The sequence below is a fragment of the Alexandromys fortis genome, unplaced genomic scaffold (assembly GCF_014885135.2).
Source record: "Alexandromys fortis isolate MF-2015 unplaced genomic scaffold, M_Fortis_MF-2015_v1.1 scaffold_39, whole genome shotgun sequence".
Classification (NCBI taxonomy): domain Eukaryota; kingdom Metazoa; phylum Chordata; class Mammalia; order Rodentia; family Cricetidae; genus Alexandromys; species Alexandromys fortis.
Genome location: NW_026067918.1, coordinates 8,880,191 through 8,948,334, shown reverse-complemented (window position 1 = coordinate 8,948,334; position 68,144 = coordinate 8,880,191). Strand labels below are relative to the sequence as shown.

The window sequence follows — 68,144 nt, the reverse complement described above, 5'->3', positions numbered from 1 at the left end:
CCACGTGCACTGTGTCACGTGTGTGCCTGCCTCCTTCATGCTGATATATGCACACACAAATAGTAAATGTTAAAATAACTGAAAACCTTTTTTTTAATGTGGGATTTATCTGCTGAAATAAAAAAAAGAACAAAACTATAAGCTTTGTCCAGAAGCTCTGATTGAGGTTGGCATGGGAAAGGACTCACTTTTACACACTTTCCTGTTCCCACCGTTTAGAAATGCAAGAACAGGGCCAGTGAGATGGCTCAGCAGGGAAGGGCACACGTGCTGACCCAGTGACTTGAGTTCAATCCCTGGAACCCGTATGGTGGAAGGAGAGAACAGTTCCCACAAGTTTTCCTCTGACCTCCGCATGCACGGTGTACTGCCTGCATGAGCTGCCTCCCCAGAGCAGTGTAATCAGTGGAAATACAAGAGCGAACCCGAGCGTGCTGGTGCACACATGTGATCCCAGCATCTAGCACATAGCAGAGTTCATGAGATAGGGAAATGAAAAGCAGGAGCAGCACATTGACTTATTGTTGTTGATGCTGCAGTTGGGAAGACTTCCAATCATGCCATCGTTCTTGCTCAGCTCATCACTCAAGGGGAGTGCTATGGACTACATGCCTTTATTGTCCCTATCCGTGAAATCGGGACTCACAAGCCCTTGCCAGGTGAGGATTGTTCATCTGATGACAAGGTAAACATTAAAATTACACAGAGCTGAAGAGATGACTTAGCAGTTGTGAACACTGACTGATCTTCCAAAAGACCAGGGTTCAGTTCTGGCACTTTTATGGTGGCCCACAACCAGCTCTAATTCCAGTTGCAGGGAATCTAACATCCTCTTCTGGCCTCCTGAGGCACCAGGCATGCAAGGGTGCATGGACAGACATGCATAGAAAATACCCACACACATAAAATAAAATAAACTGCAAAAAGTGTAAGGCACAATTGAATGGAACATAGGGAGGCAAGGAATCCAAAAGCATAAATATCTCACGTGTTTCCTATTGTCTGTGGTAGGTATTACTGTTGGGGATATTGGCCCCAAATTTGGTTATGAAGAGATGGATAACGGCTACCTGAAGATGGACAATTACCGCATCCCTAGAGAGAACATGCTGATGAAATATGCCCAGGTATATTTATTTATTTTATTTGGTTTTGGTTTGTCATTGTCAGGTTTTCTCTATGTATCCCAGACTAGCTAGGCTAAGGCTCACAGCAATCCTCCTGCCTCAGCCTCTAAATGTTGGTTGCAGAAGTGACATGCTTTTCCTTCTGAACTCCTTTTATTCTGAAGTGACTTAGGAGTGTTGAGGATGGTGTGAAAAGTACCACCTCGTTAGTGAGCCTGTAGGCCTCAAGCCCTTAAGCAGCTTAGAATCACCTGGAAGGCCAATAGAACTCAGATTGTGAGCCAAGAATGAAGTGCACGTGAGAGACAGAGGAACTGAGGTCAAGGTCAGGTTGAACTGCCTGGCAAGCTGTTGAAATATGAACGGGCTTGGCTAGCTCATGCCCGAAATAACAACACACAAACTGTATTCATTTAAGAACTGCTTGGCCCATGAACTCTAACCCTTACAGGCTAATTCTCGCACCTGGACTAGCCCATTTCTAATAATCTGTGTAAGCACCCCAAGGTGCGCTTACCGGGAAGATTCTAGCCTCCATCCATGATGTCTCTGCTCCAGAGAGCAGAGCTGTTGAGTCTCCGGGAGCAGAGCAGAGTCTGACCTCACTTCCTCTTCCGCCCAGCATCCTATTCTGTTTTCTCCTCCCATCTATGCTTTAACCTATGAGGGCTAGCCAAGCAGTTTCTTTATTGCTCAGCCAATGAAATCAACAGATTGATATATGACACTCCCACATCAGCAAGCCCACGTCTTTTTTGTTTTATTTCAAGAAAGAGTTTCTCTGTATAGTCTTGGCTGTCCTGAAACTTGCTCTGTAGACCAGGCTGGCCTTGAACTCACACAGATCACCTGATCACCTGCTTCTTCTTCCTGAATGTTGGGTTTAGAGGAGTGCCCCACTATGGCCTAGGTAAGCCCATGCTGGTTTTTTGGGTTTTTTGTTTTGTTTTTTTAAGATTTATTTATTATGTATACAGTGTTTGCCTACACACCAGAAGAAGGCACCAAATCTCATTACAGATGGTTGTGAGCCACCATGTGGTTGCTGGGAATTGAACTCAGGACCTCTGGAAAAGCAGCCAGTGCTCTTAACCTCTGAGCCATCTCTCCAGCCCCCAAGCCCATATCTTGGTTTTTCAAGACAGGGTTTCTCTGGTTTTGGAGCACTAGCTCTTGTAGACCAGGCTGGTCTCGAACTCACAGAGATCCGCCTGCCTCTGCCTCCCAAGTGCTGGGATTAAAGCTGTGCGCCACCACTGCCCGGCTTCCCCAAGCCCATATCTTAAAATCAAGCCCTTGCTCCCAAAATCTCTGGTTCAAAAGGTCCGAGTAGGGAGCAAAATTTAGTATTTCAGCCCAGTTGCCAGGTCCTGCTGAAGCCAGGTCCCCTGCTGATCCAGGACACACTTGGAAAATCGGTTCATGGTCTCTTGGCCTCACAGAAAGATGCTCAGACCTGTTTTGTTTTCCCAGGTGAAGCCTGACGGCACATATGTGAAACCCTTGAGTAACAAGCTGACGTATGGAACCATGGTGTTTGTGCGGTCTTTCCTCGTAGGCAATGCAGCTCAGTGTCTGTCCAAGGCGTGCACCATTGCCATCCGATACAGCGCTGTGAGGCACCAGTCTGAAATCAAGCCAGGGTGAGGGTGGGGCCCGAGATGGGCTCTTTTGATGGCTTGCTTTGACCCTGTGCTTAAGAGGATGGATCAGAATAACCTCTTCCTCTGCCTTTACACCCTGGACCAGCTATGGTGCTCGGTGTTAAGCCAGGGCTCACATGTGCTAGGCCTCCCAAGGGCCTGGCCCCTACCCAGCATGCATGGTGGGGAGGGATTGAGGGCAGGCAGGCACCTGCTTCTCTCTTTAAAAATTAAAAACAAAAAAACCTATAAAACTGTTAATTTAAAAAAAGTTTATTGTTATCTGACAGTTTGATACACATACACAAGGTTATCTTGACCATATTCAACACCAGGACCTTTGTCAATTCTTAACTCTTAAAATGTTTAACTTATATACTGTGTCATCTCCAGGCTTGTGGTCAGAATACAGTATGTTGAGCCTTGTGGTGGGCTGGCCTTCTGTGGCGTCCTCTTCCTGTGAGCTGACCAGTGTGGGTGTCTGTGTAGCTATGAGATGTAGTTGCCTCTCGGAAACACTGAGGCAGTGAGGAGACTCCACAGCAGTGCCGCAGAGAGGGAAGGAGTATTGCTGGGCACCTTGGCGCACACCTCTAATCCCAGCCCAGGAAGGCAGAGGAAGGTGATCTGTGTCAGTTCAAGGCCAGCCTGGTCTACAGAGTGAGTTCCAGGACAGCCAGGACGACATGCAGAGACTCTATCTCAAACAACCAGGTGGGGGGGAGAAAATATGACCTTATAGAGCCAAAGAATTGCCCTTTTGAGCAGTGTGGCCTCAGACAGACTTCCTCATCTGTGTCCCCATCAGTAAGATGACAGTAGTGACAGCCGCCATCATGTAGGAAGGACCGCGTGAGGATGAATTCAGTTGCTACGTCAGGGTACTTGGACTGAAACCTGGGATAACGCAAGTAAATATTTACTAATTTTTTTTCCCTGTTATTTAGTGAACCAGAACCTCAGATTTTGGATTTTCAAACCCAGCAGTATAAACTCTTCCCACTGCTGGCCACTGCCTACGCCTTCCACTTTGTAGGACAGTACATAAAGGAGACCTACCTTCGAATTAATGAGAGCATTGGCCAAGGGGACCTGAGTGAGCTGCCCGAGGTATGGACACACTTTTCTCATTTGCCTGTTGATACCCACCCATGGGTTTCCATAGATACCCTTAGGTTACATGTTTGCCTGTCGGCAGACATCCAGTAGAAACTGTATGTTGGAATTTCCTGAAAGGAATTACATAACCTTGGAACTTCTCAAAATTAAAAGCAGACCAGATCTGAAGCTAGAATGTTTATTGATAGCATTTAAAGAAAGGGGTGAATGTTTGGCCAAGTCCAGCCATTCAGAAAAGTGTGAAAGCATCAGTAATTCAGATTGCAGGTAGCTGCCCCTCCTCAGTAGCCATGCAGGCCTTGATTCTGACAGTGAGCAGCGTACTTCCAGGAGGATGCGTCTTCCTATTAGAAGGTGGGTTCTAAGCCAGGGTTCTAATGACCTGTACTTGTCCCCTAGCTTCATGCCCTCACCGCTGGGCTAAAGGCTTTTACTACCTGGACGGCCAATGCTGGTATTGAAGAATGTCGGATGGCTTGTGGTGGGCACGGCTATTCTCACAGCAGCGGAATCCCAAATATTTACGTCACTTTTACCCCGGCCTGCACCTTCGAGGGGGAGAACACTGTCATGATGCTGCAGACGGCCAGGTGAGGAGCAGTCTCCACAGACACCACTGTGGCAGGCAGGGAAATTTCACTTCCGGCACGACTCACTTAATATTTGTGGTCTGCCCTAGTTAGGGTCTCTACTGCTGGGATGAAACTCCATGGCCGACACAACCTGGGGAGGAAGGGTTTTTAAGACATAACCTTTCCTTCTTTTGGTTCTTCCCCAAGATCTCAGATTAATAAATACCATAAATAAAACCATATCACAACTTGAAAGTCCCACCGTTTCAAACACTTTCAAAGTTCAGTCTCTGTAAAAATCCAAAATCTCTTTTAAAAATTCAAAGTCTTTCAACTGTGGATGCCTATAAAATAAAAAATAAGCTAAATATTTTCTTTTTTTTAAAAAGATTTATTTATTATGTATACAACATTCTGCCTCGATATATGCCCGCACACCAGAGGAGGGCGCCAGATCTCATTACAGATGGTCGTGAGCCACCATGTGGTTGCTGGGAATTGAACTCAGGACCTCTGGAAGAGCAGCCAGTGCTCTTAACCTCTGAGCCATCTCTCCAGCCCAGCTAAATACTTTCTTACTCGAAGAGGGAAGAACCAGGGCTCAATCACAATCTGAACAAAACAAAACCAAACTCCCAGCAGATAAATAATTTTATGTCACTGGGATCCCTCACGATCTGGGCTCCTCCAAGGGGCTTGGGTCACTTCGGCTCTGCCGCCCTCCGCAGCATGCCCAGCTTGTCTTCTGGGCTCCAGCTGGCTCCACTCTGCTGCGCTGCTGGTCCTCCCACGGCACTGGCAGCTCCGAACTGCAGTGGGACTGCACCTTTACCATTAGCCTCTCAGGGACTCCGCCCTCACCCAGTGCCATCCCTTCACAACCAGCACCACCTGGTGACTCTCACATAACCAAGCTCAGCTGCCAGTATGAGCTATGACCTTTGCTGCCCCTGGACCACATCTGTGTGCTGACCCCAGAGGAAATGCTTCCGAAGCCTTAACCTCAGTGATGCTGATCTCCTCTCAGTCACATCCTAGCAGAGCAGAAGTTTTACTGTAGTAGTTCTGGTCCCCTGTTAATCACAGCTGATTCTTCATCCCCAGCTGACCAGACACACAAAAGGCCTGGTAGTCTCTGCTTCCCTCGGAAACTTCACAGGCCAGGCCTCCATCGTCTGTGCCGCTCTCAGCATTGTCTTCCAGGCTCCTACAGAACAGCCCACTGAGCTCCCGATAAGTCCTTCCACAGTCCTTCCCAAAGCAACATGGACACCCAGTGCCAGCTTCTGTCCTAGGTGAAATACCATGACCAAAGCAACTTGGAGAGGAAAGGGTTTGTTTGATTTATACGTTCATGTTGCTGTTCATCATTGAAAGACATCAGGACAGGAACTCAGACAGGGCGGGATCCTGGAGTCAGTGCTGATGCAGAAGTCACAGAGAGGCGCTGCTTACTGGCGTGCTCCTCATGGCTTGCTCAGCCCTTTTTTTGTTTGTTTGTTGCTGTTGTTGTTGTTTCTCCAGGCAGGGTTTGTCTACGCAGCCCTGGCTGTCCTGGAACTCCCTCTGTAGACCAGGCTGGCCTCCAACTCAGAGATCACCTGCCTCTACCTCCAGAGTGCTGGGATTAAAGGCGTGCACCACCACACCCAGCTCTCCGCCTGCTTTCTTATAGAAATCTAGGACTACTAGCCCAGGGACGATGCACTTGGAGTGGGCTGGACCCTCCCCCAAAACACTAATTAAGACAGTGCTCTGCAGTGTTCTCAGCCTTCCTGACTCTGTGATCCTTTAATATAGTTCCTCATGCTGTGGTGACCCCGCCAAACATTATTCTCATCACTACTTCATAACTAACTTGCTGCTATTGTTGTGAGTCATCATGGAAATACCTGCTTTCTGGTGGGGTGGTGTCCAGGAGGCTGGAAATAGCTCCTCCACAGGCTACAGCCCTGTTTTATGTAGGTATTTTCTGAGGTTCCCTCCTCAGATGACTCTAGCCTGTTTCAAGTTGATCTAAAGTCAGTCAGCACATGCTCAAACTGTGTGAAGTCACCTGAATAGCGTCACTAAAGCATGTGTTTTGGTGATTTCCAGGTTCTTGATGAAAATGTATGACCAGGTGCACGCGGGGAAGTTGGTGGGTGGCCTGGAGTCCTACTTGAATGACCTGCCCAGTCAGCGCATCCAGCCACAGCAGGTGGCAGTCTGGCCAGCTGTGGTGGACATCAACAGCCTGGACAACCTGACTGAAGCCTACAAGCTTCGTGCAGCCAGGTGAGCTCCCCTCACTCAGGTCAGTGGCCGGCTGTAGGGCCTTCCAGCTGGAGCCAAGCAGAGGCGTGAAAGCCGTGATGGCTTCCTCAGCTCTCTACTCTTCCTTCCTGCTCAACAGATTGATAGAAATTGCTGCAAAAAAACTTAAGACTCACATGAAGAGCAAGGAAGTAGCATGGAACCTAACTTCCGTTGACCTTGTCCGGGCGAGTGAGGTCAGTGGCAGCTCTCCTCACTGTGCTCCGCTGCCCCTTCCCCATGCCGGGGGCGCTGTGCTGGGTGCTCTGCTTGCCCCTTCCTTACTGCCCTGGACGGTGGTAGCCGTCTTCTTCAGATAGGCTTTCACTAACCCAGGCTGATCTGGAACTCACCAATTAGCTAAAACTGACCACGAAGCCATGGCAGTCCTCCTGCTTCAGCCTCCCAAATGTTGGAATTAGACACAGAAGCCACCACACCCTCCTCTCAAGGATTCCCACTCTCCACGTTTGCTTTCCTCTAGGCACACTGCCACTATGTGACGGTTAAGCTGTTTTCAGATAAACTCCCCAAGATCCAAGACAAAGCCGTCCAGGCTGTCCTGAGGAACCTGTGTTTCTTGTATTCTCTCTATGGCATCAGCCAGAAAGGAGGAGATTTTCTTGAGGTTGGTGTTTTCGAAGCAGAAGCCTTTTTTGTAGTTGTTTATTTGACTTAGTTGTTTTATCGTTCTCTCTGTGTGAGAATGTTTATTTACAGTTCTGCGTGTGTAAATGTCTATTTACAGTTCTGTGTGTAAATGTCTGTTTACAGTTCTGCGTGTGTAAGTATCTAATCTGTACACAATTTTATTCGTTCGTTTTACTCTTTTCCTTAGGGGAACATCATCACAGGGGCTCAGATGTCACAAGTTAACAATCGGATACTGGAGTTGCTCACCCTAATCCGCCCCAATGCTGTTGCTCTGGTGGACGCCTTTGACTTCAAGGATATGACCCTCGGCTCTGTTCTTGGCCGCTATGACGGGAACGTGTATGAGAACTTGTTTGAGTGGGCCAAGAAGTCCCCACTGAACAAAACAGAGGTACAACAAACAAGACATCATCTTTCCAACTTCCGAAGTTCTCGTTTAATTCTGTACAGTGTCAGTCACAGAGCCCACATTTTTTTTTAAATAAAGGTCAAGCATGGTGAGGCACACCTTTAATCCCAGCACTGGGGAGGCAGATGCAAACAGATCTCTCTGAGTTTGAGACCAACCAGGGCTATATAATGAGCCTCGGCTTAAAAACAAAACAAACAAAAATATTTGAATTTGTGCCTGTATAAGGTCCACATAGTTCTCAGTTAAAAGTTTGGTTTTTTTTTTTTGTTATAAAGAAAAATGCTGATGTACACGGGAAGTTCCTAACTGGCATCGTCTGCTTCTCTGCAGGTTCACGAATCTTACTACAAGCACTTGAAGCCCCTGCAGTCCAAGCTCTGAGCTTTCCCGGGGACAAGTCTGATTTGCTCTAGAAAGCCACGTGAAATCTCGTCCTTGATTCACTAATCCCTGTGAAACCCTCATCAAATTTGTGCAGCCATAAAGAAATGATGGCTTGGCCTTTTTCCTAAAGTAAAGAGAAATTAGCAGACCGCAGCGCAGAAATGAGAAATTCTCTGTTTTCAGTGCGGTAACAGAGACTCCTAGGTGCTCAAAGGCTTCATGGCTGTGCTGCTGCTAATCCCAGTAGGCCATGACCTTGGGTGATTAACAGAGTTTAACTACTAAATTCTTAGTTATTTTCACATTTTTACTGCTATTCACTGGATCTATGTTTTTTAAAGCAAAGGTGTTTTATAAGGTGGAACTTTCCAGGCTTTCCAGCCTAAATGATCTACACTAAGAAGGGTTGGGAGCGAGAAACGAATAGAAGCCCTGACGTGGGTGTGTGGGGCACATCTGCCTGATGTGCGACCATAGCTCCTGTAGACTTCAACATTAACACACCCAGCCACCTAGGAGCCATAGCGCGCACTGGGAGTGATTATCCGTTCTGGGCTCCAGCTTTCCTGATTGCACTGTCTCACCTTTGGGCCCCACTTTCTGACATAATTAAGCATATCTTTACTTATTTGACCATTGCCTGAATGTTAATCATGGTGGCTGACTGTTTTCCCTTTCTTGCTTGCCTTCTCCTGAAAGACATACTAAAGGCAATAGCTATTCCGATTGAGTACAGGGAGAGCCCTGGGGGCTGTGGCACGTCTGTATTTTGGTGACTTTATTAAATGAATTTCCTAGGACTATGCAGATTTGAAAGATTTTGTCATCTTGTCATATAAACCATTAAAATGCTTGGTGGTCAAGTATTTGACATATACACGTAAATCATTCAAATCACCTTTTACACCCAGAAATAACAGGAGACCCTTTGCCACAGCCGTGTGCTGTGGTTTCTAGTTCAGAAGGTGTAATCGCTGATGCGGGTTGAAGGATGAGCAGAGGCCACAGCTAGTTTCTTGCTGTTGAGTACCTGGCTTTGTGGTAAGCTGCGTGCTCAGCTGCTCCCTTCAGCTGCAGTGCCATCTCTACAATCATTGTGCTCCAAGATGGAATGCACCTTTTGTGTGGGGGTGCATTTTTGTATGGTAATTTCTGTTTGTTTTGTTTTGTTTTGAGACAGGGCCCAGACTGGCCTTAAACTCAAGTCTCAGTCTCCCAAGAGCTGGAACTATAGGTGTGTGCCACCAGGCCTGGCTAATAGGGACTCTTTATTCTTAAATCACAGTAGAGAAAACCTTTGAACCTGTTAGCTCTGTGTCTGTGGCATCTGCATCATGAAAACAACTGAGAACATAGTAAATGGAGCGGAAGCAGTGTCTTGACGCTGACATAGACCAGTCCCAGGGGAGCTGATAGCGTAAGATTATTGACAAGCCTTAGCCTTTCCCCTGCACAGCTGATCACTGCTCAAGATTGAAGGTGCGCACTGGTCGCTTCATTTGGGTCTGTTGACAGTAGTTCATATTCTGGAAAATAAATACATCTGAATGACTGAACCTTGGCTGTTAAATGACTTATTTCTGAATTTAAATACTGAGTCATAGATAAACGGTGGACAGCAGCTGCTGTGGGAACCAGCCCGCCTCATCCTGTTACATAGACCTGGGATCTTAGCAGGGCTGAAGAGATGGTCTACAAAGTACCTCCAACCCCAACACAAAGTGAGTTCGTGTCCAGCCTGGTTTATATGAAGAGGTCCAGGCCGCCAGAGCTGCTGAGACACTTGGCATTAGAGTTTTTAATGTGTAGGGCGTTTGGCCTACAAGTGTACCTGTACACATGTGTTCAGTGCCCTTGGAGGCCAAAAGATAGTGATGGATCCCCAGGAACTGCAGTTACTGAGGTTTGTTAGTCCTCCATATGGGCAACTCCAGTTCTCAGGGATCCAAAGCCCTCTTCTGGCCTCTGAGGACACCACACATACATACATATGCAGGTAAAACACCCATACACATAGAATAAAAATAAACTTTAAAAAGAAAGGAAAGGAAGAAAGAGAAAAGATCTCTCCACTTCAGAATACCCTGTCCAGGAATGAGCCACCCACGATTACACTAAGTTGACAGTCCCCAGCAGACATGCCCAGAGACCAGTCTTCCAGAAGGTTCTAGACTCTGACAGGCTGTCAGTGCTCGCCGTCATAGTGCACTTTGGTTTTGAGGTCAGCTTAGGTGCTTTGTTTATGCTGTGCTCCATCCAAGGGCCTCCCCGTGGTTCCACAGTGCTGGGACCCAGTACTTCCTGACCCTGAAACCCATGTGTTAGTCTTCCTGGCTTTCCTTCACGGCACAGCTTCTAATTGCTACCTAGAAGTTTACAAATTCATCATCTAACATTCTCTAAGTTCAGTGTTTAACCGCTTGCTGTCCCGGTTGCTCTTCTTTTTCTGAGATCAAGTCTGTCTCCCCAGGAAGTGAGTTAGCTATGGGTGGTGGTAATTCCTGACTCATTGCAGCTGGCTGGTGACCTGGACCAGCAGCTTCTTCAGTAACAGGTTCCTGAGAGGAAGGACCAAGAGACCAGAAAATATAGATGGGGAAGTTTGGGGTTTGGAGGTTTTGCCCAAGCTGTATCTTAGGCCAGTATCAGGCAGGACAGATGGCTCAGCAGTTAAAAGTACTGGCTACTCTTCCAGAGGGCCCCGGTTCAATTCCCAGCACCCAACTCACAGCTGTGTGTAGCTCCAGAATCCAACACCCTCACGCAGACATACATGCAAGCAAAACACCAATGCACGTAGAAGTTGTGTGTGTGTGTGTCTGTGTCTGTATGTACAGCATCTTATGGAAGTTTGCAGAAGAAAAATGAACCAGTCAGCAGAAAGGAACCACACAGTGGGATGACATCAGCAGGAAGCTCAGCAAGTTGTCCTGAACAAAGGGAGCCCAGGAGCACACCACAGACCAAGCACACAGCAGTCTTCTGACTGATAACTCAGTCAGGGAAAAGTCAGGGACCCACAAACTGAAACCTTAATCCTTCAAGGCCCTGCCCTCAGTCCCAGCCAAGTCCTTGCCAAGTCGGGCCCTGGGCGAGAACACAGAACTAACAATCTTCTAGCAATCCTTTGTCCTCTCACCAGGGCCTTAAAAGCCTTGATTCAGCCTGCCTCTCTACAGGTGGGTTGATTTTTTTGTTAGTGTTGTGGAGAGAACTGATTCTAGGAAGGTTTCCTCTGTCCTCCACACATCTAGACACACATGCTGCAGTATGTGGACAACTAGAACACACGTGCAAATGTAAAGACAGAGTTTCCCTGTGTAGTTTTGGAGCCTGTTCTGGAACTTGTGCTGTAGACCAGGCTGGCCTTGAACTCACAGAGATTCACCTCCCTCTGCTTTCCACGTGCTGGGATTAAGGGAGTGTGCCACCACCCCACCGCCTGGCCTTGCTTTTTGAGACAGGGTTTTGAGAATAGGTAGCTCGCTAGCCTCGAATCAGAGATCTGCCTGCCTCTGCTCCTGAGTGCTGGGATTAAAGGTGTGTGCCACCGCTGCCTGGAAGTTTACTGCAGCTTTTAAAAATTTATTTATGTATTTATTTACATGAGTGCTCTATCTGCATGTATGCCTTTGTACAGAAGAGGGCACTAGATCTCACTACAGATGGTTGTGAGCCACCCTGTGGTAGCTGCCAATTGAACTCTATCCAGACCTCTGGATAGCAGCCAGTGTTCCTAACCTCTGAATCATCTCTCCAACCCAGCTTACTGAATTTTTAAAAAACATTCCTGTGGTCTGTAATGGTAAAAATACAACAAACCCTGTTTTTAGTTTGTTTTTTTTTAACTAGCGTTTTATGAATAATTTTTTAATGGTTGCAAATTCCTAGATTCTAGTGTGGTTTGGTTTCATTTTGCTTTAACCATTTAAATTCTGGTTGTTGGGTAGTGGTGGTGCACACTTTTAATCCCAGTACTTGAGAGGCAGAAGCAGAAGGATCTCTTGAGTTCTAGTCTACAGAGCTAGTTCCAGGACAGCTAAACCTGTAATCCCAGCACTTGGGAGGCAGAGGCAGGCGGATCTCTGTGAGTTCGAGATCAGCCTGGTCTACAAGAGCTAGTTCCAGGACAGGCTCCAAAACCACAGAAAAACCCTGTCTCGGGGCTGGAGAGATGGCTCAGTGGTTAAGAGATTGCCTGCTCTTCCAAAGGTCCTGAGTTCAATTCCCAGCAACCACATGGTGGCTCACAACCATCTGTAATGAGGTCTGGTGCCCTCTTCTGGCCTGCAGGCATACACGCAAACAAAATATTGTATACATAATAAATAAATTAAAAAAAAACCTGTCTCAAAAAATTAATTTATCAATAAATAAATTTGGATTGACTTCACTAGAAGCATCTTTTTGCAGTAGATGGCCATTAATACAGAGATCCATATGCAGCCCATAAGACACTATGGCAGTGCTCAGTCCTAAAGGGGACATCTATATCACACACACACCCGCCAAGCCTCAGGGATCATGGTCAAGTGCGGTAGAGGTAGTGCGGGATTGCTGCAAGACAGTGTCTTCCAAACACAACTCACAGTGGCTGTACTGTTCTCGCACTATCAAACCGGCCAAGCTTTCAACATGGATGGGGAGAGGCTTATGTGCACCTCTAGCTGAGGAGCTTTTAGCAGCTGATGGCTGATGGGGGAGGAAGTGTCTGTTTTATTCAGGAATTCTTCCCCCATGGACGGTCCATGCTCCAGGGTACCCATGTGCATGGCACTGTACCCCTGTACATACTGAAGGCTTCATAAAAGAGCACATGAAGTTGGGAGGCAACAGGCTGGGGGAGGGGATATAGGAGGAGTTGGGGGGCGTAGAGTGGGGGGTGAGTTTGATCTAAACATAGACACATGAGATTTGCTGGGCAGTGGTGGTGCACACCTTTAATCCCAGCACTTGGGAGGCAGAGGCAGGTGGATCTTTGTGAGTTTGAGGTCAGCCTGGTCTACAAAGCAAGTTCCAGGACAGCCAGAACTGTTACACAGAGAAAACCTGTCTCTGTGTAAAAAAGTAGAAACTAATCTTGCAGAGAATCCAAGTTTATATTTTTTAGATTTTTTTAATATTATTTTATGTGTATGAGTATTTTGCCTAGATATGTGTCTGTACATCACATTCCTTGGTGCCTGAGGAGGTATGTGCATGCTGGAATTTGAACTAGAGTCTTTCAAACTTAACCACTGAGCCAACTGTCTATCCAGAGGACCCAAATTAATCACCAGTATTCATGCTGGAGTTCCCACAACTACCTGTAACTCCAGGGAGTTAGAAACCTTCTTCTGACCTCCGTGGGTGCACACACACACACCCCATCAAACATACACAGGAATACACATTGTTCGAAAAGGAATGGCCCCCATAGACTCCGTGTGAACACTTGGTCCGCAGGGAGTGGCACTATTAGAAGGTATGGCATTGGAGTAGGTGTGGCCTTGTTGGAGGAAGTGTGTCATTGTAGAGGTGGGCTGCTGTGGCTCAGTCTTTGTACACCGTAAATATGTATTGTTCTCATTGTTAGTAAAAAGCTGATTGGCCGACAGCTGGGTAGGAAGAGACTAAGCAAGACAGCCTGAGACAGAGAGAATGCTGGGATGAAGAAGGGTGGAGTCAGAGGAGTTACCAGCCAGGAGCAGGAGATGAACATCCTATGCTAATAAAGGTACCACCACATGGCAGAACATAAATAAGAAATATGGGTTAACTCAAAATGTAAGAGCTAGTTAGTAATAAGCCTGAACTATTGGCCAAGCATCTATAATTTATATAAAGTCTCTGAGTAGTTATTTGGGAGCAGGTGGTCTAGATAGAAAAACTCCATCTACAGTGGGCTTTGAGGTCTCATACATGCTCAAGCCACATCCAGTGAGACAGACCACTTCCTGTTGGCCACAAGTCAAGATGTAGGACACTAGGCAGTAGACAGAATTTTCCTGTCCTGGGAGCTGCTTCCAAATTACCACACAGAGACTTTTATTAATTGTATGTGTGAGGCTGATAGCACAGGCTTATTACTAGCTAACTCTTACACTTTAACCCATATTTCTACTTATGCTTTGCCACATGGCTTATGACTTGTTACCTCATTTTCTAGACATCCTGCTGGTTGGTGACTGACCCTGCCCTTCTTTCCCCCAGCATCTTAAGTCTGATTGCCCCACCTATACTTTTGCCTGGCTAGTAGCCAATCTTTTTTTTTTTTTTTTTTTTTTTTTNATACTGTATGTTACTGTGTTGTATTTGAATTGTTTGACTGCTGAGGGAGGACCAGCAGCTGATAAGACATTTGATTATAAATGCTGCTGGATTAATCAATGCCTTGACTTCAAAATGTAAGTCAAAAGATATGTTACTTTGGAGAAGAGATTTTGCACAGGAAATGAGAGGCTGTGGATTCATTCTGAATTAAGAAAAATCAGGTTTGATCAAGGAAGACCCTCTAAGAAATCTCTGGTAGGAGCAAATGGTCCAGATGATCCAACATTTCAGAGGGTCTCTGTTGGTTTCCTCTGAATCCTACATCTAGAACAGTTTCAAAACTGCTGGCTAAGATGATCAAGTCTCATAGAGTATTCCAGTTAGGACTTGACCATGATCCTAAATTTTTTTTAGGTCCCTATAAGATTATCCATGCCCCAATCAGCAGGAAGTAGCCTAGAAAATTATGCCCACACTCCCACAAAATGGATTATGGATGTTTGTCTTTGTTTAGAGTGTTGTTTACAAGTTACTAGGGATAATGGTCAGGAAAAAAAATTAAAAAGATGGATTAGATTTAGAGTTCTTTTTTTTTAATATTTATTTATTTATTTATTTATTTATTATACAGTGTTCTGTCTGTGTGTATGTCTGCAGGCCAGAAATGGGCACCAAACTTTATTACAGATGGTTGTGAGCCACCATGTGGTTGCTGGGAATTGAACTCAGGACCTTTGGAAGAGCAGCAATGCTCTTAACCACTGAGCCATCTCTCCAGCCCCCAAAACCTCACATTTAAATCTGTAGTGGGATGGGCATGGTAGCTCAGCCTTTAGTCCCACCTCTTGAGAGGCCCAAGTATGGGGATCTCTGGTTTACATAGTGAGTTCCACGACAGATAATGCTACTCACAGTGAGAACCTGCCTTTTAAAAAATCTATACGTACAGCCAAGAAAATATGCAAAGTGTAGTTCTGAGACACTATTATGTAGCACACTATTATGCAGCTGGTCTCAAATCTTTGCTACAGCTGATTTTGACTTAGGAAATTTGCAGTCTTAGTCCAGTCTAGGCTTTCCAAATGCTGTGATTCCGGGTGAGGCGCATCCACCGCGTATTTGTTGATGGCTTCGGGATTTTTAATAGGGCACTTTCGACCTTATCATTGACTAAGAATCTTACGGTCATCAATCAGCCCTCAGAGCGGAAGGAGCCGGACTGTATCCGATACGAGTATGCTCTCCCTGCTTCTCAGCGTACCGGGTTGAGAAAGCTCCTAGCAACTAGAAGAGCATCCAACAGACTCCCTGGCCGGAGAAGTGCCCTATCGCGGGGCACACTGGGAAATGTAGTTCTTTCCGGCACCTCCTGTGGTTCGGCCCGCAAGTGAGCGGGCCACGGACTACAGTTCCTAGACTGCTTCACGCCGCCATCTAGTTGAGGCCAGAGGCGGTGAGGTGGGAACGTCGCCCGCGCAGTGGTGGTAGGCCAGGCGGAAACGGACGGACTGAGTGGAGTCGGAATCCGGGACGCTGGTTGGGCTGGGTTTCCGTGGCCGTGTTTCTGAAAGGACGGCTCGTAACAGGGCCCTCGGAAACTGGGAGAAGCGCGGGGTGGGCGCGCGGGGGATGGAACGTTGAGCGGCACCATGCCTCGCCTGGCGCGACGCTGTAGCCCGGAACCGAACCGCTGGGGCTGAGGGGCGGGCTCGCGGCCCTTAAAATGTCCTCAAGGAGTTGGTTGAATAGGTGTGAAGACCCTCTGGCCTTTCCAAGCCGCTCCTAGAAAATGCCCCACCTTTGGGAAGCGGCGACGGGATGCATAGGAGATAGCAGAAATTCCTTGATGTGTTAGGAGTCAAAACACATCTGGACTTGCAGGTCGCTAAAGTTGCTTTTGCGCGGGAGAAACACAAGCATTCCCCAGTGTCCACAACCCCAGATACACTTTGCATTTTAATAAGAGGCTAGGCACACCAGGAAGACAGATGAGCGCCGCAGCCGGTTTTCTTCCTAGGCCTGCGAAGGTGGGTCTGGGTGAAGCGGAGCAGGGGAGAAAGGGAGGGGATGTTAGAAAAATCCGTTCCCAGAGCTCACTCACACTTCCTGCTGGATGCTGCCCACAAATAGTCGGGAGAGTTTTTTGGTAGACCGGGCCAGGATGTAGTTACCTTTCCACGTGGTTCTTTGCCATTTCAGCATCCTCTCCCAGGGTAAAGGATGCGTGGACTGCTTTTTCCAAGAAGTCTCCAAATCTCTCTCTCTCTCTCTCTCTCTCTCTCTCTCTCTCTCTCTCTCTCTGTCTCTCTCTCTCTCTCTCTCTCTCTCTCTCTCTCCCCCCCCCACACACACACACACACACACAATCTTTCTTGAGACAGGCACTCACCCTAGCCCCAAGAATTCACTATATGATCAAAGCTGGCCCAACTCATACCAGTCCTGCTCCAGCCCCCTAAGTGCTGGGATTACAAGTATGAGCCACTATACCTAACCTTTTTTTTTTTTTAAATGCATCTTTATTTTCTGTGTAGGGGTGTTTTGTCTGCATGTATATCTGTGTGCCATATGCATGAAGGTTAGAAGAGGGTGTCAGATCCCTTTGTCCCTCCTGCCCCCCATGGGAATAACAGGTTGTGAGCCACCACGTGGGTCATGGGAATCCAACCCAGCTTCTCTGAAAGAGCAACAAGTGCTCCTAATGGCTGAGGCTTCTCTTCAGCCCCCTAGCTTTTTCTTTCTTGACAAAGTCTTGTTACATAGCTCTTCCTGCCGCTTCCCAAGTTCTGGTATTGAAGCTAAGTATGTATTACCATACTCAGCTCTGGAATTTTTTTTTAATTGCACTTATCTGTTTGCGGGGCAGGACACAGATTTACATGGAGGTAAAAGGAGAATTGGCAGGAGTCCATTTTCTCCCTCCGTCATATGTGTCCTAAGGATCCAGCTTGCATAGTCAGGCATGGTGGCAGAAACACCTTTACCCACAGACCTATTCCTGGCTGTCCTGGAACTCTCTCTGTAGACTAGGCTGGCCTTGAACTCACAAGTGATCCGCCTGCCTCTGTCCCCGCATGCTGTGATCAAAGGTGTACACCACCACTTAAGAGGTTTCCTCCTAAGTGAGAGGGTCCTTAGCAACCTTGGAGTCAAGCACTGGTAAATGCTGTATTTTATTTATTTATTATTTTGGTTTTTTGTATGTTTGTTTGTTCTTGAGACTTGCATAGCCCAGGCTGGTCTTGAATTTGCTGTGTAGCTGAGGAAGACCTTGAGTGCCTGATTTTTTTTCTGCCTCCCTTTCCCAAGTATTTCAGGATTGTCACCATGTCCAGCTAAACTACATATTTTAAAAAATATATTTTCTATTTAATTATACGATTGTGTGTATAAGTATGTGTGGGTGCAGGTGCCCATGGAGGCCACCTGGAGCTGGAGTTACAGGAGGTTGTGAGCTGTTCAGCACAGGTACTGGCAACCCAACTCAGGTCTTCTGCAAGAACAGTTTGTGCTCTCAGTTCCCGAACCCTCCCTCCAGCTCCAGCCACAACTCTTGTAAGCAGCTACTTTAATTTTCTCTGCTAGGGAGGATGAACTTGCTCAGCAAGAGTGCACATGACCGGACACTATTGTGAAGGAGCTGCAGAAAGCCCCCAAGTCCCAGATGGTAGGCGTGGAAATATAAACCCCCACCCTACCCCACCTTTGCACCCTGAACCTCTGACCATTCTAGGAGATGGTCTCCATGGTAGAGTAGCATTAGAAAGAACTTAAGCATTGAGTTGAGCCTTTTATCCCACTTGGAGGTCAAGGCAGAAGCAGGTGGATCTCTGTGGATTCTAGTTCAGCCTGTTTGACATAGCGAACTCCGGGCCAGTCAGGGCTACACAGTGAGACCCTTCCCAGCCCTGCCTCCCCACTCCCAAAAAGAAATTAATCAGTGAGCAGAGTTTTCCTTTAGCCTCTGTTTTTGTAGTTTTTCTTTGGTTTTGTTGAGGCAAGGCCTCCCTATTGCTCTGGCTGGCCTAGAAGTGCTATGTAAAAGATCAGTCTGGCCTGGAACTCAGAGATCCACCAGCCTCTGCACACACACACACCCCGCCTGAGTGCTGGGATTGAAGGTGAGCCACACCAGCCCATCTCTCGAGCTCTGAGTCCTCTGCATTTCCTGCTGGAAGCATCTTTAAACCCTCACTGGACACAGAACAGAAGAAGACGTTCTGGTTGTGACTGCATATGTCTGGTGGTTTTGTGTGTAATATCTGTAATCTGAAGAGAGGTGTTTGTCTGCACCTGGCTTTGCTGGCTAGGAAGGACTGTGTCTCTGGCCTCTTGAGTGCTTCATTCTCAGAAGCTGGAGGAAAACTGACTTATCCGTGATGCCTGGTGCTCCTTCCCCGGGGCCTGGAGAAGGCAGAGTGTTCTTCCTGTCCAGTGCCAACACATGCTCACTGCTGCATTTTGTTGATGTGATCTACCCCCCCCCCCCCATTTTAGGCACTGAAAACCAAGAAAGGACTGAAAGGTAAGTGGAGACATGGAACATCCCCCTTAATCCAAATACACCTCTCCTTTTTTTTTTTTTTCTTTTTGGTTTAAGGCTGGTCTGAAACACAGAGATCCGCCTGCCTGCCTCTGCCTGAGTGCTGGGATTTAAGGGTTGTGCCACCACAGCCTGGTTGAGACCCTATTTTTTTTTTTTTAACCAAGAAAAAGTTAGTGAGGAGGCTCAGCAGGCAAAGGATCTCATGCCAGGCCCAATAACCTGAGTCCTACAAGTTGTCTTCTGACCTCCACAGATGTCGCTACACACATTCCTGTTCTAATTTTAAAAAACAAAACAAACAAACAAAAAAAAAAAACAAGGTGTGTTGGTGCACTACTTTAACCCCAGCACTCAGATGACAGAGGCAGGTTGATCTCTGTGAGTTCAACGCCAGCCTGGTCTACACAGTTCCAGGACAGCCAGAGCTATGTAGAGAGAGATGGTGTCTCATTAAAAACTAAAAAGACTGGAGGACGAAGACTTTGCTGACACTCTCCTCCTAGACAGAGGGGTGGCGAGAGCAGCCTTTGCTCATGAAAACCGTAGGGTGGCCTCTACTGTTGAGCAGTTTTAAAAAACAAATACATGTAGTCGTAGAAAAACACAATTTCTCACTGAGCTCTGAATTCGGGGATATTTGGTGGACGTTCAGGGTGGGGAAGGTAAATACAGCTGGGTAGGAGAATTAATTCAACTGTGCTTACCTAGATGTCCCCACCACGCCTCCATCCGACAGTGGCCAGGGAGAGTGTAGTCAGTCCAGCTCCAGGTCGGGGAGGGGCTGAGGGGAACCACCCTGGCCTAGGGGCTGGAGGACGGGTCACTGGCTTGTGTGTTTGGGGTGGGTGTGGTGGGTGGAAACAGTTCGAGGAGAAATTACCTTCGGGAAGGTCACTTTCAACTTCTCCCCAGGCTTTTAGAAAGGCCCTGTGGCTCAGCCCAAAGCCTGGGACCCGGAAGTCTCAGGGCTTCAGGTTTCTAAGTGTCATTCTTGCCTCCTTGCTTTCAGGTTCCATTGATGATGTTCTTGGTGACCTCCTGGGAGATGACAGTAAGTGCAGACTGACTAGAGTGGGGGGGGCGTAAGCCTGACCACTTGAGTTCCACCCAGGGACCCACAGGGGGGAAGGAGAGAATTTCCCTCAGCAGCACCAAAGGCTCCTGCTTTGACCACACCCACCAATGCTTATTTCCCAACTTCGGTTTTCATTTGATTTTGTTCCTGGCTAGGCAGCCTCTGTTCTACTGAGCAGTTTCCCCAGCCAGTTTATTACTTTGTACTTTGTGCCGGGGTCTCCGCATGATGCTTGGGCTGGCCTCGAACTCCCTGGGTGCCCAGCGAGCCACTGAACTTTCCCTTCTGCTTCCAGAGTAGCGGTGGTCACAGCCTGTGCCACCAGGCCCAGCTCTCCCATCCTTTTGGTGACGGCCGGCTATGAACGGCTGGGATGTATGTCCCAGTGCTGTGGAGTGTCTGCTCATGTGCTTTGCCCACTTGGTTAAGGCACCTGGCTGTAAGAGTCCTCATATCACTTTGTTCTTTTCTAAGTTTTTTTGTAATGCTGGGAGGGGAACCCAGGGCCCTACACTTCTGAGCTGCTTCTCTCAGCCAGGTTCCTTATAGAGTCTTTCTTTTAAAAATCTCTTAGGTTTATTTTTTTGCTTTTTGGATTTGGAGGGTGGTGCATGCTTGTGCATTTGCACATGTGTGGAGATCAGAGGACAGCTCCTTCTAGTCTGTGGAAGCATCTTCATCTGAGCCATCTTGCTGGCTTTTTATTTATTTATATTTGAGATGGAGTATCACTATATAGCCCAGGCTGGCTTCAAACTTGAGGAAATTCCCTCCCTTAGCCTTCCCTGTGCAATATTATAACCATGAGCCATCATGCCCAGATGGCCCCTTACTATTTGTGTCCATGTCGCTGCACTGAGGAACAGGGCTTAGGGGATGTGCAGAGCTCACCAGGGGGGATCAAGACTTCTGTTTTGAGGGAGAACCATGTATTTCAGCCTGCGTTAGGATTATGGAAAACCCATCGTGCCTCTGCCTTTTCCTGTGGCACAGGTGGGTGGGTTGAACTGTTCATTGGCACTCCTGGCATCTGGGATTGACTTCCTACTGGGAAATGTACCCGCTCCACTCATGTTTATCAGGGATGGCATCGGGATGTGCCTGTGATGCCAACAACCCTTCTGTGGAAGGTGCAGCAGGCAGCTAAGTGGCGGAATCACGGTCCTCTTGGTTGTGGCTGATTGGCGTGGTGTGACCTGTCTTGTTTTCCTTGTTCCAGCAACACTGCTTGAGAAGCCTGTTGAGCCAGCCTCACGTGCCAGAGACACAGCAAGTGTACCTCAGTGGCCTGCTTCCAAGGCTAAAGCAAGGTAGACCCTGTTGGCCCCTTTCCTGCACTACGCTCCATCTTGGCCAGTGCACCATTAATGTTGGGAGATTGTACTTCTCCCCTCAGCCCTGAGTATTGATGGAATCTGAAGGCCTGGCTCCTAGTCCTCCATCTGTTACTGGTCATCCCACGCTCCTCTGAGCTTCGGTTTCAGTAACCCTGAAGAAAGAGGATGGTTCAGATCACTGCCTTTCAGATTTGTTTAACCCCTGAGAATGAGAACTCCACCTTTTGCCTTCTTTCCATCTAGGTGGGGTGGGGCACACCTTTATTCCTGGTAGAGACGGGTAGATGCCTGTGAGTTTGAGGTCAGGTCTACATGGAAGTTCCAGGCCAACCAGGACTACATAGTGAGACACTGTCTTAAAAGCAGAGAGAGAACCGGGCAGTGGTGGCGCAAGCCTTTAATCCCAGCATCCGGGAGGCAGAGACAAGCAAATCTCTAAATCTCTCTGAGTTCGAGGCCAGCCTGGTCTACAAAGTGAGTTCCAGGACAGGCTCCAAAGCAACACAGAGAAACCCTGTCTCAAAAAAATCAAAGCAGAGGGAGACCAAAGAAAGAAAATTATGATTTTCTCTTGTTTTAGACAAGATTATTTGGATTTTGTTGGCTTTTTTTCTTTTCGTTTATTTGTTTGTTTGAAAACAGGGTCTTGCTATATAATCATACTGGCTTGGTACTAACCATGTAGCCCATAGTGAACTAGTCTCAAACTTGGAGCAGTCCTTCTGCCTCAGCCTTCCAAATACTGGAATTACAGACATGTACTACTATGCCCAGCTTTAACTATAACTAACTTTGTGTGTATGTGTATGTATGCATATGAAGGCTGGAGCTGGTCTTTTGGGTATTTTCCACTGTGGTTCTCCACCTTATCTTTTGAGACAAGCTCTCTCATTGTGTCTGGCACTCAACAGTTTGCTGGACTGGTTGACTGGGAGCTCCAGGGATTCTTTTATTTGCATGCCCCTCTTCTCCCCACCTAGCACAAGGGTTGCAGACATACAAGACCTTGCCCAGTATTTTACATGGGTGTTGGGGACACGGATGCTTAAGATGCTAACTGAGCAGGTGTTTCACTGACTAAGCCATTCGTTTGTCCCCAATATTTTTCCTTCACCCCAATATTTATTTATTTATTAACAATTTATATTTAAAGAACTTCACTGCTTTAAAAAATAGAAAAACAATTTAAGTAGAAAAGATCTATACTGTGTGGTCTGTGGATTTTGTTTTGTTTTGTATTTTTGAGACAAGGTTTTTTTATGTAGCCTTGGCTGTCCTAGAACTCACTGTGTAGACCAGGCTGGCTTCAAAGTCACAGATATCCACCTGCTTCTGCCTCCTGAGTGCTGGGATTAAAGGCATGTACCACCACACACAGCCATATGTGAGATTCCTATTTTTTTTTTTTAAGATTTATTCATTTGTTATCTATCTGCATGCACAGAAGAGGGCATCAGATCTCACTATAGATGGTTGTGAGCCACCATGTGATTGCTGGGAATTGAACTCAGGACCTCTGGAAGAGCAGCCAGTGCTCTTAACAGCTGAGCCGTCTCTCCAGCCTTGAGATTCCTATTCTATTGCTGTCCTCCGGAGAAATCTCTCCCAAGTTCACTCTGACACTGTAGCCTGCCCACAACTCTGTGAGACAAGGTCTCGTGTATTATAAATTGGCCTAAAATTGAGTACCTGAGGGTGACCTGAAGTCCTAATCCTTCTCCCTCTACCTCCAAGTGGCGGGATAGCAGGTGTATGCCATTACACCTGACTGGCTTGCCTCCCTCCCCTCCCTTCCCCTTCTCTCATTTCCTCTCCCTTCCATTCCCTGATGCTAGGATTGACCCCAGGGCCTTGAACATGCTAAACACATGCTGTAGCACTGAGTTACACCCCCAGACCCAAGTCTTAACTTTTATAAATCACCTAATGGCTTAGTCATATAGATTGCTGATGATGTCATCTCTTTGCAGATCCCTCCCCAAAGACAGTGTTGAAGGGCCACTGGGAGCTGATGCTGAGGTGAGCCTGGTCCATTCTCCAGTCTTTAACCTTTGTGCTTGTCCCCAAAAAGTGAGACTGGAGTGGCCTAATAGCTCCTCACAGAAAGATTTAGAAGTTTAGAAGTTCCTGCAAAGTTGGCTTGTTTTGTTTCATTTTGAGGTAGATTTTCTCTGTGTAACCCAAGCTAGCCTACAACTCAAGCCTTCTGCCTCAGCCCAAAACAACAAGATCAGGGATTACAGATGTACAAACTCATTTATAACTTGGACTCCCCCCCCCCACACACACATACACACGTTTTTTTGATTTTTTGAGACAGGGTTTCACTATGTGGCTCTAGTTGACCTGGAACTCACCTTGGAGACCAGGCTGGCCTCAGTCTGGAACTCATAGAAATCCACCTGCCTCTGCCTATAGGTGCTAGGAATGAAGGCATGTTTCACCATGCCCAGCTTTGTACCTGATTCTGTTTGTTTGTTTTTTGAGACAAGAGTCTCTCTGTGTAACAACCCTGGCTGTCCTGGAACTAGTTTTTGTAGACCAGGCTGACTTTAAACTCAGAGATCCGCCTACCTCTGCCTCCCGAGTGCTGGGATAAAAGGCAGGCACCACCACCGCCCGGCTTTGTACTTGATTCTTAGAGTAATGTCCCTAGACTGCTGAATGGACCCAAACAGCATCCATTTCTTCCTTACCAGAACAATGAGCTAGATGACAGAGCGCTCCCAACTGCAGAAATGGGCATCACCTCTTCCCATGACAGCCAAGCTGACTAGGTGCATGATTAGGAAGTAGTCTTCCTGAAGGCCTGTGGTGGAAATAGCTTCTGCAGTTAGGGATAGACACTGAGAACACTTCTGGGGCTCCACAGACAGGCTGATTTTACTTCAAAGAGCTGGTCCCAGGAGATTGGGGAGCAAGAGACCCTCCTGTTGATGCCTCATCAGTTAAGCTCTCTGCCCCTGCTGAGTAAAAGCAAGATGATTAGGACTGGGAACCCCCAAGCCTGCTGGACCCTGACTGACACTAGTTTCGCTGTGTCTTCACCTGTGGCCTAGGTCTCCAGCGTCTCGGATGCAGACCCGCAGGTCTTCTTGCAGAACATGAAGGTAGCCAAACAGCTTCGCCCCCTTCAAGGCTGGGGTAGGTGTGGGATCCCAGCAGGTCAAGCCAGGGCTTTCCAGTCCTGTAACTTCTCCTGTATAGCCCTGGGCATCTGGAGCCTGGGAAGTCTGCCACAGGCCTCTAGTAGGAACCACAGACTTTCCTAGCTGGGACCACCCGGGGAAGTAGATCAGGGTTAAAGTTTCCTCTAAAGTCTGTTCCTTGCCTTTCCTGTGTTTTTCCCCAGATTCCCTGTCAAAAGCTCTTCCCTCTCATCAGATAAAACTGGAAATAAATCTGACTCTTCAGAGAGTTGTGGGCGTCAGCCACCTCTGTTCTGTTTTCACAGCCAGCAGCCCTGTTCTCGTTCTGCCATGGTCCCCGGGTCAAGGCAGAGCTCTTGGCTGCAGACTTGCAGCCCTGTGTGCATTTCGTCTCCATTTCTCTCTGTGTTGACTTGTGTCTCACTGCAGCCTCATGCGCCAGCTCCCACCCCGCCCACTCTGCCTGCCTTTGGCTCCATTTTCTTTTCTTTCTCACCAGTTTCCTCGGTTTCTTTCTTTGATCCTCTCCCCTGGGTGCCCAAGCCTGTAGTCCTCCACCCTCCAAGCCAGTCAGCTCTGTGCTGCCACAGAAAAGCATTCCGTCACCAGGACATTTCTTTTGGGATGAGGTTGGGAGCAGGAGTTGGTTTGGCCTCTGGTGAGGGTGGCAGATGGCAGCAGGGAACTGTATTGGTCACATGGCCACAATTTGAAGCACAACAAAGGAAGACGATGGATGTGGTTCTGGAGTTCTTTTCAAGACACTGCCCCCAATGACTCAGAGGCTCCTACAAAGCCCCTACTTCCTAATACCACCTCCCCAAGCCAAGACTTTCGTATCATCTAAACCATAGCCCCTTCCAGACATCAGGCTTCTCTCCCACTGTCCTAGGACCTGGATAGCATGGACGATGATCTCTTTGGTCAGATGAAGTCTCATCCACCCTCTGGCAAAGGACCTGCAAAGGGTTCTGGGAAAGAAGTGCCTAGCAATCCCAAGCCTGCTGGCACATTAACAGCGAATGAGAAAGGTATGCGGAAGTTAGCGCTGTGTCCTGTGAGTTTTCTGTGCTCTATTGCTTTGAAGAGACACTATGGCCAAGGCAACTCTTTTTTTTTTTTTTTTTTTTTTTCTAGACAGGGTTTCTCTGTGGTTTTGGAGCCTGTCCTGGAACTAGCTCTGTAGACCAGGCTGGTCTCGAACTCACAGAGATCCGCCTGCTTCTGCCTCCCAAGTGCTGGGATTAAAGGCATGCGCCACCACCGCCCAGCTAGCCAAGGCAACTCTTAAAAAGAAAACATTTAATTAGAGCCTGGCTCACAGTTTCAGAGGGTTAGTCCATTATCATCATGGCAGGGAGTGTGGAGGCCCACATGGTGCTGGCGAAGTAGCTAAGAGCTACCATCCTGACCCACAGACAGAGAAAGAGAGACACTGACTGGGTCTGGTTCAGACTTTTTTTTTTTCTAATCTGTATATTGCCGTGTGGTTGTGGCCTACCAGTAAGGTTCCATCCAGTGTCCAGCATCTGTTTCCTTCTCCCTGACTCCGCCTACTTTCTCCTCCTCTATCTGCTTAGATTCACACCTTGCCCTATTCTGCACTGCAATAGGCCCAAAGCAGCTTCTTTATTAACCAGTGGTATTCACAGCACAGAGGGGAATCCCACATCACCTCCTAATCTTTGTAATCCTTCCAAACAGTTCCACTCTCTGATTACTAAGCATTCAGATATATGAGCTTCTGGGAGCCATTGTCGTTCAGACCACCAATGTGCCTAGGATGAAGAGGCCAAGCAGCCAACTGTGTGTGTTTATGTGGGGAAAAGGTCTGATCCGTTCTTGTTTCTGGGTGACTATTGCTGTGAAGCTTCACCATGACCAAAGCAGCTTGGGGAGGGAAGGGTGTACTTGGCTCACACTTCCACAACACTGTTCATCTCAAAAGAAGTCAGGAAGAAACTCCAACAGGGAAGGATCCTGGAGGCAGGAGCTGATGCAGAGTCCACATAGGGGTGCTGCTTACTGGCTCACTCCTCATGGCTTGCTCAGCCGCTTTCTTATAGAACCCAGGACCACCAGTCCAGGGATGGCACCACCCACTGTGGGCTGGATCCTCCCCCATCAATCACTAATTTAAAAAATGCTCTGTAACAGTGGGTCTCAACCTGTGGGTCCTGAGCCCTTTGGTGGTCAAACGAGTCTTTCACAGGGGTCGCACGTCAGACATCCAGTTGATAACAGTAGCAAAATTACAGTTGTGAAGTAGCAATGAAATAATGTTGTGGTCGGGGGTCACCACAACACGAGGAACTATATAAAGGGTTGCAGGATTAGGATGGTTGAGGACACTGCTCTACAGGCTTGCCTGCAACTAAACCTTATGGAAGCATTTTCTTAATTGAAGTTCCCTCTCAGATAACTTTAGCTTGAGTCAGGTTGACTAAAACTATCTAGCACAGCTCTTTTACAGCTGCTAGAGGATCATTTTTATCTAACATGAAAAGTCTGGGCTGGGGTATGGCCTAGTGATAGAGCACTTGCCCCTGCATGGCTTCCTGGGGTTTACTCACACTGCAAAAGGGAGAAGTGTGGCGCGGCTTGGGAATCCCCCGAGCCAGCGATTGGTGGTGAGGGGTGGGAGTACCTTCCAATCATGTCTCCCTCCCAGAGGTCCAGGTGAGAAGCGGGTGTATGGATTGCTCTATGGCTGTGCTTACAGCCAAGAACCTCAGTTTGTCAGAACAAAGTGCCCGCTGTCCCTGGTGCTCAAATACAGGGAAAACCTTGGGCAGGAAAGACTCAGTTCTAAGACTGCCTTCTCTCTTCTTCCTGTAGGGGACACCATTGCCACTAAGAAGCCACCTCTCCCTTCCAGCAACTTTGGGCTTCAGTACAAGAAGTTTTCCTTTGAAGGTATCAGAGTCTCGTCTCCCCCACTGCATGTCCCCTTTTCTGGACTGCTTTGCTTGAGAGCAGCCTGGATGCTGCTGCTGAAGGCCAAGTCTCTGTGTGTCAGAGGAGCAGGGAGCTGGTCACGATTAGGAACTAACTGCTCTAGTAGCCAGGATGTTCGAGGAACTTACTCGCAAAGACTGTGAAGCCAGGCTTCAAAGTGAAGGAAAAGGTCCCTTTTTCTTTATGAATGGATTCATGCCTTAGGGACATTTCTAGGAGTCCCAGGGTTCACTCAACTCCCTATGCCTTGCTTAAGCCCCTCTGCGCCTACCCTGCCCCATAGACCCCACTGTGGATGCTGAAGAGCCTGTTTACCCTCAGCTTCCGGCTCGGCTTACCTAAGCAAAAGACAGCAGTCTGACCTTTGTCTTTGTTTCTGGCCATGAGACTTTGAAGACCCCTTGGCGGGACTTCTCTCTGATGAGGAGGAAGAAACTGCCAAGAAGCCACCCATAATGGAGAGTAAGCCTGCTTCCAAGAGCCCCAGCATGGCTGCAAGCCAAGGTAGGAGAGGCCTACTTATGGTTCCAGGGTGGGCAGAGTCAAGGCAGCTTTCTAGTACAGAGCCCAGACCTCGGCAGGGCAGGCTCTAGGACTAGGGAGGTGAATGTGTAATCTGGGGTGGGGTTAGAGTCAGGGTCCCTGAAAAAACCAGACAAGTGCAAATGGTTGTCTTCCCCCTACTCTGTTCAGTCACCAAGCATTGGGCCCTGCTTTTCTTTCTTAGGTCCTTCTGTTCCTCTAACTCCTGGGGATACTCCTATCCGGAAGAAAGAATTGCTGTTTGACGAAGGGGACGACATCATGACCACCCTGGGTTTTGAAGACAGCCCCAAAGCAGAGAGGAAGAAGACCGGAGACCAGTAAGAATCGTTATGAAGTAGGGAGTCCCTGGCCAGGGAAAAGCTCAAAGGTTACAGCAACATGGGAGCCCCATGTCATGGCACGGTCCTTCCATACCTGTCCCACAGGGAAGGGCCCCTTCCTGCTCGCTCGAAGCTGGATGAACTGCTGGGACGAGGCACAGCTGCCAAGTTCCTTGCTCGTCCAGGCGCTGGGGAGCACAGAGAGTTCAAGCTAGACAAGAAGTATCAGAAGCCAGAGGGTGAGGACGCCTGGAGGAGGGAGGGGGAGTCTGTACCGGCTGCAAGGTTGCTGTTCTCTCTCTGTCTCCCCCACATCCCGTTTTTTTTTTGGGGGGGGGTAGTTTGGTTTGTTTTTTGAGATAGGGTTTCTCTATATAGTTCCTGGCTGGCCTGGAACTCACTGTGTAGACCAGGGTGGCCATGAACTCACAGGAATCTGCTTGCTTCTGCCTGTCACGTGTTGAGATTAAAGGTGTGTCCTACTGTACCCAGTTTTTTCCTCTCTTTTGAGACAGTGTATTACTCTAGACTAGCTTCAAATTCATAATAATTCTCTACCCAAGTGCTGGGCTTAAAGGTGGGAGCCACTGTATTCAGCTCAAACCACATCTTTAACAAAAGCTTCCCTTCAGAACACACATTCTGAACTCTCTGTCACAGAGACAGCTGTGTCATGAGATATCTTACCCATAGGTGGTCTAACACTGTGCTGCTTTCTGTAGCTGCTCTTTGATTGGCCTCCACTCATTCATCTGCTTTCCCTCAGTCTGGAGATGCCACCCAGTGGTAGAGCATTTGCCAGATCCTGTAAAAAGTTTGGCTTTCCATGTTCTAGATCATGTTCGTGCCCTTTAATTTACAGACAAAGAAGACAGCTGGGATGATGAGATCCTCACCTTTGGGGCTTACCAGCCCACTGTAGCCTCCTCTGAAGGCAGGCAGTCTCGCCGACAGTCGGTCAGGTAAGTGAAGACTCAGGGAGGTCAGCCTCGGGCACAGGCCTGTCCCTGTAGCCTTCCCCATCCACCCAACGGACATGAGTCTGCAGGTGCCAAGGGGAGAGGGAAGCTAGGAACGCCCAAGTGTGGGCATTGAGTGGACTGGCTGCCCTGAGCCCTGAGCTCCTCAGCAGGGAAGGAGGAGGTGGGCTTGCTTCTGCTGACACCCTGAGTATCGTGAAAGGCTGTTTTGTCACAGCCCAAGGACTAGTACAACCACCACCCTGAGTCAGCAGTGGGGCTCCTCCTTGCCTTCCAGGAACCCTGCCTTTGGCTTTGTCCTCATAGCACACACTCCTCATTTGCAGCAGAAATAGACCAGCAACCAACTTTCTGGAATTTGTAATCTTTCTCCAAGTATATGTTTTTGTTTTAAAAGGATTTGTTTGTGTGTGTGTGTGTGTGTGTGTGTGTGTGTGTGTGTGTGTGTGAATGTTTTGTCTGCATATATGTCTGTGCACTATGCATGTACCTGGTGCTTCAGGAGGCCATAGGAGGATGTCAGATCCTCTGGAGCTCAAGTCCTCATGCTTATATGACAACCAACCTGTCTCTCTAGCCCTTTTTGTTGTTGAGACAGACTGGCCTCTAACTCCTGTGTAATCAAGGATGACATTGACTTTATCCTCCTGCCTTCACTGGGCAGAATGCTGGGACAACAGGTGTACGCCTCCATCCTGGTCGGCTGTCAGTACAGATGAGCTTAGTATATGCTAGACCTGTGGTCTGCCAGTTGAGCCTCATCTCCAGCTGCTGTGGGATGTTCACTGTTGTTCACACCGTTCTGACACAGTCGTAGCACAGGCTAGGTTTTCACTTACAGCAGTCCTGCCTCGGCCTCCTGAGTGCTGGGATTACGAGTGTGAACCACTAAGCCCAGTTTGCTATGGGCCAGATATGCGCCCCCTCAACAGCAAAGAGTAAAGCTCGTATGGGGGCTAATGGGGTAATGGGCTGGACTTCCTCCCCTGTCTAACACTCTCTTTTCTGTTTTGAAGCAGGTTCTTGGGAGAAGGTGGCTCAGACCTTAAGGGAGAACCTAGCTTCAAACAGAGCCCTCCCCCTGCTTCCAGCCCCATCCACCCCAGGAGAGGAGGAGCCGACTGGTTAGGCCTTAAGGATGATGACCTGGCCCTGCCGGATCCCTCTCCTGTTCAAAAGGCTCAACAAGAAGACTCAGCCATTTTGACACCCTCTCTACCCCCCACTACAAACCAGCACTCAGCCCCAGAGCCACACTCTGTGCCAGCTGGACTGCCCTCAACCGCAAAGTCAGCAGCCAAGGGTGTAAGGCCCTCTCCCAAAGCCAGTCAGGCCTCACCGAAAACCTCTGAGGAGAAGGACGACGACTGGCTGAGCCATGTCATTTCTCAGAAGAAATCCCACGGTCTAGCCAGAGAGGAGCATGCTGCACCCTCTAAGGGCCTGAACTCATTTGGATCATCGGGTCAGACCCCTTCTAGCAGGTATGGGCATGGGCCACCACGGTTGGTGGAAAGGATTTGGCAAGGCTGAGGGGCTAGCTTTGCCCACCTTACCTGTTAGAGGATACTGTTGTGGGCACTGATGCCAGCTCCGCTTTGCTGCCCAGGTGCTGGTGACACCCATGCCCTGACTGCGGTGGGGACAGAGGATGTTTTGAGGTAGCAGGATTCACTGTCTGTTTGTCTGAGCCACAGCCTTGTCCACAGTACCAGTCAAACTGACAAAGAAACCCACTGTGCCAAATGTAGGTGTTTCTGTCAGCTCGTTAAAAGTGGCTAATGCGTGTATGAATTGAGCTTCCTGTATCTTCTTGGAAGCGTTCGAGTAAATGTGGAAGCTGAGAGGCAGCTCCTGAGAACGATAGAATGGCTGTTGAGTGAGGCTAGGGAGTGAGTGACCCCTGTAGGTGGGAAGGGAAAGGGGCCAACAAGGCCAAGTCCAGAGGAAACAGTGACAAACCTTGCGACCAGAACCAGGCGGGGGAGATTGTGTGACTTTGTGAGAGTCTTGGGACACCACCACCGTGTCCTAGACATCCTAGAGCTGGTGTGTTGGGGGAGAGCAGTTTTGACAGTGACCGGAGATTGAAGAGAGAGCCAAGGAAGAAGAGGAGCTAATAGAAGAGAGTGATCCGAGGGTTAGCTGTGGGGAGGGGCGGTTGAGCCGCACTAGAGTCCAAGACTGAACAAAAAGAAATGAAAGATGCAGCAGTTGAGCTTGAACTCAGCTCCAGTGTGTGTGACGTGCCCCTGGGTGCTGTGATTAATGGATGCCGAGGTGGGCAGCAGGCCACAAACTCCAGGAGCCCAGCCTAGAACACAGTCCAAGAGGCAGGAGAAGACTGCTGTAAGCTTCATGTCTGGGGCATGTCTGGGGCTGTCTTCCTGTAGCTCACCATGAGCCTTTACCTTTAATATGGACTTTCCTCAGCCAACCTGTTGCGAGCACTCAGGCCCTTGAGCAGGCCGCTGCTGGAGAAGCCTCGGGAGCAGCTACACAAGGGATCACAGCTGTCAGGCCTGGCATCACAGGGTATGTCCAGAGACAGGGCCGGGAAGGCGTGAGGGTAACGGGGCCAGCCCAGGCCTCCTTTCCTGGATAGATGATGACTGTGCTGGGACCCAAGGTGGCTTGCTGACTGTCGTGTTCCGCGTCTATGCCTAGATGACAGAGATGTCTGAGGGCACATACCACCTCCTTTACCAAGCCACCAGTGCAGCCGATCCTTCGGTCCAGTAGAGTACCAGCCCTGAGACCTTTTCACCTAGTATCTGAATCCAGTGTTTTTCTTTGCTTCCCCTTCTCTACTTCTGTTGGACACAGAAGCCGATCAATGTGCCCTCATCTTTGTCCCCAGATCCGCCATGAGTTGGAGCCCAGCCACTACTGTCCTTCCTGTAGGTGATCCCAAGACGGGAATGGCCTCTGCCTCTGGGGACTTCTCCAGCAGAGGTTTGTTTCCTTCTTTGGAGTTTAGCCGTGGGTGAGGAAGAGGTACCTTGAGCTCCTTTGGGGACTCTGGAAGATGAGTGACAGGGACTCTTCCCAGATGCCCCTGGCTCCACAGTTCTCTGAACCTTCTTCTCTTTTCTCTGTTGTCAAATTTTCAGAGCCTGCAGTTTATGTTCCACATTCCCAGGACCACACGGGGCTTTCTGTGCCTGTCCAGGTAGGGAAGGTGGACAAACAGGTATAGATCTTGGGCCCAGAGAACAATTCTCCCCTGCTCCAGGAACTGGACTTTGACATTCTGCTAGAATATATCCTGTATATCCAGTAGGCCATTGCCCACTTGCTCTGGTGTCCCTCATTAGCCCTTCCTGGACTTTTAGCCTCTCTGCTCCTGAGTGGAGGTGGCTGTAACTGCCAGCATCAGTAGGGAGCTGGAGCTGGCTGCTGTGCAGGAGCAGCTTGGGATGTTCCCAAGAAGGCATTAGTACAGACTTGGCATTGTACTCAATTGTACTCAGGAGGCTGAGACAGGAAGAGTACCACATGTCTGAGGTTGACCTAAAGCTTCATAGTGAGTTCCAACCCATCCTGGATTCAAGAGGGGTGAGGGTTGCTCTCTAGAGGAAGCTTGCCTGGCGTGTGCAATACCCAGGGTTCAGTCCCCAGTACTGGAAAAAAAAAAGAGAGAGAGAGAGAAAAGAATGTAGTCTTAGCTACTGTTACATTCTGATCCTTAGGCAGCAGAACCAGAGAAAGAGATGCTGGGCCTGGCATGGGCTTCAAAGCCCACCTCTAGTGACCTATCTCCTTCAACAAGGTCACATCTACTCCAACAAGGCCATACCTGAATCCTTCCCAAACAGTTCCACTGAGCAGGGACCGGGCATTCAAACATGAGCCTATGGGGACAATATCACTCAAAGCACCACCATGTTCCGTCTCACACAAACACCTGGACTAGAAGACTGAGGTAGAAAATCAAGTTTGAGGTCAGGCCTGGGCTATAGTTCAGGCAGGCCAGCTCCTGACTACAGCTGTCCTGTTGTTGCACTGGAAGACATCCCCATCTATGCATCTTCCTGCTGCATCACTGGGCCTGGGAGGTAGGACAGCCAGGAGTAAGTCCCTGAAGGGACCTGACTGCAACCAACTGTCACCTAGGCCTATTGGCCTGACCTAAAGGGCTGGGTTAGAAGCTTCTGTCATAACTGAGCCATTTGTTTCTCTCAGGCTAGCGATGGCTCCTCACTGAGGAGGATGTCCTTGGGGAGGGAGGCTGCTCTGTTTGCTGACCAGAGCTCTGATGACTTCCTTGCAAGGCCAAGGCCTAGAACTCGCCAAGATCCTGTTCTGCTAGAACTCTGGTCTCTAGCTACCTTAAAGGATGGCCAAGAGTCCGGGTGTGGAGGCGGAGGAGCTCAGCAAGAGGCCTGTCAGCTTCTGGTTGGAACAGCTCTTATCCTCTCCCACAGCCCATGCTCCCGGAGTCTGTGATACAAAGTCTGCTGCCAGGCTCAGGATACCAGAAGCAACTCCTGGCTGCCCAAGGGCAGTTCCCAAGCAGCACTGCCCAGCTTCAGGTTGAGCTGCTGCAGAGCCAGACCAAGCTGGCCGAGCTGGAGGCCCAGGTGAGAGCTGCAGGGCAGTGAGGGCCACTGTCCTGGGAAGCAGTTGGAGGCATCACCAGGAGGGAGGAGGGACTGAATGCACAAAATGTGGAATTGGCTGCTTGAAGGTCCCTACCGCCCTCGCTTCACCCATGCCCAGGTGCGGAAGTTGGAGCTGGAGCGGACCCAGCACAGCATGCTGCTGGAGAGTTTGCAGCAGCGGCACCAGGCCGACCTGGAGCTCATTGAAGATGCGCACAGGTATCCGCTGTCTCCAGTCTTGGGGACTGCCTAGCTCATGTTCAGATCTCCCTGAGCCCCAGGATCATGTCAGTGTGCTCCGTGAGACCCTTTACTTTAGGTGGGTGTTCTGTTGACAGAAGCCGAGTCAAGGTACTAGAAGCATCCTACCAGCAGCGGGAGGAGCAGCTCCGCAGAGAGAAGGAGGCGCTGTCAACTCAGCATGTGTCATACTGCCGGGAAGCTGAGCAGGCCAGGGCTGAGCTCATAGCTCAGCACCAGCGGCAATTGGCCCTGGCTGCACAGGAGAAGGACCAGGAGGTGGCACGACTTCGGGAGCTGCAGCAGTAAGGAGACTAGGGAGTGGCCTTGCAGGACTGACAAGAGGATGGGCAGGGGCTGGGGAGTAGGCTTATGAGGATTGGCCGGCTGACAGCAGTGCCCAGGAGACCACAGTGTGGCTCTACAGCCTGTGCATAAGCTTGCCCTTCCCTTCGGCCCATTGAGATGGAGGCTCAAGGCTGAGCACACCAACCCATTGCCTCTCATGGGTAGGGTTCCACCCACTCTGCTGGAATGGGGGGGTCTGAAAAGTCATGCACTGAGCCTCTCTGGATGGGAATGGAGCTAAGAAAAGACTCTGGAGGGCAGAGCAGCCCATGGGCGAGCACAGAGGGCTAGGCACATAGCTTCCTCCTATGCTGAGAAAGGGATCCTTTGCTGAGCAGCAGGGTGGATGTGCACGTGGCATGGAAGCCATGAGAGATGAGACAGAAGAGCCAGGAAACTGAGGCTCTGAGGCTCTGCCTGAAGGAGGAAGAGGAGGAGATGGTGCTCAAAGGCATGTTCCTTTCATAGTCTCTGGTGTCATCTGTGGCCCTGCTCACAGTGATCCTTGGCCTTCCTGGCCTCTGTTGTCGTCCCCTCAGGGCATCCATTCTGGAGATGCGCAAGGACCACGAGCACCAATTGCAGAGGTTAAAGATGCTGAAGGACCAAGAGATCGATGCTGTCACCAGTGCCACCTCCCATACTCGGTATGTGTGCTACCTGGTGCTGCTTGCCCAAGGGATTGGTTGGGCCTGGTGTCCTGGGCGTGCCCGGGATGAGATGCCCTGATAATCCTTCAGGTCCCTGAATGGCATCATTGAGCAGATGGAGAAATTTTCCAGCAGCTTGAATGTGCTGTCCTCCCGCGTGGAGGCCTCACACCTCACCACTTCACAGGAACGGGAGCTGGGGATCCGGCAGCAAGATGAGCAGTTGCGAGGTAGCCCCTCTCTGTAACTGAGACCCCCATGTTAGGAAGGACGGCAGTCAGTGAGCACCCTGTGTATTGCCCCCAGCTCTGCAGGAGCGGCTGGGCCGGCAGCAGCGAGACATGGAGGAAGAGCGCAGCCGACTCCAGGAGGTCATTGGGAAGATGGAGGTGCGCCTGAGTGAGCAGAGCCGGCTCCTGGAACAGGTGAGGCTGTCCTGGTGTGCAGGAAGTCTTCAGACCAGGGCCGCCTGTGATCTCAGCCACTCTGATTTGACTCTAGCCCATGGGTCAAACCCATGCACAGCCATTCTCTCCTCCACTCAGGCCGGCAGGGGCCAATCTTGTTCTTCCTGTCTCTTCCTCTTCTGTGTTCAGCCCTACGCTGGGTCCCCCAACACCTGCTCGTCAAGCCACCCTGCAGAGCCCTCTATTATCACTGTACTTCTCTTCCTCCTGTCACTCAGATCTGTCACATCACCCCTGTGACACTGGGATGGCTACTCTTGACTAAATGTCAGTTAACGCCTTATGTGACAACCCTACATGTCATTTATAGATGAAAGTGAGCTTGGGCCTCCTTTTTTTTTTTTTTTTTTATTTTCAAGACAGGGTTTCTCCGTAGCTTTTTGGTTCCTGTCCTGGAACTAGCTCTTGTAGACCAGACTGGCCTCGAACTCACAGAGATCCGCCTGCCTCTGCTGGGATTAAAGGCGTGCGCCACCACCACCTAGCTGTTTTGTTTCATTTTTAATGTGTGTGCGTGTTTTGCCTTTGGAGGCCAGAAGAGAACATCATATCCTCTGGAACTGAAGTTACAGATGGTTGTGAGCCGTTCTGGGGTACTGGGAACTGACCAGTCCCCTGGAAGAGCAGTCAGTGCTCTTAACTGCTGAGCCATGGTTCTAGTCCCTACGCTTTAGTCTTTAAGGAAGACTAAACTTGCTGAGCTTCTCCCCTCACGCTTACAGAAACGGTGGGTTCCCAACATGTGTGACTGATAGGTAATGGGTCAGACCTGGCGGTTCAGGGCAGGGCACTCCTGAACCTTCCCTGTGGTACAGTCTGACCTGAGTACTGGAGCCTCCTAACTCAGAACTGCAGGAACTGGACCAGGGCAGTACCTCCCAAGCACCTGTCACTTCGTGTTTCTTTGGAAATGAGGGGTTTATGACTTAGCCTGAGAGAAGCCAGATTTGCCCAACTCTTTTGGAACAGTCTGGCCTGCTCCTAGAGTAGGGAGCCAACCCTCAGCTCTGTCCTGGGCCTTGCAGGAACGCTGGCGGGTGGCTGCTGAGAAGTCCAAGGCAGAGTCTGCACAGCGCAGCCTGGAGGAGCAGAGGAAGGTCATGGTCCAGCAACTCTCCATGGAGAGGGAGGAGCTGGAGAGAGCCAAGGTGAGTCCAGCTCCACCCTCAGCTGTTGACCCCACCATTCCTGCCTGAGGACACTCACACTCCCCTCCTGCCCCCACGCAGAGTGCCTTGCTAGAGGAGCAGAAGTCAGTCATGAACAAGTGTGGGGAGGAGCGCCGGCGCCTTGCAGCAGAGTGGGCTGAGTATTTCACACAGCAGAAGCTGAGTAAGGAACGGGCCGAGCGCGAGGCTGAGAGGGCGCTCCATGCGGACTCCCAGAGGGAGGGCACCATCATCAGCCTGACCAAGGTAGGGCTCAGAGCCTCTGGCCCTGCCTTCCAGCTGTGTGCAAATAATCCCGGGCCTAAGAAATAAGAGCACACAGCTGGACATGGCAAGAAACTGGAGCAGCAGTCAGCACCCCGGGTAACTTCCTTTTCTAAGGCACTGTGCATATTTGTCTTACTTGCTAGTCGGTTCCTTTGACTCAGATATGTAAGTGAGGAAAGTGATAGTAGAGACACTGGACATACTGAATTTACTTGACTTGTGTGGGGGCCCCCCAAACTGGGCTTCAGGCTTCTCTGATCCATGTCCAAGAAGCCCCGCTCTATTGTCCACTGCCAGAGGTGAGGGGGAAGGAGTCCCCAAGGGCTGTCTGGAGCCTGGTGTAGCTCTGGATGGGGGACCTCAGCATTGATTCCACCTTCTCAGGAGCAGGCAGAGCTGACAGTCAGGGCCTGTGAGCTCCGGGCCAAGGAGGAAAAGCTGGCTGCTGAGAGAGAGGCTTTGGAGAGAGAGCGCCAGGAGCTTCGGCTGGAGAAGGACAGGTTACACAAGGCCAGCCTGCGACTCCAGGCCCGTGCACAGGAGCTGGAACACATGAGCAAGGTGTGTCTTGGAAGGGCTGTGGGATGAGCCGCCATGTGATTCTAGCTAGCCCTGACCCATGGTCTCCCTGCAGGTGGCCTCCAAGAGGTATGAGGAGGGTGAGCAGGCCCTGCAGGAGGCCCAGCAGATGCAGTCTGAGCAGCAGGGCCGGCTGCAGGCAGTTCAGCGGCAGCAGGAATGGCTGCGGCAGCAGGAGCAGCGTATGCACCAGGCAAGGTTCCAGTTCCCACTCTTCTGTCCCTCGGTCCCACCTGCCTGTCCTTCTCACTGAGTCCATCTTTTGGGGGTTGGGCGCAGGAGCATCTGAGCCTGGCGCAGCAGAGGCTGCAGCTGGACCGTGTGCGGCAAGATGTGCCCTCCAGCCTTCCAGGGCTGCGCTCCACAGTTCAGGGCCCTGCAGTGGCCAGCATGGATGGTAAGTGACTCCAGGAAGATGGGACACAGTGGGAGGAGTAGTGGCAGGACCTCCTCTAGCCGCTCACTAGCGGCTACTTGAAGCTATTTATTTGAAGACAGGGTCTTACTTTGGAGCCCAGGCTGAGTTCAAACTCAGATCTTCCTGCCTCAGCATCCTGAATGTTAGATTATAGGTGTGTCTACTGTTGAGCTATTGAGTATCTCTCTAGCCCCACCCCCTTTATATTTTCTTTTTGTTTATTTTTGTTTTATTTTGTTTTTCAAGACAGGGTTTCTTTGTGTAGCTTTGGCTGTCCTGGAACTCGCTTGGTAGACCAGGCTGGCCTCGAACTCACAGAGATCCGCCTGCCTCTGCCTCCCAAATGCTGGGATAAAGGTATGCACCACCAGCTTTGTTTTCCTTTTTGAGGGGAGTTTTGTTGTTTCTGGTTTTGTTTCGAGACAGTATGTAGCCCTGGCTCTCCTGGAACTCACTAAGTAGACAAGGCTGGCCTTGAATTCACAGTTAGAAATTCTCCTACCTGTGTTTCTTGGTACTGGGATTAATGAGCCACCACACTTTTTTGCTGTTGTTATTTGTTTGTTTTTGTTTCTGTGGAGTCTGACCTTGTAGACCAGGCAGGCTTTATTCCTCCTCCCTCTGCTACCCCTTGTTAGGATTTCTCTGCCACCACAGGCTCCAAGTCTTCTTTCTTCCTTGTTCTTTTGTACGTGGGTCTGTGCACCCATGCATCTGTAGAGCCCACAGGAGGTTACCAGGAGTCTGCTCCAGCACAGTGTGCCTTGTCCTTTTTAAAGAATGTTGTGGGGGATGTTCTGTACTGGAGGAAGGCATCAGATCCCCTGGAACTGGAGTTACAAATGCCTGGGAGCTGCCATGTGCGTGCTATGACTGGAACCTGGGTTTTCCAGAGTCTCCAGGACATGGGCCAGGCTCTTCCCGTGTATGCAGTGTGGGTCCTGCAGGAAAAACCAGGCCTCTCAGTTTTCTCCCTGACATTGGCTCCTGCCTTTCTCGTCAGCCATCCAGGCCCCTGCTCTCACCATTCCTCAGCATAGCCAGATACCTGCTGCCTCAGTGCCCACACACCTTCTTGCCAAGCTGCTGCTGCTGAAGCACACAGCAGAGCAGGTGAGTGCCGCTGGGCTCGGGTTCTCGCACACACATTTATAACGGACTGTCCCTCCAAGGCCCTAAGGAGGTCTGGCCCCTACTCATAAAGGGGAAGAATAGACCACTAGGACTGGGGATTTGTTAAATGGTAGAATACTTGTCTAACTTGTACAGTGCCCTGGTTCAATCCCCAGTAATACCCCCTGTTAAAATTGGTTTTGAGCCAGGTGATGGTGGGACACACCTTTAATCCAGCACTTGGGAGGCAGGTGGATCTCTGAGTTTGAGGCCAGCCTCGTCTACAAAGTGAGTTCCAGGACAGCCAGGTTACACAGAGAGAAACCCTGTCTCAAAAAAATCAGAGAAAAAAAAAAAATACAGAGCCTGCAACTTTCACCCCAGCACTTGGGAGGCAGAGACAGGTAGATATCTGAGTTCAAGGCCAGTTTGATCTACATAGGAAGTTCTAGACCAGCCAGGGCTACACAATGAAAATCTGCCAGGAGGAAAAAAAAGACAAGAGGCGGCAAACTGCCTACATAGCTAAGACCCTTCTAGGCACAAGAGGTCAACAATACCCTCTTAACCTGCAAATAACCTTTGACATCAGTGGCAATGGCGGCCACTCAAGGCGCAGGTCCCACATGGAGTGCTCAGGCCGAAGACTGCATGTGCATCGTGAGCTTGCCTTCCTCACAGCCCTGCAGAGCCATAGCCTTAACATTTTCCTTCCTGTTTGCTTTTTGTTTGCTTGTTTTGTTGAGATGGGGTCTCTCTCTGTAGCCCAGGCTAGCCTTGGATTTGCATGCGGTCCTCCTTCCATTGCTGGAACTACAGATGTGAGCCAGCATGCCCAGCTTTGAGACAATCTTATCAGTTTGTAGATGAAGACACTGGCCTAGAGACATGAGGTCACTGCTGATAAATTCCAAGACTCTCAAGTCCTTGCCAGGACTGACATCATGGCCTGTCTCATTCCATGCCTGAGCTCCCACGTACCCCCACTGCTCCCCAGTGCAGGGAGTTCCTCAGCGCAGGCTGGCTCTCCAGGGTCAGGAGTACCCTGTCAGGGCACAGAAGTGTGAGCACTTACCTGAATCTGCCTGCCTCACAGGACCACGACTTCTTGGAGAATGAACAGTTCTTCCTGGAAACTCTGAAGAAGGCGCCCTACAACATGGCATACCATTCTGCCTGATGATAGCCAACGCCTCCTCAGCCAGCCCGACCCAGAGCTCCCCCTCCCCGGAGGAGGCTCCTAGGAAGGTGGCGCACTACCCAGAGCCTGATTACAGCTTTCTGTGTGGACAGAGTATCTGTGTGTTCTTCCCAGCTAAGAGGCAGCAGGTGCCTCCCCAAGGGAGCAATGACATCAAGGCCTTCTTACCACCAATCGCCCACTCCTGTCCCATAGTAAGGCCCCAGCTCATCACCCCCTTCTACGGGGCAGCCACTGGAGATTCTCATGCCTGGGCTTTTCTCAGGGCACTAGAGTGGGACACCATGCATAGTCATCTATTTCTCCCTGACTGAGAGGTCCCTTCCCACTAGGGAACAGGGAGAAGGGCCTCTGAGCCCCATCTCATTCCCATTACTCCCTGGTAACCAGCCAACTCAACATGAACACACTAGCTCCTTCCTCCCATCCAAGTCTCTACCAGAGGTGGGCGTGGGGAGCTGTAGACCCGAGGGTATATGGAGAAGCAGAGGAGGGAGGAAGATTTTGGGAGTTGGAGCCTCTGCCTGGAAATAAGGTACCCCTGGGGCCTGTGAGGGACCACACAGCTGAGCTGCTGCTGCTCCTCCAGTCTCTGGTATGCCAAGCAGGGTATCAGGAGTTGGCAGGGGAGGAGAAATGATCTGGCAGACCAGGACAGAAGGACTCAGAAAGAAACCACAGTTGTTAATACAGCAGCTTGCATTCAGGGGTGCTCCTCGCTTTCCACCCTGAGCAGGTGTGCCCACAAGAGCAGGGGCAGAGGAGACACATGAAGCTGTGTTCACAGGGGCAGAGGAGACACATGAAGCTGTGTTCACAGGGGCAGAGGAGGGACACGTGAAGGTGTGTTCGCAGGGGCAGAGGAGACACATAAAGGTGTGATCACAAGAGCAGAGGAGACACATGAAGGTATGCCCACAGGAGCAGGGGCAGAGGAGGAAGGTGCGAGAGGGTGAGCCAGAGTCTGCCTGTGCTCCCCAGAGCTATTCTCAAAGGAACCTAATTCTCTTGGGCCCATTAAACTGCTCTATTCTTTGCGATTCTGTTTTGTTTTTGCATTGCTGGGGACCGAACCTGGGGCTGTACACATGGTGGGTAAATAAATGTTCTTCCCCTTAGTTGCCCTTGAAGCCCATCCATATGTTGCTAGGACCCACTGGAACGTGTCCTTAGTTATTAGAATGTTTGCCCTGGCCAGTTGTGGCTCACATGTGTAATCTCTGCACTCAAGTGACTGAAGAAGTGGGATTGCCTTAAATTTGAGATTAAGTCTGAGCTACAGAACCTTCCAAGCCGGGTCAGCTGACTGCAGAATAAGTGGTGGCACACCTTTAATGGAGCACTCAGGAGGTAGAGGCAGGTGGGTCTCTGAGTTGGAGGCCAGTCTGATCTACAGAGCAAGTTCTAGACCAGCCAGGGGTGTGTAGAGAGACCCTTTCTCAGAAAAAAGAGAATGAAGTTCAGTGTGTGCTTTATGCTGCTATTATTTTGGAAAACAGAAGAGGCAGGTAGTCCTGCAAAAGGCTGACCTAAAGTGGCCAGGCACAGACTTCTATGACCATATTATACCCTTTCCTCTGGCACCTGCTGGCCTTCGGGATACCTGGAAGGGAGTAATTCATGACCTGTGCCTCAAGGGTGGAAGAGGACACTTGGGGATTGCAAACCCTTGCACAGGATGACAAGTAGCAGGGCCTGGGCTTGAGTTCCCATAGGGGAAGAGGATGTGACACATGGGGCAGGTGTGATGCTGCTGCTCTAGCTGGTGCCCAGAAGGACTAAACGAGCCTGGGACTCAGTGCTCTCAACACATAAACAGTCGTGAGTCAAACCTGCGTGGAGAGTTGTGGATCTAAAGATGGGCAATCAGCTGGCATGTACGGGGCCACCTTGCATTTTTGTTTGTCACCACCTGAAGGGAAAGTGGGCGACTTCCAGCACATGGGAAGGAAGGCGCTACAATGAGAGTCCCAAACACCCTGGTCTTCCTAAGTAGTGAAGCAAGCTGAGACTTAGCAGGTGAAGGCAGCCTACTGTTACCTTGTTCAGGACTCTCACGTGGCTGGCTGTGGTGGTAAACACCTGTACTCCCAGCACTCAGGAAGTTGACTGCAGGCTTGTGAGCTCTAGGAGTCTGGGCTACACTGAAAGACTTTGTCTCTAAAAAGAATAAAAGAGATGGTTCCATGGTTAAGAACACTTGCTGTTCTTGTAGAGGTCCTCAGTTCCATTTCTAGCACCCACGTGGCAGTTCCCAACCCTCTGTATCTCCAGCTCCAGGATATCCAGTGCCCTCTGCTAACCCATGTGGCATCAAGCATACACATGGCATGCAGACATACATGCAGGCGAAACAGCCACGAACATAAGATCTTGACAAGTTTGAGCTTATCGGGGTAACCACTACTCACTGAAGCTTTATGAAGGACTTCTGCATTTCTAAAATGTGTGGGTGCCAGAAGGACATTGGGTCCCCTACAGGCAGTCGGGAGCCACCAGTGTGGGTGCTGGAACCTAACCAGGTCCTCTGGAACAATAGCCTGCACTCTCACCCAACAGCGGAATCATCTCTCCGGCCCCACGTTCACATATTTGAAAACCAGTCGTGTCTGTGAGCTACAAAAGACAAGAGGGAGCCAGGCAATGGTGGCGCACGCCTTTAATCACAGCACTCGGGAGGCGGAGGCAGGTGGATCTCCGTGAGTTCAAGACCAGCCTGGTCTACAGAGCTAGTTCCAGGACAGGCTCCAAAGCCACAGAGAAACCAAAAAAAAAAAAAAAAGACAAGAGGGGACAGGAGTGAATACAAGAAGCGTGTGTGTGTGTGTGTGTGTGTGTGTCTATGTGTGTGCAGTGCACGGGAAGGGACAGAGGATAGAGCTGCACCTTACTGTGCTCCTAGGGACCTGGACATGTATCAGAAAGGAAGTCGTGATGAGGAGCCCAAATCTCTGACAGCCTGACATGATGGCAGCATCACTCAGATGAGTGGTGCCCACATGCCTGTCATCCCAGCATTCAGAAGACTGCTGTAAGAGGATTGTTATGAAGCTGGGCTGTGGTAAGGCCTTTATCACCTTTAATCCCAGAACTTGGGAGATAGAGTCCAGCCTGGTCTACAGAGCGAGTTCCAGGACAGCCAAGGCTACACAGAGAAACCCTGTCTCGGGGGAAAAAAAGATTGCCATGAGTTCATGGCTAGCCCGACTACAAAATAAGTGCCAAGGTAGGTAGGGACACATAACAAAACCCTAACTCATTTAAATTTAATATTGTTGGAGCTGTTGCTTCTAGTCAGAATGTATGAATTCACACTTGGCCTCTCAAACAGTTGAAATCCAAAGCCCCATTCTTCAGAGCTTCCCAGACAGGCAGAATGAGAGTGAAGAACAGGCCGCCTGAGTGAGCAGTGAGCCTCCACCCTTCCTGGAGATCCTCTGTGTCTTCAGCCGTACAAGGGCAGAGAAGGGAGCTTAGAGGCTTGAGTACAGCAAGTGAGATCTTCTAAACATCCTGCAGGATGCCTTCGGTTCCCCTAACACTCGGCAGGAACTGTTCCATAAGTATCAACTCCTCCGGGCAAGACTGGTGTCCCTGACCTGTGAGAGCCAACACTTGCCGGACAGCAGGTGCTCGCTCGCTGTTGGAGGAATTGGAAGTGATGGTGAGTACCAAGAAAACACGGCACATCAAGCTGCAGTAAGACTAAGCACCTCCCTGTTAAGGCTGGGCAAGGTGACCCAGTATGAGGAGGAAGGTCTGAAAACCTAGTAAGAGTTGGAGACAGCCCCTGCTCCCACTGATAGGAGTCCCACAAGAGGACCTAGCTATACAACTGTAACACATGAAGAGTGCCTAGGTCGCTGAACAGAAACAGGGGACGTGGACTGGGAGGTGGGAACAGAAGGGGGTGGGAGGAGAGGAGGGAAGGGGAACTACACCTGGGAAAATAAATAAATAAATAAATAAATAAATAAATAAATAAGGTTTTTTATGTACAAAAGTGATGAGCGAGGTTTAGCTATCTGGAAGTAATGAAATCTAAGATGTGGTCGTTTATGCTGGATGTAGAGACCCCATTACATTTCAGCGTGAGCTGGAGGGTCGCACAGCTGCTAGTAAAGCAACTGATCGCCATCAGCCTGGACTTGACTAACAGACCTAGGAAGTGAGCGCTGTTATCACCTGTCTTATTTCCAACTCTGACTCCAGAATCCTCCCCACCAATCCCTTTGTCATGGGATCTCCCGAGTCAAAACCCATAGTTGTTCTTGGAGCTATAAGTCCGTGCTACTGCCTCGTGGCAACTCTCAGCCCAAGTGCAGTTTGTAGCCTTGTCGCCCTGGGAAAGGTCCCCGAGCTTTCAAAATTAAGTCTGGAGATAGAATCCATAGGGCGGAGCCTTCCGAGAGGCGGAGCTGGCCCGAGCGGGGCGGAGCCTCCAGCGGGACGCGCAGGCTTCTCGCTGGCCACCTCTGTCTGGGTCCTACGGGCGTCTCTGGCGTCCTGGGGGAAGATGGCGGCGCCCTGGTGGCGTGCCGGGTTGTTGGCGAGCAGGAGATGCCGGGGCTTCAGCACCTCGGGTGAGTGGTGTGGGCTTAGGGAGCTCTTGGGGTCCTGCAGCCCCAGCCCTCGGCTTCAGCCGGGGCCTGGAGCCGGCGTGACACCCCCGTCTCTGCCCGCAGCGCCCCTCCGCCGCCGGACGCCCCCTCTCGGACCTATGCCCAACGAGGACATTGACGTGAGCAACCTAGAGCGGCTGGAGAAGTACCGGAGCTTCGAGCGGTACCGCCGCCGGGCGGAGCAGGAGGCGCGGGCCCCGCACTGGTGGCGGACGTATCGGGAGTATTTCGTGAAGGAGACAGGTACGGGCGACGGCGCCGAGCTGGGCGGGCAGGAGACCCGGTGACCGGGTAGCATACTCTTCCCCGGCCTCGGCCCCTGTGTGCTCCCGGGACGAGGGAGGGAGGACCTGCTTGCACCCCTTAGAGTTCCTTCTAAGTCGTCGACCGAAATCCTTTCCTGACGACTCCTCCCCCGTTTCGTGTTGGAGCACCTCTCTGTGTGCCTGATGTGCTCTGCCACACCTTGCCCTGCCTTCCAGCCTCCCCAGAGTCGCTACCCTGAGCACAGAATCTTGCCTGCCTTGCCCATCATTGGGTCCTTGCACCCACACGGTGGGAAACCTGGGAGAAGTGACTTAAGGACCCAACCTTAAAGAATTTGCTCATAGTGTGTATTGCTGTTATTTTTGAGACAGGATCTTGCAGGGTATGATGACCTGGAGTAAACTGTAATCTAGACTGGCCTCAGACTTGCAGCTATCCTCCTGCCTTAAGAGAATTTGTTGTTCTTGTTTTGTTTTGATTTGTTTGTTTTTTTGGCATTCACCAGTACATGAAGCTAACATACATCCTTTAAAAAAAAAAAAAAAGTGTTAGCCGAGCGGTAGTGGCATTTGCCTATAGTCCCAGCAGTCAGGAGGAAATCTCTTGTGAGTTCGAGGCCAGCCTGGTCTACATACAGCTAGAGTAGTTACACAGAGAAACCCTGTCTTAAAAAAACAAACAACAACAACAACAAAAAGTTTAGGGGGCTGGAGAGATAGCTCAGAGGTTAAGAGCACTGACTGCTCTTCCAAAGGTCCTGAGTTCAATTCCCAGCAACCACATGGTGGCTCACAACCATCTGTAATGAGATCTGATGCCCTCTTCTGGCCTGCAGGTGTACATGCAGGCAGAACACTGTAGAAATAATAAAACATTAAAAAAAAAAAAAGTTCGTTATCTGTATGTGCGTGCATAAGTCTGTAGGTGTCCACAGAGGCCACAGAAGGGCATCCGTCCCTTGGAGTTATACTTACAGGCATTGGTGAGCTGCCCAGTATCACTGCTGGGGTCCAGACCATGGTCCCCAGGATAAAGCACCTAGTTCTCTGAACTGCCCACCATCTCTCTTCGGCTTAACATGTGTACCACGTGGTTTTGTGTGTCAACACACAAGCTGGAGTCATCAGATAGGAAGGAGCCTCAGTGCGGGAGGGCACAGTCATGGTGGTGGTGCCATCCCTGCCCTGCTGGTCCTAGGTTCTATAAGAATGTAGACTGAGCAAGCCATGAGGAGCAAGCCAGTAAGCAGCACCCCTCGGTGACATCTGCATCAGCTCCTGCTTCTGGGACCCTGCCCTGTTTGAGCTCCTGTCCTGACTTCCTTCAGTGATGAACAGCAATGCTGAAGTATAAGCCAAATAAACCCTTTCCTCCCCAACTTGCTTTTTGGTCATGGTGTTTCATCACAGCAATAGAAACCCTAAGTAAGACAACATGCATTGTGTGATTTAAAGAGGTGGGGTTTTGTTGTGTTTGTTTTGTTTTGAGATCGGTTTCTCTGTGTAGCCCTGGCTATTCTGGAACTCGATCAGTAGGCCAGGTTGGCCTCGAACTCACAGATATCCACCTGAAAGGGGTGGATTTTTTTGTTGCTAACTGTTCTTGTTATTCCTTGTAGGGATCAAACTAGAGCCCAGTGCATGTTAGGCAAGTGTTGTACCTCTGAGCGACATCTCAGCCGGTACAAGCAGTGTCTGTGGTATTTAAGGGCACGAGCCTGATCTGAATAGCCTGATTTAGACTCCAGCTCCTCAGAGGCCTGACATCCTTGATCCTCAGTGGCCTCAAATGTATTTATTGCTGAGAAACAGTAGCCCTGGCTGGGTTGGAATTTGCTGTGTAGACTGGACTTGCCTAGAACTCACAGATACTCCCCTGCCTCTGCCTCCCACTCCTGGCTCCTCAAATGTAAACTGAGATAAGGAGCAGAGGATGCAGCTACTGTCACCGGAGACGAGGGTTCCGTGCATGTCATGTCTCAGTACATAGATAAGTGTTGGGTTGAAGGTTCTCTAGGTCCTTGTACCCCAATTGTACCCCACAATCAACAGCACAGGCATTCCCTAAGAGCCACCCAGCTGTGTGGTCTTGAATGGGTCAAAGTCTGAATTTAAACAAATTTCCAAGTGATGTATGAGTGGTTTATCTGCCTGTAAATGTGAGACTCAACCGGGCGGTGGTGGTGCATGCCTTTAATCCCAGCATTCGGAGGCAGAGGCAGGTGGATCTCTGAGTTTGAGGTCAGCCTGGTCTACAGAGTGAGTTCCAGCAGAGCCAAGAAGGGCTGCATAGAGAAACCCTGTCTCAAAAAAAAAGTATGACATTGTTTTATTTTCTGGTTTTTGTTTGTTTTGTTTTTGTTGCTGTTTGAGATAGAGTCTCATTAACTGAGGCTGTCCTCGAACTCACTACGGAACTGTAACTGCGACTCTGAACTTCTGATTATCTTATCTGCACCTCCCAGGTGCTGGTTTCACAGCTGTGAATCACCAGGCCTGGCTGGAGACTAGGGTCTCCCTATGCAGACGAGGCTGGCCTCCACCCAGAGATCTACTTGCCTCTGCCTCCCAAGTGCTGGGATTAAAGGTGTGCGCCACCACCACCTGGCTGTCTTGAATCACTATAAAGGTAACTTCAGGTGGGGCGATGGTGGCACATTCCTTTAATCCCAGCACTTGGAAGGCAGAGGCAGGCTGATCTCTGTAAATTCAAGGCCAGCCTGGTCTACAGAGCTAGTAACTGGACACCCTGTTTCAAAAACAAAAAAAACTAAGGACAGTGGAGCAAAATACTCCAAGTCAACTTCTGGCTTCCACATGAATCAACACACAGACACACGTACTCGAATTAAAAAAAAAAAAAAAAAACTGGCTCTGCTTATCCCAACATAAGCATATCTGTCTTCTCTAGATCCCAAAGACAAAATTGACATTGGACTGCCCCCACCTAGGGTCATTAGGACCCAACAGCTACAAGAGCGGAAACACTTTATCCGAGAGCTTCGAGCCAACGTGGAAGAAGAACGGGCAGCCCGCCTTCGCACAGGTGAGCCTCCCAGAAGAGGGGTCCCAGGTGCATGCTCCTCCCACTGTATTCAAGCTGCACTGTTCCTCCTCAGCCAGCATCCCACTGGAAGCAGTGCGGGCCGAGTGGGAGAGGACCAGTGGTCCCTACCACAAGAAGCGTCTGGCGGAGTATTATGGCCTCTACCGAGACCTGTTCCACGGTGCCACTTTTGTGCCCTGGGTCCCCCTTCACGTGGCTTATGCTGTGGGAGAAGAGGACCTGATCCCGGTGTATCATGGCAATGAAGTGACTCCAGCAGAGGTAATGCTTGCCGTCCCCTCTCGGCTCTGTGTGTACGTGAACACACACACACCGTGCCATCACCCGCCCCCTTGGCTCTGTGTGTACGTGGGCACACACACACCGTGCCATCACCCGTCCCCTCTCGGCTCTGTGTATACGTGGCACCCACATCGTGACATCACTCTGTCTAGGCTTAACATTTAGTTATTCTGCCTTTGATTTCCTGGAAATCAACATCATGAAAGTCACAGAAATAAGACAAAGAGAAGTACCATGTGTTCCTGTTCTCAGAGCCGCCACTGTCTTTGGAGTGGCCTCCATGTCTGTCACATGGTCCTTAAGTTCAGGTCTCTGGACGAGCGGCAGGTGGTCTATAAACTCCTCTTTCCCTATCGGGGTCTGAGGAGCTGTCGGGTCCTGGTTTGAGTTAGCGTAGGCAATTCCTTCTCCAGGCCTTGCAAGCTCCAGCCCTCTACAGAGAAAACAGTTTTCACCTGGTGAGGGTGAGCACTCCCTTAATCTCTCCCTGCTAGGCTTCACAGGCCCCAGAGGTGACCTATGAGGCAGACAAGGATTCCTTGTGGACACTACTACTTACCAATTTGGGTAGGTGTCAGAGGCCACCTGGCCTCCAGCCTCCCTTCCCTGAGCCAAGAACCCGGGAATCTGGGGAGGGGGCACCCTCCCGGCCTGGCTCCTTTAAAAGGACGGTCTCTGTGTTTCTCTGCAGATGGGCACCTGCTGGAGCCAGATGCCGAGTACGTTCACTGGCTGCTGTGAGTATCTGGGTGGGAAGCCAGCTAGGGGATCCCAGGAGGCCCTGGGATTCAAGTATGTACTTGAGCACAAATATAGGAGAAAATGGCAGAAGCCAGGTGTGGTGACACCTGCTTTTAATCCCAGCACCCTGGAGGCATAGGCAAACAGATCTTTCTGAGTTTGATGTTATATAATGAGACCCTGTCTCAGAAAAAGAAAAGAGAAAGTGCGGTAGGCCCTGGCCAATCCTCACAAGCGTCTTCATTGCTCTGAGCTATTCATTTTCTGTCCTGTGAAACTGGCGATGTCGCTGCAGCGTTTCCTACCCAGGGGAGCTGTGACAGTGAAGAGGACCAGGAGCAGCTCCTGGTGGCAGCAGCTCTGCAGACACTCAACCCCTGTGTCTGCCCTGAGCACAGGCCAGGGACAGAGGTCGCGCAGGTTCCCCGAGCCTTGGGAAGGAAGCTGACTTCTGCCTTGCTCGCCTCTCCTCCACTACGGTTATCAACCTGTTTAGCAGGACTCTGGAGGGTCGTGACTGGGCAAGGGGTGCAATGGCTACCACAGCAGCAGGCTGGAAACTGCCTGACATGACCCTGGGGCATGGAGAGAAAAGCAACCCCAAAATGGTGTGTCTCCCTAACCTAAATGATGGGCAGCCGCCCAGTTCCCATCCCTGAGTCAGCCTGTTGCTTCATGCTGGCACTGCCGTGGTGGTATCGGTTTTGTTTTGTTTTTTTGCAGAAGACTTTTTTTTTTTTTAAGAATTATTAATTTTATTATCTCCTGTACAAGAGTTTTGTTTATTTGTTCTGGGTTTTCAAGATAGGATTTCTCTGTGTAGCAGCCCAGGTTGTCCTGGAACCCACCATGTAGACCAGGTTGGCCTCAAACTCACAGATCCGCCTGCCTCTGCCTCCCGAGTGCTGGATTACAGGCGTGCGTCGCCACATCTAGCTGTGTGTTTTCATATGTGCACCACTTGCAAGTCTAATGCCTATGGCTTTGAATTCCTGGGAGTTCCAGATGGTTGTGAGCCTACATGTGGGTGCTGGGGATGGAACCCTGGGCTCTCCAGCAGAGCAGTCAATGCTCTTAACCCCTGAGCCGTCTCTAGTCTCTGAACCACGCCTGCTCCCTTCGCAGTGGGTGTCTGAGGTCCTGGAGGTCAGCACGCTACAGGCTGTTCAGGGTCTGGCCCTGGGGGTGACTGCCTCTAGGGTGCAGTGATAGGGACTTGCCGCCTCACTGGCCTGGCAGCTAATGGGTACTTTCCTCCTACCAGGACCAACATCCCAAGCAACAGGGTAGCTGAAGGACAGGAGACATGTCCCTACCTCCCCCCCTTCCCTGCTCGAGGCTCTGGCTTCCACCGCTTTGCTTTCTTGCTCTTCAAGCAGGACAAGCCAGTCGACTTCTCTGAGGACACCCGTCCCTCTCCCTGGTAATCTATACCCCTCCCTGCACCCTGGGCCAGCTCTCTGGGATCGTGGCTCCTGCTTCTTCCTCCTCCTGGGAGGAAGTCCAGCATGCTGGGTGAACCCCAGGGGCTTTCCAGGATTGCCTGTAGTGCTCCCTCCCGCTCTCAGATACCGCCCATCTTGTCCTAGCTTCCAGCTGGCCCAGCGGACCTTCCGCACTTTTGATTTCTACAAGAAACACCAGGACGCCATGACCCCAGCTGGTCTGGCTTTCTTCCAGTGCCGCTGGGATGACTCAGTCACCCACACCTTCCATCAGCTTTTAGGTAAGGACATTCATTTTAGGGCTTGGTGGTCTGGCAGGCCTGGGGGCAGACACCTCTCCTGCCTTGCCTTTGCAAGCCAAGGTGGGCAGTTCCGGCAGTCATCCACCCCAGTCCCTTTCCTTTTCTGCAGGCATGCGGGAACCTGTGTTTGAATTTGTGCGGCCGCCCCCTTACCACCCCAAACAGAAGCGCTTCCCTCACCAGCAGCCCCTACGCTATCTGGACCGATACAGGGACAGTCATGAGCCCACCTATGGGATCTACTGAGAGGCTGAACTCATCCACCTCAGAGTGAGCCTGCACAGCTGGAAGAAGGTCACACCTCAGAATAGCCAAGCCGTCTGGAGCCCTGTCTGAGACACTCCCTTGCAGGGCCTGTCCCATCAGGCCCCGGGGCCTGCTGGAAGATGTTTCTATTGCGTGTGAACAAAATAATTTTTCCTTATGACCATACATACATTCTTGTCGGCACCAGATCCCCTCTAGTGAAGCCGTAGTGTTCCGTGGGTGGGAAGAGGGCGCCCTGCAGTTGGGCGCTGGGGATCTGCATGGGAAGTGAAGCTGCCTGTCCTCTAAGGTTTGTGGGAGACAGCCCCAGGTATCAGGACCTCTTCATGCAGGCACTCCTGCCCCTGGGCTGGGGCCCTCCCTGTCAGACCTAGCAACAGCTCCAGCCAAGGCCTCGAACCCCCAGTGTGGCTAGATGTATGTCCCTCTGGCTCTAAAGGAGAAGCTAGCGTCAAGTCAGTTCTGCCAACTTGGTCAGAAAGATGAGAACGCTGATTCACGTTGCCCAGGGAGGTCCTGGGCCCCGCCCGCTCTGCTCAGCTGTAGAGGAAATGGTAGTCACCCTGTGAAATGGGGTGCAAAAACAGCTGAGACACCAGGAACTCACCCAGCCAAAGATTGGGTTGCTGGAGGAGCCTCTGAGGAGGCATAGGTGTTTGGCTCAGGTGGCTTGGGAAAGACTTCTGAGGCCACTAGGGGCTGCAGTAGTGAGCCCTCATCAAATAGTCTCAATTGGGCAGGGTGGTGCATGCTACAGAGCTCCAGGACAGCCAGGGCTGCACAGAAAGCCTACCTTGAGCCCCACCCCCCCTAAAAAAGAATACGGGGTCTCTGAAAAAAAGTGACCAGAAATTTCCATACCATTCTAAAACATCCTAGTCTGCTGATTTCCCAGACTAGGGAGATAGATATCCCAGTGCCTAAAATCCAGCTCCAGCAAAAAAAAAAAAAAAAAAAAGCAAAAAAAAAAAAAAAAAAAAAAAAAAAAAGAAAAGAAACAAAAATATGGTCCAGGGTCAGGAGCATTTACCAAGTGTTACCAGGCTCCTTACAGGACGACCCTCACTCACAGTTTAATTTACTGGCCAGGAAAATGCCCCCAGAGGTGGTATCTCAGTGACGGTCCTGGGCCTAGTGGGGTTCCTAGTGGGGTCCCTTGAAAGTAAGATCGGATCCTCAGGAGGAGCTAGAGGGTGGGACACGTGGGAGCCGCACCCCAGCTCCCAGTGCGTCAGAAGGCGGGCATGGGTGACTTGGATCCCTGCCAAGGAACGTTCTAGGCCTCCAGAGGGCAGTTCCCGTGATGTCTGGCGCACTGTCGTGTCTTCCTGGGCTGTCCTTCGCTCTCCCGCGGCTGTCTCAGCCCTTTTAAGAGGTCTGCGCCCTTTGGCCCGCTTCCGCCATGGCGGCTCTGCAGCTGGAGGAGGACCAGGTGACTTGCTCCATCTGCCTGTGTCGCTACTGGAACCCGGTGACGCTGCCTTGCGGGCACAGCTTCTGCGGGACCTGCATCCAGGACTCCTGGCGCAGCAGCGAGAAGTTATGCCCCGTGTGTCGCCAGCCCTTCCCGGAGGGCACCAAACTGTGCCGCAACGTGACGCTGAGCAACTTGCTGAAGGCGCTGCCTCCCGCGCTGCCAGCGCCGGCCACCGCCATCCCGCGCCAGGAGACCGGCGCCGGCCACAGCGCACGCTGCCCGCGCCACGGGAGGTCGCTCGAGTTCTTCTGTCGCACCGAGGGCCTCTGCGTGTGCAGCGCTTGCACAGTGCACGAGTGCCGTCACCACGAGCGGGCGCTGCTGGACGTGGAGCGCCGCATGCGCGAGGTGCGGGATGGGGCCTTTCGGAAGGCGGGGACTATGCGTGGCCAGAGACGGCTGCAGCAGAAGGCTGCCGGTTCCCAGAGGAAACCAGAGGGCCTGTGCCCCTGAACGTGACACCCAGCCCTCCAGAGTGTTAGGCCAGGGCTGGCAGCCCCATTTGCTACTTTGGTCAGCATTCAGTAAGTGTACAAATACTTTGCACAGTATGGAAGGGGGGCCGTGTATAGCAAATCAATCATTTGGGCTTTCTGTCCCTCAGAGACTTAGGATTTACTCCAGGGTCAGATAGTGTCCCAGCAAAACCTGAATCTTTCCTTCTATAGAGACAGCAGGGCCACCCTGCTTAAGAGGAGGAGAGAGAGCTGGGCAGTGGTGGCACCCGCCTTTAATCTCAGCACTTGGGAGGCAGAGGCAGGTGGATCTCTGTGAGTTCGAGAGCAGCCTGGTCAACAAGAGCTAGTTCCAAGACAGGCAGGTCCCAACCCTCTCTAAAAAAATTAAATTAAAAAAAAAAAGGGTGGGCAATCAGGGAAGAGGAAGTGCCAGCCAGAAAAAAAGAGGATGTGGGGATGGGCACCGGGAAGAGGCTAGCCCAAGATCTGAGGTGATAGGCAGGAGGCAGGTCCCTGATGATCGCCAAGTCATGGGGGACCAGACCATGATGGGCAGGGTAGTAATAGTGGGGAGCTTCCTCTAGGGATATAGCAAGCTTGAGACAAGGCAATGATGCCATCAGATTTGGGGGGCATAAGAGGTGAGATCTGAGGGAGGGCACAGATGCAGTGAGACACTGTGTGGGCAGAACGGGTGACGGCATCACCTGAGAGCTGGGAGGAGAGTCGGGCAGTAAGGAGAAAGTTGGAAGTCATAGTTGGAAGGAGTAGAGACCTGCTGGGCAAGGGACGGCCTGCCTGCAGCTATACCCTGAGACTACAGAGACAGTGGCCAGGGCGCAGTGGGTTGCAGGAGGGAGAACGCTGTCTCTAGGTGCTCTGTGCTGCTGAGAGGTTTGGCTAGAGGGCTGGTGATGAAACCGGCCCTATGGTGGTGGCCTGTACCCTTGCCCACGGCCATCTCAGCCGGGAGTGTGAGGCTGAAGTTGCCGGGGATGGGACAGAGAAGGAGAGCGGTGTGTTCTGTAGCGTCGCAGGAGCGTGGTATAAGGACGGCGAGGAGAGGGGTGACTGAAAAGCCTGGCAGACAGGGAAGGAGATGCGGGTGGCTGGTGAAGGACGGCACAGTGAGCAAAGGGGGGAGTGCTTGGGAAGCCATTCTGATGCTGGTGACGGGGCCAGGGGGAGGTCAAAGGAGTGCATGGCTTTGGAAAGAAAAAAAAAGGGACTTTCAGAGGGTTGGGGGGGGGTGAACTCTGGAGCTGCCAAAGCCCGAGACAGCAAGGATGAGACTCAGCTGCTCGTGACGAGTGTAAGCAACCAAGCTGGGCCCAAAAGTCTGCAGGGAGGTTAGAGCTCACAGCAAGGAAGATGCTTCGGTCAGGTGACTTGTGCTCCCAGGACCGGAATTGTGCTTGAGATGAGAGAGGATGCGAGGTATAGGAAGCTCAGGGGCCAACTAGCCTGGCATACGCAGTGGCAAGCGATCCTGTCTCAAGGTAGAAGGCAAGGACTGAGACACCCAGGGTTGCCCTCTGACCTTCACATGTGCGCTTTGGCGTTAGAGCATTTGTCTATGCTTACACCAACTTCACATAAAAGCCTTTATTTGGGGCTGGAGAGATGGCTCAGAGGTTAAGAGCATTGCCTGCTCTTCCAAAGGTCCTGAGTTCAATTCCCAGCAACCACATGGTGACTCATGACCATCTGTAATACCCTCTTCTGGCCTGCAGGCATACACACAGACAGAATATTGTATACATAATAAATAAATATTTAAAAAAAAAGCCTTTATTTGTAAGATTTTGTAAAAATAGAAATAAATTAGCTGGAGTCAGGCGGTGGTGGCGCACTCCTTTAACCCCAGCACTCGGGAGGCAGAGGCAGGCTCTGTGAGTTCAAGGCCAGCCTGGTCTACAGAAAGAGTTCCAGGACAGGCTCCAAAGCTACAGAGAAACCCTGTCTTGAAAACACAGACTCACACAATTACCTGGCATGGTGGTGGCGCACGCTTTTCATTCCAACGTGCTAGAGGCAGAAGTAGGCAGATCTCTGCGAGTCCAAGATCAACTTGGTTTACACAGCAAGTTCCAGGCCGGTCGGGGCTACACAGTGAGACCCTGTCCCAAAGCAGTAATGAGAAGGTGTGGAAGGAGCGAAAGCAGGGAATGAGACCAACTCCTGGCCAGGCACGAGCTCCAGCCTGGTATTCCCAGCTCCTGGGACAGCACATTTCAGGCCCAAGGACAACGGAACTCAACCAAATAATCGGGGCCCTGTCTTCCTTTTGGGCTCTTATACGCTGAACTGATCACCGCCGAGACAACTCCCATCGTCTCCTTTCCGGCTCCAGACTCTGTTGACCAGAGTTACTGTTCTCATTCCTTGCCCGGGATGAGGGGTGGAATTATGAACCAGAGAAGGTGGCCCGGGAGCTCTGCTCAGGTCGTTCAACCTGCAAGAAACAGGAGTGGGACCGAAAGTCGGGTCTTCGACTCAAGACATCCACATCGGTCACAAACCATCCTGCGCCTTGCAGAGAAGGGTCCCTGTGCAGGCCTCCCTGGGACTCTGACCATGTATGGCATGGCAGAGAGCCTAGTATCCATGTGGATGGTGGTGGTGGCCTGACCTAGCCCCCTTTTAATGCTTGCCTTCTGATTGGGTGCCGCAGGACCAGCTGAATGCTAGAGTGGAGGTTGCCCGGCAACAGGTCACCAAGGCAGAGAGCCAGCTTCAGGAGCTGCAGCAGCAAAGGAGCCAGATCGAGGTACTTGGCCAAGTCCTCGTGCTGGGCCCTGCCATGGTCCCAGGGGCAGGGAATGGGAAGCTGACTAGAAGCCAGGCCCCAGTGGGGAGGAGGTTCCAAGGGCCCTGACTGACTCCCCCTGTCCATCCCACCCTTCAGGCCAGTGGGTGACTGAGGACCTGGCCTGCCTTGCCATAGTGCCAAGTCTGGCCACCCTGAGGTTCCTCCTGTGCCCACACAGAGTTCAGCCTGCACCCTGGTCTCGCTGGTCTCCAGCAGATTCAGTAGCCTGTTACAGGCGTTGGAGACGCAGCGGGACTTGACACTGAGGAACATAGAGGCAGCCAAGGAGCAGGCGCTGGGCCAGGCTCTGAACGAGATACAGCGGTTAACTGGCCACCTGGAGGCCCTGTCTCAGTACGAACACAGTGTGCAGGATCTCCTGGGGCAAGCAGATGATTGTGTCTTCTTCCAGGTACCAAATCTCGGGACAGGGGGCTAGGGCCTTGCTTCCGCACCTTGCACCCCACTCGCTGACACTGTCTCTGGGGTTCAGGAGTTGCAGCAGCTCTCTGAGCCTGGAGAGTCCCCTGGGCCACTGACGGCTCCACAGTGGGATGAAGTGCAGCAGCTGAACAACGTGAACGAATTGCTTAGCCCGCTGTGTGGGCTCCTCCTTGAAGAGAAGCCCCCCAGGGTGGCTGCCAGCGCTGCCCACGCTGGTCCTGTGGGTAAGGCTGGCTTCTCCTTGACCCCTAGATCCTACCCTCACCCCCCAGTGGGTAGATGGGGCGGGGGAGTCAGGGATCGTTCCTACCCACTCCCCTAATTCTACTTTGTTCTTTAGAGGCCTTGGGTCCCCCGCCACCAGTCCCCAGCACAGTGTGCCCGCTGAGGAAGAAACTCTGGCAGAGTAAGGAGACCCAATGTCTGTGTCGTGTCCACTCGCGTGTGTACACCTTTGCGTGCATGCGAGAGTATGTGTATGTGTGCATATGCCTGTGAGTGTATGGGGTGAGGGGGTCTGCTCTGACTGTCCCACCCATGGTCCTTCCTGGGCCAGGCCACACCTCTGCATGCCTGCTGCGGGTTATAAGCCCTTCTCCTCATCCACCCAGCCAGTAGAGCATCACGGGGATCTGGGGTCCATCACATTTCTTCCACTTAATACAATGTGAACTTAACTCTCTGAGCCTCAGTTTCCCCTCTTGTGAGAGGGGGCATGTGGACGATTCCAGCTCAGAGGCAGCAGTGAGCCGTTCACTGGTGCTCTGCCCACAGCATGGTAGACATTTGAACTCTCTGTAAATGAAGCCACAGTAACTCCCTACGCTCCACTTGGGGGAAACGACACTGTCGCCACTATATTCATCTCTTCCCAACAGATTATCGCAATCTGACCTTTGACCCGGACACTGCCAACCAGTACCTGTGCTTGTCCCACAAGGACCGGCAGGTGACACACCATCACCAGGCCCAGGGCCCGGCCAGATCCGGCAGCTTCGAGCTCTGGCAGGTACAGTGCACCCAGAGTTTCCAGACGGGACAGCACTACTGGGAGGTCCACACCTCCGACCACTTTGTGACACTGGGCGTCGCCTACCCCAAACTACCTCGCAGAAAGGAGGGGACCCACACGGACAACATCGGCCGCGGCCCTTACTCCTGGGGCCTCTGCCTCCTGGAGGACAGTATCCACGCCTGGCATAACGGCAAGGTCCAGCGCCTGCACAAGGTGCCTGGGCATCTCCTGGGCGTGGATTTGAACGTGACCTCCGGCTGCCTCAAGTTCTACAGCCTCGAACCACAGACACAGCTGCTTTATACCTTCCACGCGCTTTTCAGCCAGCCGCTCTTCCCTGTCTTCTGGCTCCTTGAGGGGAGGACCCTGACTCTTTGCCATCAGCCGGAAGCCAAGCTCCCTCCAGAGCCCCAGGAAGAGGCCTCAGCCCTCAACTGAGGGAGGCACAGACAGGTGCCGCCATGCCTGTGTGCCCAGGAGTGGTTCAGCCTCTGACTTGGAGACTGCAGGTCACCATTCTAAAAGGAATAGCTGGTGGCCTCTTTTGACTCAGAGGAGAGAGATGGGAGGGGAACCCCTAAATAAAAGTTTACTTTTTACTCTCTTTGAAGGAGCCAGGGGCTGGAAAAAAAATTAAATAGGAAGCCCCAGCCCCAAGCAAAAGCCAAGCTCTTGGCATTTAGACATCTGTCTCAGTCATTGTTCTATTGCTGTGAAGAGACACCATGATCAAGGCAAGTTTGATTAAAGAAAGCATTTAACTGGGGGCTTTCTTACAGTTTTAAAAGACGACTCCATGACCATCATGGCAGGAAGCAGACAGGCTTGGTGCTAGAGCTGTAGCTGAGAGTTTTACATCCTGATCCATAGGTACCAGGCAGAGAGAGAGACTGAGCCTGTCGTGGCTTTTGAAGCCTCAAAGCCCACCCCCAGTGACACACTTCCTCTAACAAGGCCACACCTCCTAATCCTTCCCAAACAGTTCCACCAGCTTGAGACTAAGTGCAGGTTGTGGAGAGTAGTTGTGGTGATGGGCTTCCGTGCTGTGGATGTGAGCAGCTTGCTCGGCCCAGCTCTTCCAGAACGTGCTTCCATGAGGGTCCTTGGATATTTTGCTCACATTTCTGGAAGTAGAATTTTCCGTGTATGTGTACTGGGGCTAGAACCTGGAGTATGTTGAATGCTGGACAAGAACTCCTCCCTTGGCTGGGTGGTGATGGCTCACACCTTTAATCCCAGCACTCATGATGCTGAGGCTGGTGGATTTCTGTAAGTGGCCAGCCTGGTCTACAGAGTGAGTTCCAGGACATTCGGGGCTACACACAGAAACCCTGACTCAAAGAACAAACAACAACAACAACAACAACAAAACGGATCCCTCTCTGTCTCACTGACAGTATCCCCAGCCTGGTACAATTTCTTAACCTGAGATGCCCGTGTTCGGATCTTGGTGGTGTTTACAAGGATGCCCACACTCGTAACTTCTTCTCTCTTGTAATCTTTAAAGCATTTATCTGTTTTATATGCATGGATAAACTTTGTACAATAAAAAATTATAGAAATTCTTTTTGTTGGGAATCTTCAGCTTGGGCCCCATTCCAAATCCCCCACCCAGATGTTTGGCTGGGAACTCGGACTCACACCTCTTGTTCCAAACACTGCCCTCTCCGAAAGCCCACCATCAGCGGCTCCTCGCAAAAACCAGAAAAGCAAAGCAGCCAAGCCTCTAGAGAAGTCTTACCTCTACCAAGGCAGGGTGACCACAGACTAAGCAGACTAAACCTCTCTCTCCCATTTTACATTCCCTCTAGTGCTGGGATTGAAGGTGAGCTGCGATCACAGACATGTCCCACCCAGCCAGCATGGCTAGACTGCTTCTGGCCTGTGGTTCTGTTTCTGTTTGACTATTTATTGGGGCGAGGGGTTGAGATGGAGTCTTATTCTATAGCCCAGACTGGTCTGGAGGTTACAGTGTCCCCAGGCTGGCCTCAGTTGGGTGGCTGTCCAATGTTCTGGCTTAGCCTCCCAAATGTAACAGGCACAAACTGTTAGCCACCAGACCTGCCCGGCTTTGTTGTTGCTGTTGTTTCTTGTAGACCAGGCTGGCCTCGAACTCACAGAGATCCACCTGTCTCTGCCTCCCGAGTGCTGGGATTAAAGGCGTGCACCACCACCGCCCGGCAAAAACACTCCGACTCCGCCAGGACTTGAACCTGGAACCTTTGAATGCCTTCAACCTCTAGAAGTCCAATGCACTATCCATTGCGCCACGGAGCCACCTTGTTGTTGTTTCTGAAGCAATATGGCTGCAGCCACATTCCCGGAAGCTTTATGGTTATTCAGGCTGCGCTTGTTCTCCCTCCCCTTCAGGGCTGGCCCGAGGTGTGTAACCTACCTACAGGGTTTCCATTTGCCTCCCTTCCGGACAGAGTCCTCGCAAGGATGGTGTTAGAGGCAGTGTGAGCACATTCTTGCATCACTCTGAAGTAACTTGGTGCCATTAATGACAAAATCATTTTGAAGGACTTCTGACATTAGAGAACAATGTCTATGGAAATGGCCTATCAGGTGCCTGTAGACGGACTTTCTTTGGACAGCCAGCTCCTGAATGATGACATGGATGCTTATTATTAAGTTTGAAACCTTGGCCTCAGTTTAGGCAACTAACTCAACACTTAAATTACCCAATTTATATTAATCCACGTTCTGCCATGTAGTTTGTTACTTCTCCTCCGTACCATACATCTGACTTCCCCTTTCTCTAGCTGGCGAATTCCCTGAGTTTCAGATTCTTCCCAGAGTTACTATCTCTGCTCAGAAGTCCCTCCTATCCTCTCCTGATTACTGATTACCTATTGGTCATTCAGCTCATATATATATATATATATATATATATATATATATATCAGCCTATCCATTGTGCTTATTGGGGACATTCAACACCAAGGTGTAGGAGGGAGATCAGGTGGAACAGACAGAAAGCGGCCCAGGCAACCATTTCCATGATGAGCCCTGCTCCATGGCCAGCCTTGAAGCGCCTGTCTGCAGGCTGCTTGGGAGGTCTCCCCAGACTGCTATTGGGGACAAACAATACTCTCAACAATTCATGGGGAGAGAAAGAGAATCACTACCTGCCTCTCTCCAATCTCCCCCTCCCTGAAGCTTCCCTCATGGCCATCAGTGTCCTTGTGAGACTGATTTTGGCTTGGTTTTGGTGGCCCCGTGGAATGCCAGATGCCATGCCCTGTAGTGGAACACTCCGCTGAAGACCTGGGAGGAGAAACTCTGGGCACACGGATGGTGAAAGCCAGGGGGAGCCTGGTGCGGTGCACGGAGTGTTTCCAGTGCCTTCTAATACTAAGATACCTTTCCCTTGGTCTGGTCCTGGACACTGTGGACACCCAGGGAGAGACACGGGTTTCATGGAGCAGGCAGCCATGAGAGTGTTCCCTGCTGGGGAATGACAGAAGACAGCTTTCTAATTAAGTCCAGTCCGTGGCTCCATCTTCTCCTCTGGCTAAAGGGCAGAAGTCAGTAATCCCTGAGAGGCGCCGGATTTTGAGGAATCCACGATGGTGTCAAGAGCTTCATGTGAGCCTCCCCACCACTTCCTGCCACCATCTGAACTTTTATCAACCCCAGAGCTGACCCAGTCTCGGGCAACAGGGTCTTGGTTTAGAGAATCCAGGAAAAGGAGCTAAAGGCCCTGACCAGGAGCAAGAGGACCGTCGATCTGTCTGTCTGTCTGTTCACTGTTGGCCTGAGGTGTCGGGAGGTCTGGCATGCGCTGAGGAGTTTTTTGGTGTTGCTTGAGATGGTCGGAACTCAGGAACTGTCAGCCACACTCTGAGCACTTATGTGGACGGTCTCTGGTGCGGATCCGTCTGTGTTGTCCAAGCTCATCAGAGTGGAAGAAAGACCACGTGCAGCCTTCCCAGTCACACACACAGGGCTTCTCACCTGTGTGTTTATGCTGACGACTCACGAGGTGAGAGCGCTTGGTATAAACTTTTCTGCCGTTTTCACGTGAGCAGACACCAGGCCTTGAAGCTGGACTCCCTAAGGGCATCATGAGGGATCCCGTGTCAATCATTCTGTCTGGTCGGTGGATAGACGGTGGCTGACGATACAGTGGGGAGGAGCACCTCGCACCGTGCTCCAGTGAACTGTGACCCCCTTCACCCTCTTCACCCCCCTCACCCTCATTCTGCCTGGATTCCTCAGCAGATAACATATAAGGCCTTGACACATTTGACACGTTGAGTGGCGGGTGGCTGATGAATTCCACCGTTCCCAGAAGGCAATGCAGCATTGGTGTCGGCTGGGAGGCTGGCACACCGCCTGCCACTCATCTTCCGCTCCATGGTGGCCCAGGACCGACTCTGGACCAGAGGGGAGCCTAACCTGACCGGTGCCGTCACAGGGCAGTACCCTAACACCACTACGCCACCGGTCATTCAGCTCTTTATTAAACCAATCAGAAGGTGCCTTAGGCAGGCAAGGAAGGACAGAGACACATCTTCACAGAGTGTGGTCAAATATCCTGTAAGAGATGTCATCACCAAGCTGGGCATAGTGGCGTACACCTTTAATCCCAGCTCCCGAAAGCAGAAAGCATGGAACTCTCTATGAGTTTGATGTGAGCCCGGTCTACTGTCTCAAAACTAGAAACCCTAAACAAAAGCTGCAACCACCATTCTGGACGGTGCCTCTATACACTCAGCTACTGAAAAGGCTGAGGCAGGGGATTGCCTAAACCCGTCATTTCCAGATCAGACTGGGCAACACAGTAGAACCCATCTTTAAGTAAGTAAACACAATAGCCTCGGCCTTGAGTGTCGTAACTATGATTACCGCTGGGCTACGTGCCTAACAACTGTTTTTTTTTGGGGGGAGGGGTGTTGGGACAGGAACTCACCGTGTGGCCCTGGTTGATCTGAAACTCGACGTGGACACCAGGCTGGCCTTGAACTCGCAGAGACCCGAGACCCGCCTGCCTCTGCCTCCCGAACGCTGGAATTAAATGTGTGCACTAGCACACCGAGATCACTTGCTACTTTTTCTTTTGACAGAATCTTACGCAGCCCAGGCTGACCCAGAACAGGCTGTGCAGGCAGGAATGACTTGGGCTACTGTTCCTATGTGCACTTCCCTGCGCAGCAATTACAGATGTGTACTGCCATGACCAGCCCTCCCTACAGAAAACAAAACACATAAGAACCGGACAACCTCTGAGAGTTCACTGTCATTTCCAGATGAGTGGTTTTCATTGTCCTCTAATGTGCCAGTGATTTGCAATACTGTTAAGTTCTTTAATAAATCCCAGCTGGGGCTGGAGAGATGGCTCAGTGGTTGAGAGCACTGGCTGCTTTTCCAGAGGTCCTGAGTTCAATTCCCAGCAACCACATGGTGGCTCACAAGCAACCGTAATGAGATCTGGCGCCCTCTTCTGGTCTTTAGGCATACATGCAGACAGAACACTATATATACATAATAAATAAATCTTTTTTTAAAAAATATTTATTTATTATGTATATAATATTCTGTCTATGTGTATGCCCGAAGGCCAGAAGAGGGCACCAGACCCCATTACAGATGGTTGTGAGCCCCCATGTGGTTGCTGGGAATTGAACTCAGGACCTTTGGAAGAGCAGGCAATGCTCTTAACCTCTGAGCCATCTCTCCAACCCATAAATAAATCTTGTAGGCAAACAATAACAACAAAACCCAAGAGCAGTCAGTCCTCTTAACTGCTGAACCATTTCCCCAGGCTCTAAAGCTTTTAAAATATTTGTTGTTGCTGTTGTTTTGTTTTTCCAGACAGGATTTCTCTGCAGTTTTGGAGCCTGTCCTGGAACTTCCTTTGTAGACCACGTTGGCCTCGAACTCACAGAGATCCGCCTGCCTCTGTCTCCCGTGTGCTGGAATTAAAGGCTGTGCCACCACGCCCAGCTATAAACCATGTTTAATAATTGAAGATTCTTCAATGCGTGGAAGTTCCTACCATGCAAGTCTGACAACCTGAGTTCAATCCTTGGACTCCGTGGTGGAAGAACACAAAACACACACAATTTAAAAGTTTTAAACGTAAAAATTTAAAAATTAAAACATGCTAACATTGACCAATCAAAGCTCCACGCTTTCTTTCTAGGGAAGCAAAGGGGAAAGAGAACTGGTATATAGAGGGCAGGACCATTTCGACACATCTTTGAGGAACTTTCTCAGCTTAAAAACACCTTCTCCCCTTCAGAACCAGGCGTGTCTACCGTCTGTGCAAACTCAAACTTCGGAGCAGGGTGGTGGCTGTGTGGCTCGGCCTCCCAGCCACGCCTGGGGCTTGGCAAGCGCGCCGTGGTCGTGATCAAGAGCTCCAGCGGAGACCAACGTATGGAACTCATTATCAGCTTTCCTGCCAAGCAGGGTCCACCCAGGCTGCCTCCCACACGGCTCCTTCTGTCCAGAAGGCCTTTTCCCACCCGGTCCCTTCCTCCTGGGTCCTAGCGGCTCGGGACCACCCAAGCTCGGGTGCCACTTCTGCCATCGCCAGCCTCGTCCAGGAGTCCCCAGACATCACTGTGCTTCTCTTTCTAGCGCTTGTTCCCTTCCTAAGGGGGCATTTCACACCTGGAACGTGTACGGCCCTTCGCGATCCATCGTCTAGAATTCTAACCCTTGAGTGGATGGCGTTAGGAGGCGGGACTTTTGGGAACGACTATGAGTGGGGAGCCCGTATGATTGACAGCACTCACAGCCAGTGGCTCACAACCACCTGTAATTCTAGCTCCCGGGGAACAGACGCCGCACACGGTATATACTAGCACGGACACATATACCTAAGAATTAATAATGGAGGCTAGACGGGTGGCTCACCATTCAACACGCTTCCTGCTCTCCCAGAGCATCAGTTCCTGTCCAGGGACCCACGGCAGTTCCAGGGGATCCAACACCCGTGGTGCCAGCAAGCGTCGGTGCTCATGTGCGCAGATACACAACACACACACATACATAATTAAAATGAAAACGAGGGGGCTGGAGAGATGGCTCAGAAGTTAAGAACATTGCCTGCTCTTCCAAAGGTCCTGAGTTCAATTCCCAGCAACCACATGGTGGCTCACAACCATCTGTAATGAGGTCTGGTGCCCTCTTCTGACCTGCAGGCATACAAACAGACGGAATGTTGTATACATAATAAATAAATTAAAAAAATAAAATGAAAACGAAAAGAAAAAGAAGAACCTCTTGGGGTTGTAGAGATGGCTCAGTGGTTAAGAGCCCTGGCTGCTCTTTCAGAGGACCCGGGTTCAATTCCCAGCACTCACATAGGAGGTGACTATGGTGAATCTCTGCAGGCAGAGAGGAAATGACCCACGAAGAGACAAGACTGAAACTCTGCTCAGCCCGATTTTATTGTGATCGGTGCTGGACCAAGTCTTCTAGAGTCTGGCCCATATCATTATTTTGGACTTATTTAAGTACAGCACAATTTTGGAAAAAATATTCAGGTACCAATTAACTCAGCCCCATGAGTACAATAAAGCTTAAGATGTGTTTACATTGAAGTTCTTAGCAAAGTACACGGCTTCATCCATAAAATGGTTTCTTATTGGTTTAGAAATAATGTTCAAGTTAGGCCGTGGTGGCTCACACCTTTAATCCCAGCACTCAGGAGGCAGAGGTAGGGGGATTTAAAAAAAAAAAAGAAAGAAAGAAAGAAAAAGAAAAAAAGAGGGTTTATGGTCTAAAAGCAATGCTCAAGATTTGGGGGTGGCGTGAGATCAGTAAATTCTGGGGGATACGACATGCCTGTCTCACCAGACAGCAAAGGGTCACCAGGTTATAAGGAACTTCGATCCTGAAGTTCTGGGAAGAGCAGCCGCACTCAGTCCATGGGAGAGGTGAGCCGTGTTTGCCTTTCCTGGCTTCTCCAGGGCTCATCTGCGTGCACACGGCCTCGTTCCCCTCTTTAGCTGACAACTGGCTGAGCCTCCAGTTCCAGCGGATCCAAGGCCCTCCTCTGACCTCCGGGGACACCCGTCATGATGTCAGACATGTATGCAGGCAGGAGAAGCGTCATACACACAAAATACGAATAAGAGAAAACCAACTTTAAAATTATAAAGAATTTAAATTAAAACGATAATAAGAGTAACAAATCTTTAAAGGGGAATGCAGAGAGACCTCATCTTCCTTCAGCTGAGTGAGGACAATGTAATGTAATCAGTTGGCAGATTTGGAAAGAGCCCTCCCCGCAGAGCCCAGTCTCCCAGCCTCCAGAAATACGGGGCAGTTGTCCGTGACGCACGCAGCCTCACTCGGCCCCAGCAGCCCTGGTTTCTGAGGGACGGTCCACACTGGGCTTACTTCCCCGAGGGATGGGCTCCCTCCGTAGTTCTTCCCTGTTTTCTCACGGCCCACAGTTCATCAATAAAGCTTTGAGAGACCAGGTCCAGAGGAAGGATCCATACAGACTGGGAAGGGTGAGTCCTGTATACACAATGAGGACCAAGGGGACAGAGACCTGCCTTTTTCTGAGACGGGCGGAACACGGATAGCTTCCTGTACCAGCTAGAGAGAAACATGAACAGCGGTCTGCAGCGGAGAGACTCAGCCCTCTGTGGGCACTGAGCAGAGTCTGAGGACAATTTTGACTATAATGACTAGGTGGTGTCCCTGTCACCCACTGGGTAGAAGTCAGGGATACAGCTCACCATACAACATTGCCCAAGATAACTTCAGAGAAAGAACCTACTGATTTTTTTTAAAATATTTATTTGTTTGTTTTGGTTTTTCGAGACAGGGTTTCTCTGTAGCTTTGGAGCCTGTCCTGGAACTAGCTCTTGTAGACCAGGCTGACCTCGAACTCACAGAGATCCGCCTGCCTCTGATTTTTAAAAAACAAAACAAAACTATATACTGTTTTCCCCTGTTTGTTTTGTTTGTTTGTTTTGTTTTGTTTTTTTGTTTTGTTTCGTTTTGTTTTGTTTTGTTTTCGAGACAGGGTTTCTCTGTGGCTTTGGAGCCTGTCCTGTGTTTTCCCCTGTTTTGAGGCAGGGTTTCTCTGTATAGTCTAAGCTGGCCCTGAACTGAACCTCCTGGCCTGGCCTCTCACATGCTAGGATTACAGGCATGTACCACCACGCTGGCTAGACCGCCACTCTGGCTAGACTATACACTTTATATTTGGATATTTTTGGCTTTTTTGAGACAGCCTTTCATGTAGACTAGGCTAGCCAGAAACTCACTATGTAGCTGAGGTTAGCTTTAAATCCTTCATCCTCCTGCCTCTACCTACTGAGTGCTAAACATTTTTGACCATGCCAGCACTAGACTGCACACTTTGTTTTGTTTTTCGAGACAAGTTTTCCCTGTGTAGCCCTGGCTGTCCAGGAACTCACACCGTAGACCAGGCTGGCCTTGAACTTAGAGATCTTCCTGTCTCTGCCTCCCGAGTGCTGGGATTAAAGGTGTGCGCTGTTGCCACCAATATTTTTCGGGGGGGGGGGGGTGAGTCTGTGTGCGTGTGGAGGTCAGAGTCAATACCAGATTCTTTCTTCCACTACTCTCTCCTCGTTATTTTAAACATTTATATTTATTTGTTTTTGTTTTGTGTATGGGTGTTTCCCTGAATAGATTTGTTCACCATGTATGTGCAGTGCCTACAAAGGCCAGACGGGGGCACCAGATCCCTTGGAAACGGAGTTACAGACAGTGGTGAGCCGTTCACGTGGGTGCAGGGAATTGAACCCTGGGTTCTCTGGAAGAGCAGCTGGTGCTCTTAACTACTAAGCTGCCTAACCAGTCCCTCCTCCTTACTGTTTAGGGCAGATCTCTCAGGGAATCTAAATCTCACCTATTGGCTAGACTGAATGGCTAGCAAACTCCCAGGATCCTCTTGCCTCCACCTCCCAGCTCTGTCTTTTTCTGTTGGGATTCAGACTCTGGGACAGGTCTCAGGTTTCTGTTGCTGTAATTGGACATCAGAGCCATCAGTAGCTTGAGGTTTGCTTCTTCTTACAGCTCACAGTCTGTCATCCAGAGAAGTCAGGGCAGGAGCTGCTGCAGGGACCACGGGAGGGTGCTGCTCTCTGGCTTGCTCTCCATGACTTGCTCAGCCTCTCTCTCATAGCCCCCCAAGACCACCTTCCGTGGGGTGACACCATCACAGTGGGCTGGGCCCTCCCACATCAATCACCAATTAAGAAAATGCACAGCAGACTTGCCTACAGGACAATCTCACGGAGGCGTTTTCTCAGCTGAGGTTCCCTCTTCCCAGATGACTCCAGCCTGTGTCACGTTGACGTGAACTTAGCCAGCACTGGGTGTAACTCAGTGGTTAAAGTGTTTGCCTAACACGCACAAAGAACTGGATTCAAGCTCCAGCACTGAAAAACAGCACACAAACTGGGACGTGTGCGTGTGCATGTGTGTGTGTGCGTGCGTGTGTGTGTGTGTGTGTGTGTGTGTGTGTGTGCTGTTTTGTTTATGTTTCCCCTTTGGCTCCTGACTTAAGTACTAACTAAA

At 50.6% G+C, this 68,144-nt stretch overlaps 4 protein-coding genes and 1 non-coding gene across 12 annotated transcripts in view; 4 read left to right on the top strand and 1 right to left on the bottom strand.

Moving 5' to 3' along the window:
* The window catches only part of Acox1 (acyl-CoA oxidase 1), a 25,601-nt gene extending 15,839 nt beyond the window's left edge, over positions 1-9,762 (top strand). For all 3 annotated transcript variants that reach the window (XM_050140543.1, XM_050140542.1, XM_050140545.1), the window contains exons 5-14: positions 540-659; positions 1,012-1,127; positions 2,601-2,770; positions 3,718-3,880; positions 4,289-4,479; positions 6,559-6,738; positions 6,857-6,953; positions 7,241-7,384; positions 7,595-7,801; positions 8,153-9,762. In XM_050140543.1, coding sequence (XP_049996500.1) covers positions 540-659; positions 1,012-1,127; positions 2,601-2,770; positions 3,718-3,880; positions 4,289-4,479; positions 6,559-6,738; positions 6,857-6,953; positions 7,241-7,384; positions 7,595-7,801; positions 8,153-8,203 — 1,439 coding nt within the window. In that variant the 3' untranslated portion in view covers positions 8,204-9,762. The remainder of the gene's footprint in view (positions 1-539; positions 660-1,011; positions 1,128-2,600; positions 2,771-3,717; positions 3,881-4,288; positions 4,480-6,558; positions 6,739-6,856; positions 6,954-7,240; positions 7,385-7,594; positions 7,802-8,152) is intronic.
* A 6,082-nt stretch (positions 9,763-15,844) lies between these two features.
* On the top strand, positions 15,845-41,465 carry Fbf1 (Fas binding factor 1). 6 transcript variants are annotated; one of them, XM_050140347.1, is made up of 30 exons: positions 15,847-16,485; positions 18,044-18,125; positions 18,956-18,983; positions 20,014-20,055; positions 21,299-21,389; positions 23,387-23,435; positions 24,476-24,526; positions 25,458-25,596; positions 27,404-27,481; positions 27,911-28,027; positions 28,251-28,386; positions 28,495-28,628; positions 29,252-29,351; positions 30,386-30,853; positions 31,803-31,904; positions 32,230-32,324; positions 32,483-32,541; positions 33,797-33,952; positions 34,092-34,192; positions 34,312-34,518; positions 35,101-35,208; positions 35,302-35,441; positions 35,518-35,636; positions 36,704-36,826; positions 36,908-37,093; positions 37,499-37,675; positions 37,749-37,886; positions 37,973-38,090; positions 39,115-39,224; positions 40,321-41,465. In XM_050140347.1, exons 2-30 carry the CDS (start codon positions 18,123-18,125, stop codon positions 40,402-40,404), a joined length of 3,459 nt encoding a protein of 1,152 aa, XP_049996304.1. In that variant the 5' UTR covers positions 15,847-16,485; positions 18,044-18,122; the 3' UTR covers positions 40,405-41,465. The 6 variants fall into 6 exon arrangements, with proteins under 6 accessions (XP_049996305.1, XP_049996304.1, XP_049996302.1 ...); XM_050140345.1 differs by lacking the exon at positions 18,044-18,125 and having other exon boundaries at positions 30,389-30,853; XM_050140344.1 differs by lacking the exon at positions 18,044-18,125.
* A 3,392-nt stretch (positions 41,466-44,857) lies between these two features.
* Positions 44,858-51,574, top strand: Mrpl38 (mitochondrial ribosomal protein L38). Its single transcript, XM_050140488.1, has 9 exons — positions 44,858-45,008; positions 45,111-45,290; positions 48,225-48,359; positions 48,433-48,641; positions 49,157-49,229; positions 49,354-49,399; positions 50,668-50,826; positions 50,993-51,129; positions 51,260-51,574. The coding sequence occupies exons 1-9, from the start codon at positions 44,942-44,944 to the stop codon at positions 51,394-51,396; spliced, it is 1,143 nt and encodes a 380-aa protein (XP_049996445.1). The 5' UTR covers positions 44,858-44,941; the 3' UTR covers positions 51,397-51,574.
* Positions 51,575-52,404: 830 nt separating this feature from the next.
* Positions 52,405-59,188, top strand: Trim65 (tripartite motif containing 65). The gene is made up of 6 exons (XM_050140422.1): positions 52,405-53,242; positions 56,027-56,122; positions 56,343-56,576; positions 56,658-56,832; positions 56,949-57,014; positions 57,487-59,188. The coding sequence occupies exons 1-6, from the start codon at positions 52,820-52,822 to the stop codon at positions 58,059-58,061; spliced, it is 1,569 nt and encodes a 522-aa protein (XP_049996379.1). The 5' UTR covers positions 52,405-52,819; the 3' UTR covers positions 58,062-59,188.
* A 627-nt stretch (positions 59,189-59,815) lies between these two features.
* Positions 59,816-59,900, bottom strand: Trnar-ucu (transfer RNA arginine (anticodon UCU)). The gene is given in 2 exon segments: positions 59,816-59,851; positions 59,864-59,900. It is a non-coding gene; the product is annotated as a tRNA-Arg (tRNA).
* Between the last annotated feature and the right edge of the window lie 8,244 nt (positions 59,901-68,144).

Coding starts and splice junctions, on each gene's coding strand:
- Mrpl38 (XM_050140488.1), top strand. CDS start 44,942: ATGGCGGCGCCCTGGTGGCGTGCCGGGTTGTTGGCGAGCAGGAGATGC. Junction 48,642..49,156: donor ATGAAGTGACTCCAGCAGAG/GTAATGCTTGCC, acceptor TCTCCCTGCTAG/GCTTCACAGGCCCCAGAGGT. Junction 49,230..49,353: donor ACTACTACTTACCAATTTGG/GTAGGTGTCAGA, acceptor GTTTCTCTGCAG/ATGGGCACCTGCTGGAGCCA.
- Fbf1 (XM_050140344.1), top strand. CDS start 16,447: ATGAGCGCCGCAGCCGGTTTTCTTCCTAGGCCTGCGAAG. Junction 33,953..34,091: donor TGGCCGAGCTGGAGGCCCAG/GTGAGAGCTGCA, acceptor ACCCATGCCCAG/GTGCGGAAGTTGGAGCTGGA. Junction 37,094..37,498: donor CCATCATCAGCCTGACCAAG/GTAGGGCTCAGA, acceptor CCACCTTCTCAG/GAGCAGGCAGAGCTGACAGT.
- Trim65 (XM_050140422.1), top strand. CDS start 52,820: ATGGCGGCTCTGCAGCTGGAGGAGGACCAGGTGACTTGCTCCATCTGC. Junction 53,243..56,026: donor TGGAGCGCCGCATGCGCGAG/GTGCGGGATGGG, acceptor TGGGTGCCGCAG/GACCAGCTGAATGCTAGAGT. Junction 56,833..56,948: donor TGCCCACGCTGGTCCTGTGG/GTAAGGCTGGCT, acceptor TTTGTTCTTTAG/AGGCCTTGGGTCCCCCGCCA.